The following is a 72089-nucleotide window of genomic DNA, read 5'->3' as shown; positions in this document are numbered from 1 at the left end:
TCGCATGAAGCTTTAGGGTTAAGAAATTTACAAGCACATTTAACATAAGGTCAAAAAACATTCCAGATGGATTTTGTGTAGAAATCAGGATTACTTTTAGCAAACTCCATGTTCCCTTTTGTCCGTATGTATAGATCTATATAAGAGAAGCACTTGGAGTGGTCTATCAAGTTGAGATTGAAGGGATCTTTAATGAGTTCTCCTTTGTCTAAGAACTAGCCTCCTTTCAGAATTTTGAGTCTACAATCCTCAATAGTGGTAGTTGAGAGGTTAGCCAGATATATCCAAGTTTCACTAAGAATAGGTGCCAAAAAAGCTTTGTTAGGTAGAGCCCAAAGCTGGTGGTCCACACCAAAGGATTCAATTTCAATCACTCTAAGAGGAAGGAAAGGAAAAACCTTGGATACCTTGGGTACCATCTCTAAAAGGTTAGAGTCACCTAGGGAGCAAAGATGGTTGTGGAGTTCCTTGACAACTTCAAGAGCTGCACTATCGCTGCAAAATATACCACCAATTTGAGGAATAGATAGGGCAACAGGGGCACTAATAAAAGATGGGTTGAGCCCACACAATTTTTTCAAAAAGTTAAATGATTTTGCTCCAAAAGAAGGAAATAAGGCAAGTTATTGCTAATATTGTATAGAATGTTTAGGCAATTGGGCTATGTACTGGGAAATCATATTCACTCCATCTTTGGAGCCCTTGTCCAAGGTAGCCAGAATCTTGACCCAATCATTAAAGGACAACATGTGTAAGATAGACATCCTTTTGACAAAAGATAAAACCGAGTCATATATTTATTGAGAAGCATCCAAACTGCCAATACATTTGAGGGCAAGAGAGGTAGCCACAAAGAGGGGCTCAGAAGATAGTCACAGACCTAGTGAGAGAGCAAGGTTCTGAAATAGACAAAATTAGTTATTAAGTCATGGATTATTTGTGGTAATAAGTAACACAATGTTTGGCCCGTCTAGCCAAAAAAGGTCTAGTTCTAACATCTAGGGCATTTTTTGAAGACTAGTCCTTTAAGTAAAATCTATTTTTTTCTAAAATCCTTGTATGTCTCTCTAGGTTGTGGTTTACCCTCATGCGAGATGTCAACTTAAAATTGTGATCCTGAAAGAAAGTATGTAGTTTGAGCTTGCCATCCTTAAACCGGCAAGGTCAGAGACCATGAAAGCCGTGAGCAGGAAACCAGTATTTTAGCCTATGTAGGACCACCTAACACCAGCCAACCAATCAAGGATTTAAAGGGAGTGGGTCCAAACATAAAACCAAGATTCAACATAGTTTCTAAATCCAACGTCCTAGTTTTTTCAAAAAAGTAATGAAAAAACCTTATGTATATTAACTTATTTAATAAGACATAAATAAACTTTAACATTCAAAAGACGGTTGGCTTTAACAAAAAGGTAAAAATTAGTACAAAAACAACTCAGTTTAGAATTATCTTTGTACATGGCATATGAGAATGAACCCACATTCCACTATACAATGATATTGATCCAATAAATAATTACTTCCCAAGTGGTAGGAGCAAGAGTACTATCTGACAGACAATAGCTTTAAGCCAAAAAAAATTCCAAGAAAGGATAGAGTCCTCACCTACATTCATCCAAATAAGACAATAGGTTCGTTAGCCTTGGATGTGTATTAGAGGTGTCAATGGACTATATCAGTTGTTATACATGTCCAACTTACAACTCTTTTTAACTTAAAACCACTTTTCAAAGTGTTTATGTCTTTCACTTCATTAGTTTTTAATGTGAAAAAAAAGTTTATTAACTCATTTATTGGCAGTAATTATATTTATGGTTTCTATATAGCCAAATGTTTTATAAGACCTTAAATAGATATTTAGCATATATATCATTTTGATCAAAAGGCCATTACCCCTTTTGATCCAAGTGTCCTATTTTAACCCATAGGTTAGTTTTTTAAATAGTGTTTTTCCATATTTTCAGACTCAAAATCCTAAGTACCATAAAGCATAAAGTAACCTAATTAACAACTCGAGATATGTACCAAAAAATCCCTTTTTTAAAGCATCAATTTTGGCTTAGGTAAAAACAAAACTTGCAGGCCCACATGGGCATATCTAATCCACCTTACCTCCTTCTGTATGTGTTGTGATAGAGAAAGAAATCTGCTAAATCTATCCTAGCTTAAACTAATTTTCACATTAGTAAATGATCTAAAAAGATGGAATTTTCTTAGCGGCGGTATTGCCGGATATGAACCTGGTAACAATGTTTTATCGAACCATATTCCCCATAGCTTATATCACATAATATTCATCCTTCGGGGCCAACTTTATCGTTACTAGTGTGAAAGGAGAAAACCAAAATTAAAAGCTGCATATTCTCAAGATAGACCAATCTCACGGCAGCAATATCGAGTACCAAAAGATCTCCTTTATTTTGCTGTTCAACCACAACATTACCTAGCCCCAAGATTATGATTATGCAAGGATATCAAGAAGACTCAACCATAAGGCAATACAAAAGTTTACCAATTTTTTTTGGGTCCTAACCCACATTAATGAAAAAACCAACGTCCTACCATAAAGAAGGCAAAAAAACATAAGTACTCAGTGTGATCAGTTTATGGATTACAAGGCCATTGATCCTCTCAATGAACATCACCAGTTTTATAAAAAAAATGAATATTGCAAGCCATATTTTTTAACAACCATCCTACAAACATTCAGCTCATCCACATTATGCAGTTGTGGTATAATACAAAAAAAAAACCAATTAAAGCCAGTCAATAACTATTAGAATAGAAAAAAATAACCCATCCTAGTTCATGCACAGTATGTAGTCACGACATAGTATCCAATAAAACCTTCCTACAATCAATAAGTTCATGCACAGTATGTATTACCAGCATAATATTCCCAAAAAAGACAAAGTTAAAAGCCAGTGAGTAACTGCGCAAATAGTAAAAAATCACCCAATCTAGTAGTAGGACCGAACTGAGATGGTAGTTCAACAACCTCCATAGCAACACAATATCAAAGCCCTCACACCTCACTTTGAAATACACACGTAGAGAAAGAATACCCATAGACTAAGTGAGGGGCTCAAAGAACCCTCACCTTCTATAGGCCATTTGATTTGCTCAACGTGGGAAGACACCCTACGATTTGAATCTTTAGTGGCTACATGTTCCCAAGCGCCTCATGGCATTGCCTGCTCGCATATTGGGGGTTGAGAGGGAGAGAGATTGCATGTACGTGTTTGCAGTAGCCTGCGGTGTATAGAAGTACAGTGAATCAAGATAGAGAGAGTGAGGGCGTGAAATTTTAGGGTAGTAATGAAGCCGACATTTTATGCATAATAGGAATAGGGGTGGGTACCCATGTGAGGATAGAAGGGAGAGGTATGTCCCCCCAAATGAACCATACTATAATTTTAGGAAATTACTAAGGTAAATAGTAAGCTTTGCGAGGAAGTTAAAAAAAATTATATTTTAACTGCTGTATAAGTATAAATATGTGTGTGTGTGTGTGTGTGTGTGAGAGAGAGAGAGAGAGAGAGACAGAGAGAGCTTTTCATGCGACCTTTGCAAGCTCCATACAGCCATCATGCTTTGAGTTTTGACACCAGACATAAGAGGTATGATCCTTACCTATCAAACTACACTTCTGTTGTGTGTGGTCATAGAAAAAGTCACCAAAAACCTTGTGGGGATCAAGCCCTGCAAAACACTGGCCAGTTTATAACTAGCACTTGCCCCACTCCCCCCCCCCCCCCCCCCCAATTACTACCAAAACTTGCAGGTAGGATTCCCATAGGTAGCCTAACATACCCTTAACATCAGAATCTGCAACTCATAGGAAAACCCACTATAGGAACAAAATCACGATTTTTTCTAGGGGTCGAATGGGTACCAAAACTTACTGGCAGCTTGCAAGCAACATTGCTACCAATTCTTGTGAAGGATCTTTAGTGAAAACAATTGCATGCATGACCTAATAGGAAAGAATGGCTTGCGAGTAAGAGAAAGCGTCAAAATGATCATGGGCAATGCAAATGATGTCCAAATTATTTCAAACTTTATATGGGGCTTCTACATGAGTACTCCATATAGATTTCTAAAAGGATGTACAAGTATTCTCTAAAAGCATGAGTCAGTAACCTTTGGAAAATTGCAGGTGCATGTGCAAATCAGATGACATTACACGATATGCAAAAAATTCATATTCAATAAAAAGTTATTGTATGTTGATCTTCTAGTTTAATACCCAGCTAATAATAACCAAAAAATCTATCTAAGAAGCTATTTGCTTGCTTTTTTGCTACTCGGTCCAACACACGATCTGTGATGGAGAGAGGACAATGATCACAAATAGTAGGTGAATTCACTTTATTAAGATTTACACATACTCTCAATCTACCATTCTTCTTGGGCACTAAAACAATGGGAGATATCCAATCAATGTGCTCGATCTCATAGATGAACTCAACTTGCTTAAAATTATCTATCTCTTTCTTTATATTCTTTGCAAAGGTCTTGTTATAAGTATAAGGATGTTGTTTGCATCGCTTGGCATTTGGTTTAAGAAAATTTTGTGCTAAAAAATTGAGGACCATGAACATACATCTTGGTACTCTTTAAGCATTTTACTTAACAATTCTTCTTCTTTAGGAGATAGATTTATGGCAATGTACGTTGGTTTAGGCTCTTCACATGGTTCAACTAGATCTATCTTATTTGCATCCTAAGGTCCATCATATGATTTCCCTGGCTCAACATTCTCTCTAATGGGTTTCTGAACAATGATCTTGCAATCTTGAATAGTGTACTTTTTGTAGTGGGAAGGTACACTTATTCCATCCTTCTTTGACTTGCTCTCTATCTTGCTTTCCATTTTCATCATTTATACCTCTTTCAAGGTCTATTTCAGCTCATTGTATGTATTTTTTTGCTCAACCTTCATCCATATAGGCTCTCCAAAAATATCAATTGGCTCTAACTTGTCCTTGGGTGAACTAGCGGTCTTTTGTTTTCTTTATTTCATGCTTGCCTCTAGAGGAAGTGTAGAGAATTTCCTTAACACCTTGTCCTTGTTTATATCATATGCAACATCAAATACGATGTTTTTCCTTTCCTCTAATCCCTCTTTTCTCTCATTTGTCCTTGTATCTCCTTTGTCATCGTGGCCTTTGATTAGGAAAATCCTAAGATCTCTCAAACTCATCCTTAGGCTCACTCTCTTGTCCTTCCAATCTCTTGTCATTTTCACCAAAGTCTAGATTTTCTAGAGCATCTAGTGTGTCATAAAAACACTCATCCTCTCACTCTTTACTCTTGTTTGGATTACTCTACGTGCCATTTTTTGGGGTAAGATCTCTAACAAAAATCTAATCTTGTTTGTGCAAACACTGCATACTCATCTCTAGTTCTGGTATTTTAATCAAAATCCTCAATGGACTTGTCCCCTTTACCCTCCTCTTTCACAAGACTATCACATCCATGTGTGAGCTTTAGAATTCAACCATGCAGGTATCTCAAATTTTGCAACAGTAGCCAAATCAAAATCTTCAATCGGAGTTTTGTGCACATCTTTTTAGCTATGATCTTTTGAATTGATCCTTGTAGTGGTCTCCGGGTGGTGCAAGTAGAGATAATTATAGCCCCATTCTTGAACTATCTTCAACTAATGCATGAATTGCCTTCCTAGAATAGCATCATAGTTATTCTTGGTACCAAAATCTACTATTGCAAATGTATGCTCATACTCAATTCCACATGAGGTCATCAGTACTTTCTCTGAAACTCCAATCGACTTTCAATATGATCATAAGCTAACTGCAACTTCATTTCCGTTTGTCTAAGAGATGGTTTGCCCCATTTCTCCCAAATTTCTTTTGTGGCTATGGAAACACCCGTTCCACTGTCTAGAATAGATATGGTTTTTGTTCATTGGTATTCTATAAGCAATGTGGTGTTCCCATCTTTGCCTTCTCAATAATCTCCAACTTTATAAATGGGGACTGGGTTGGCGTCCTTCTTGGGTTTCTTTCAATCCTCTAACTCTTGACTTAGCATCTAAATAGGATTTCTAATTCCAATTTTTCCAAGACATATTTTGACATCTTTCCATATATGCGGCCTGACATTTAACAACTCAGCTATCGTCAACGTACATCTCACAAGCATTGACAAAAAATTATGCACTCCCTGAGAATCTGACGGGTTTGTGGCTTTTCTCCAAGATGGTAGAACCATAACATCAAATCATTCCTCATATAACCCCAGGTACGATGGAAATTCCTCAAAGGTTTCCTCTTGAGTATCCTTTGTTCGCTCCGTTCGTTGGTCACCATACGTAGATTGTAAGTCAAAATCAACCGTGCCCTTGTCAAGGTCAACTTCTACAATGGGTGAAGATTCTCACATTCGATCTCCATCTCTAGCCTACCTAACTACATTCCATAGTTCTTCATGCCAATTACCATTAACTTTTGGCACAGTAGGAGGTACATAGGAAACAGACTCATCTGTTGTGTTTTCTACCATCCACTCACACGCTCTCCCCACATCAGTAGGCACATTCTCCGCTACATGAGGATTTTGGTTCCTTGGATTACTCTTTTCTTGACCTCTCTCGAGTAAGTTCTCTTGATGAACCCCATCATCAATCAAAATCTCAACTATCTTCAAAGGTTTTTGTTTAGTCATGTCTCTTAGGCTCACCTCCTTTTTGTTGTTTGTCTCATGAGAACCTATAGGTATGTGAGGTATTATCCTATTTTAAGATAACATAGATGGTGAAGGTTCCATAAGCACTAGATCAGTCTCAATCAACTTTTTACACATCTTCAACCTTAACTTTTCCAACTTGGCATTAGGATAAGTCATCCATCTATGCTTAACATCTGGTTGTTATCTAATCTCGCTTCATAAGCCTATAGAACTGCATCCAATGTCTTGAGCTTTTTTTTCCACTAATATTAAACCTCCTAAACTAGTGTCCTTGCTCTAATCCGCTTGACTTTTATGAAATTTTGGGTATTTTTTCTAGAGTAACCGTGGACGAGAACTTTTGTGGTTATTGTAATTTCTCTCAAGCTTGTGACAGCTCCATTGTATAGGGTATAACCTCTACAATATTCATTGTTAATTTTCCTTTCTTTTTTGGCTATGGAGGACAATCTTGTTACAAATTCTTTCATCCACAATCACTACAATATATATTTGAAGCATTGCTTTCCACTTGGCCATCATTTCCAGTCACATTTCGGGTATTGCTCATTGCATTAGCTTGATTGATTGGACAATGCCTTGCTATATGATCTCCTTGACACATATATCATGTTCCTAGGACCGACAACATCTACTCATCATAGCAGTAGGGCTCACCACAATCAATCAACATAGAATGCAACTCTACCCAGCAAATGCAAAGGTTACTATGAAATTGTGCATACTAGTTCCAACCAAAGAATCCAAGCCAAAAAGATCCAAGTCCAACCCACCGCCCAGAAGAACAACAATAATGTGTTTGAAGCCCTAGGTCAGTAACACAATGGTAGTATAAAATGGGTTCCAAAATAGTTACTTCAAGTAAAATCAAATACAACCACAATTTGGATCCCTAAACACATAACTCTCAATATTCCAAGACCCAACACTATGCCTTCCATTTATAGAGCTCCAACATATGCAACCAAAACCAATGAAATCGACCACCAAGTGGGTTCCAATAAAGACAAACCCATTTTAAAAAGCCTAGTCAAAGTAAACGTGGCCTCCTAATCCATTTATATCAACTTCAAAACACTTGTCATCCAAGTACATACGTTTGGCAACCAAAGAGCACAATAGTTTATTCAAGTCAACTTAGACTCAAACCACATAAAGAGGTTCTAACAATCAAGTAGAGAGTGTAGCAATACTTGAATGAATATAACAGGGTAATTTGTTGCTAACACAAGAACGGGTAAACCTCATTAACGAATACCATTAGGCCCATCACTCAAACCCTTTTTTGCAATACATTAACTTTTTCCATCCATGTTTTGTAATGCATGTCAAGGCCACATTACAAGGCCATACATTAGCATGATATTTAATCCCATGCACAACACAACTTGGGTGATGCACCGTCATCCAACATCACATTGACTAAGGGAGGGAAGGAATTCTGAATGCATACCGAATTCTAAATGCAAACCCATTTTATGATTTTAACATCAACAAAGATATTTATGTGGGCAATGTTCATGTTTTTCTAGAACCTTATATTTTATTGCATTAAATTTCAAATCTTTGATTTCTATGCCCCTAGGTGTGTGTAAGTATAAAGAGATGAGGTAAATTTCATAGAATGAGCCCCTAGGTGTGTGTATGTATAGATATAATAGCGCTTTTATGACTAGTTTTGCTACCAATGTAAAAACATAGAGGAAACCAACCAAAAAATGACAACAATCGTGTTTTTATTTCCTTATTGTTTCTAACATCACTTGATGTTTTTGATATGACTTTTGGAGTTATTTTGCATTGTTATTGTTTTTTTAAAACTTAAAAAAGAAATTAAAAAATAGAAAATTTATAGAAACAGGGTTACAGTTGTCCAAGGAAAGAACTATATGGTTTAGTATACGTCAGGGCAACAAGAGTCATATGTCCACCTAGGTACTTAGAAGCCTCATTCTTACTTATGAGTGTGTGAGAGAAATAGAAAGAGAGCTTTAGAGTCTAGAGCAGCATACGTCATATGATCTAGACATAGCTTGAGTCTATACCAAATTTCAGCCCGTAGCATTCAAACCACTTAGAGGGCTCCCCCATATATCCTCTATAGGTGAATAATCACAATTATTTACAGGGTGTCCAAATTGGGACCTGACCTCATAGAAGTATTCCTTACATCTCATATAACAACCCAATCGAGCTAGATCATTAATGTAGATTCTAGAGCAAGGCTAAAAGACCAGAAGAGTTAGCAGGGAATTGGGACTAAAAAGTGTCACAATGGGGTTTGGATGTTCAAATTTTGTCCAAATTGGTTCAATTTTCATCAGCAACATAGGTACACTCCTTGTAACTATAGGAATTAACCTTTGTGGAAATTGGTGACCCAACTTCATCATGCCACTAAGTAGTCCAAATAAGCACTCAAGGAGAACCTATAGCCTTACCAACTTGAAGAACAAAGTATAAGAGAGGCTACTATGCCTTGGTTAGACAAAGAACAACTCAAAGGGTCTCCCCAACTATCTTCATGGACAAGTTCAAAGATCTAAAAGGTTTTGTAGTAGAGTTCCAGATCCTACCCAAGGAGGGAACAAACATAGCACTACAGCAGATATGAAGAGAGAGCTCATGAGGATTGGTTTCCATGCATACTTTGAGATTCTCCCTTGTGGCATAGACGTCATAAGAGATCATGAATTTATATCAACTCTCTAATAATATGGTTATGCCAAGCTAGAAAACTCCTTTAAACAACAAGTGGATGTGAGAATCACTAAGAAAACCATATAGGATGCTTTGTAGGTCAAAATTGTTGGTGAACCAGTGAGAACCAAGGAGAAAGATCCGAGTAGAGTAGAAACATTCTACTGATTTAAAGAGGAAAGAGTTAGGGTGTGATGAAGGCAATTTTAGGGTTGTCAACTAGAGAGATATCCAGTTGGTTATATACACTAAATCCATCCATAAATCTATATAATATGTGACTACAACATCTTCTAGCACCTTGTCACTGAACAAAAGGAATACGGAACCCATCTTTCATGGTAGCTTTCTTAAGTGTTCCAAAATCAATACATACCTAAATCTTGTTTGTTTTCTTCATGGGAGTAATGATCATTGGAAACAACCACTCTAAGTGCTTAATATGCTCTACAATGCCAGCACTCTCCATCTTGTTGATCTCTATTTTGACTTTTGCACCATGTTTTGGGTTAAGCTTGAAAGAGAACTTTGTCTCTTTTGTTTTGGCCCCCTCAACTAGAGGAATGGTGTGGATGCCAATGTGTAGAAAATTCCCTCAAGATCCTAATTGGTCTATGCAAACACACCCTTTCGGGATTGAAAGAATGGAATGGAAACATCCGCTTTCCATTTGTTGGAGTCAAGACATCAACTTTTTCCTCTCTCTAGTCCTCTATAGCAAAGTGACATGTTTCTTGAATGATGGAGGTGGTGCTCCTCTATAGGCCTTCTTACCTTCATTGAGCCCTGTTGTCCTTGCTCTTTTCTCTTTCTTACTTCCTTGCTAATGACATTAGAGAAATTTTGAGGTCAAAAGGAGGGCCTTGTAAGGAGATGGGTATTTGCAACATTCTCTCTCTAGGAAAATCATAAATTCTCCTTTTTTTGAAAATAAGAAAATGTCTTTTGACAAGATACAAGATCTTAATAGAACATATTTTGCATTAGATAATGACATCCAAGAAATTCAAATTTTTTAATCCTCATCTAATCCACCTTGCAATCTCGCCTATGGAGCAATGGAAAACCCCTATGGAGCTTATCCTGTCTATGGACTCTTGTGGAGGAATGGTAGACTCTCATGTGCATATTGCCAAGTATCATCTTTATATTGACCTTGAAGCAGCTTATGGGTCATTGTAGAAACGACAAAGTGGGAGTTTTACACCAACAACTAAAAAGTATTCTCTAAGATCTTTTGGGTCAAAAAAGTGGACATTTGGTGTGCTTTCCATAGTGGATGCTCAAAGTACAAGTATACCGCCTTTCTCAAACCCCAATTCACTTCTATTTTTTGTTGGAGATGGCCATGACTAGGCTACTACAAATCAATATCAATAACCGAAACAATGCTAAAAAAAGTCTTGTAGAGTCAAAATATAAACCTCTATCATCTCTGACAAAGCTTTGCAAAGTGCAAGAACTCAAGATCACACAGCAACAAGATGAGATCAACAAGCTACATAAGCAAGTAGAGTAAAAAAAGAAAGAAATAGCACCTTGACCCCAACAAAGAAGACAAAAGTTCAAAAATGTGTATGGATGGGTTTCCTAACCTCACTCTTATCTTATTGCCGACATAGTGAGAACCATGAACATAATTTTTAGTCCATGGGACGAAGTTGACTCGACTAGCGCATGGAGGCTACAAGAGGGTGTCAATCTCTTGGAACAATAGACAACTCGCATCTAACTCAAGCTACACTCAAATGACCTAAGTCATCAAAAGCTAGTTGCTAATCGGTAAGCAAACCATGATTGTTACAGCATCAAACAACATCCGAATGCTATGAAACTTCTAGGACAAGTATATAAGACCTAAGCACACATGCTTATGGTCTCAAATCTCACTTTCAATGAGTGGCAAAAAATGAGGTTACTAACTGTAGTAGTGAGATTTTGACCTAGTCGTTTCTGACCTCTAATGTATCTGCTTAGAAATGATGCCCCAATACCCCACCTATACTTACTTTGTGATTTCCTAGCTTAAATTTCTACTTATGATGACATTAGGCCGGAGGTTTACGATGTCAAATGCTATGAATTATCATGATATGTTATGTCAATACATAGAGCTCTTACCTATGGTTGCAATGCAACAAACGGCACTACAATGTGATAACCGACAAAGGAGATAGAAGTAGGAGAAGGAGAGAAGAGAGTGTCATAGGCTCACGTTGTGTATTTCTTATCCAAAAAAGTTAGTAATAACTTTACAAAATTGGCTTTTATACCTTAGCCAAGGTTTCTTAGGTAAAAAACTAATCATCTGGGAGCTCTAACCAAGGATAATTGATATAATCTGGAATCTTATAGCTTTGGCTCATAGATTACAATATCCACTCGTTCAATAGGAGTTATAGTATTCCCAATTTATCAAAAGAATAAGTGTTTTTGCATTGAAACTCCCAAAAAATGTTACATGAGCTAGCTTGCTGCTAACATTCCCCCCCTCCTTGACGATGTCGTCCCTTGACACAGTTTCATGGGCTGAAGTAGTCTTTGGGTTGACGGCTAGCGAGGCGATCTTTAAGTGCTTGAAGATATTTTTGATATCAAATACGTCGTTCTTTCTCAGGGACTTGCAAAAATTGAATAGTAACTCTATTCTTTAGTTCTATGGCTGAATATCCAGTGAACCTTGCAGTTAAATTGTTGATCCCACTGATCCAAAAATCTTTGTACGCCATGTGAAAACCCGGTGTAAAAGGCTTCTTCAAATGCCAACATATTGCTCAATGGTAAGAACATGCATCTGGCATAGAATCCATAAAGAACTTCTTCTGAAGTTTTCCTACTTAAATCATAGCATAAGCCCTAGTTGCCTTCTAAAAAGGACACACATGGGGCTCCCGCTTGTTCAGGCTCATGAAAAACCCGGATACATGTGAGCATCATTTTGCAGATTTTAAAAATCATTACACACGAGAGGTAAAGGAGGCTTTTGAGGAAGTTCATGGCACCCCGTTAGGGTTTTCACCATGTATTCCTTAGTTGCCTATCCTTGCTCTAGTGCTATCAGTTTTGGGTAGTTAAACCAAGTTGGTCTTTTCTTTTTTAGTGCTTCATGTGCTTGCCATGTCCTTACCCTTGGTACAAGACAGAATGTTGAGTCCTTTTGAATGGATACCGGTGCCCTTGTAAACAATATGAGATACCTTGAGTTTTTGTTGAGCCAATTTTTCCTCCATGTGGGGTGAAGTGCATCTGACCCTTGTTCTTGCATATCCTTGTAGAGTCTTTCTTTTACTTGCAACAGCTCCACCTTTATCAAAGGATTTGGTGATGAATATTGATGCCACTGAGAATTGATTTGATTGGGAGTGAGTTGAGTTACATTGGCAAAGTGAAGGACCCTCAACTCCCAATCCATAGTTGTTTTCCATTCAGCATCCACTTCTTGAGCAATCTGCTCTTTAAGTGCATCTTCTTCAGCTTTAGAGAACTGGACCATTGCACTTGTTCCTCATCTATGATTGATACCATGAATTTAAAACTTTCCATCTTCCCTTCAATTGGTTGTGTTTCTATATCTGTAAATGATATTGATGGTATCTCTAAAGTCGATTATGCAGATGTACCTGCCTCCTCCTAAGTTTCCACATTCCCTTCTCTCAGCAACTAATTGGCTTTTTTCAATTCTTCTATCTCTTTAAGCAACTGATCTTCTTTGTGCATGCGCAATAGGGCGAGATCCCTTCTTTGTTCTTGTTCCAACTTCAACTCAAGCTCCAGTTCTTTGTTTTTTCTTTCTAAAGTTGTGTAAACTTCATCAGTCCCCTTGAGTTAAGCTACTGTTGGGTTTTCCCTTGTTTACTTTAGAAATGCCGCTTGGTCATTGATTCTCTGCTCGGAGTATTGCAAAGAAGAATTTGTTACATTCAACTGTACCTAGAGCTTTTTTATTGATTGAGTAGCGGCTCATAATTTCATTTCTCACTTCAGTCAGCTGTTGCTCCTTGCTTTTACAGGCATTCGATAACTTCATGAGGAGTTCCTCTAACTCTTCCATATCCTTTTCTTTCTTTTCTGTCACATTATTGGTGTTTTTTTGCTTCATTCTTAAGATCTTTGATTTGGCCTTGAAGATTTTCAATGTTATTCATTCTGTCTTCAAGCTCTCCTTGGAGCACATCAATGACCTATTCAAGTTCTCAAGCTTTAGCACTGCGGCTAAGAGCTGTTGTGCGCATTTTCTCAGTCACATCAGCTGCATCTGCTTTGCATATTCATTGACTTGAGTGATAACTTCATCAGTCGTTTCCCAATCTTTGGATTTTTCTTAAGGCTCTCAGTATCATCTTTGGTTGTTTCTGGTAGTTGCTCTTGATTGGCTTCATTCTCTTTCTTTAACCCATCTCCTTTTATTTCCATGATTTCATCTGATTGGTTAGTTGATGAAGAGATTGGACTAGGAAGAGTTTGATCCCCTTGTTCGGTATTGGGTGAGCATAGTCTTGGAGACATCACCTCCCTTTCATGTTGTGGTTCAATTGGTTTTTCAATTTGTGCTTGTTATGGTTGTTGAATAGTTGATTCTTCTCTGGCTTTTTGTTGAGCTTCCACCAATGCCTCTTGTATTTTCAGGGCTTCAGCTTCTACATACATCCTTTCTAGCATGTCTTTCAGATCTTCTTGGATATTCTTCTCATGGTTTTTGGTCCTACGACCCTTCCCTTGGATTCCATAGATCTGAAGTCTCTCTTGACTTCGTTCATAAGATTCTTTTTCTCTTTCGATCCTTGCCTTCTTTTGTGGAGGTTCTTCTTGATGGGAGGCCCATTAGTAGAAACTTGGACTCAGTTTTGGGCCCTGTAAGAAACGCCAACTCAGCATAGAGAGAGGTAATTATGAAAAATGCAAAAGTTTTTTTTTGGAATTCTATTTCTCATAGTACATACATAAAAGTTTGCTGTGTACACAAAATTCCATGTCTATGAATCTTAATGAGTGATGTGATGTGCGATGAGAGAAAACACATAAGAGTTGTTTTCAAAATACAAAAATAATTCCATGGAATAGAGGCACAAGTATCAATCACCTTTTTATGAAGTACTCGCAATTTAAATTCGAACAGATTGTACTTGATACTGATTGATAGGTACTATTAAGACTATGAAGGAGTCAGAACCAAGCGAATAGAGGCACTTGAGGGGTCTCTGGGACCACTATTTGCTTGATTTTGACCTTATGAGGCCCTTGGATTAAGATATAGCACTTTTTAAGCCCACAGATGCATCCGAAACATCCAAAAACCATAGGATAGCTCTTTAACACTAGGTTGGTAATGGGACACTTTTAGGTCCTGTTAAGTGACCATTTTCCTTGAATTATGTCAAGAGTTTCAAAACGGATTTTGAGGTGCTATCTGTCTAGTTGTCTCATGAGCTGAAAAAAACTCGACATTTTTTTGGAATATCAATTCCATCTTTAACCTTGTCCTTGCACAACATTTCACAACCTAAACTGTGTGAAAAAACGGGTCCTGCTTTTGGCTTTTTTCAACTTTTTGCAACTATACCACTCTAGAATTCATGTTTGTGAGGCGTATAATGCTAGAGAACTATCTTTAGTAGTCCTCAACATGTCCTGATGCTTCGAGGGAGAAATAAATGTTAAAGTTGCAAGTTATGACAAGATTACAAAAGTTGTCATGTCCTGTTTTTTAGCCAATTTTAGCTCTTCTATGATTTTTTTGGTGGCTTTCATGATATCCAAATGCACTTTTGATTTTCTATGTCGCATATTGTAACATAAAGCTAATATTCCTTGAGTTTTGGGGCACCTAATACCCTATTTTTCATAGTAGACAATGATGGTTGATTTTTTCAATTATAGAAGAAAACAAAACATTCTAGTATATCAAGTATAGCTTTTTCAATATTGTTAGTTTCTTGTGACAACTACATGCATTTTGTAGGTAGTAACCATATCTAGTCATAAGGATCAAATTTGGCTAGATATTGAATAGTTTCTATGGGATTCTACAACTCATAATGTTGAACCCAGTTTTTTCATGGTTTTGTATTTAGTGCTTCATCTTTGTCCCCAAGATTCCCCTTGGTAAGAGATGTATTATTCTTTTGACATGCTCCATGCCTCCTTATGAACCTAAAGGACAATAGGGAACTAAGAAAACATGCATATATTATTTGTATTGAGCGTGGCTATAGAAACTTTGATGATAGGTTTGCAGAATGGTAAAAAATCAACAATTTGTACCTATTTCTTTTGCAAAACAAAAAATAGTGAGTGAGAATCAATCATATGTTCTAATCACCAACCCATTGAAGTTAACTAGGGAATTTCTCTCAAGTCCTTAAAAAATCCCTAATCTTATTTTTATGCAACAAAACATAAGAAATGATTGTTTTGATGAAAATGTACCGGTCCATCAACTTTGGAGGCTTGGTGTGACCAAAAGATGAGAAATTTTACAAGTTTCTTACTTTTTCCATGTGTAGTAGGCCTTGAACTATAACCTCATCAAAGGATTTTACAAAATGAGTGGATCTACTATGGTTTTGGAGGTTTTTTTCAAAACCCTGAAAGGACACTTTTATGTCCTGTTAGGTTACCAACCTAGTGTTAAAACACTGAAATCTGACGTCTCTAGCTCAAGATATAGCATTTTTAAGCCTAGGGCCTCATGAGGTCAGTACCTCATGAGGCCCTAGGCTTAAAAATGCTATATCTTGAGCTAGAGACGTCAGATTTCAGTGTTTTAAAGATCTATCCTATGGTTTTTGGACATTCCAGATGCATCCATGGGCTTAAAAAGTGCTATATCTTAATCCTAGGGCCTCATAAGGTCAGAACCAAGCGAATAGAGATCCCAGAGATCCCTCAAGCGCCTCTATTCCCTTGGTTCTAACTCCTTCATAGTCTTAAATAGTACATATCAATCACTATCAAGTACAATGTGTTCGAATTTAAATTGCGAGTACTTCATAAAAAGGTAATTGATACTTGTGCGAGATGCACAAGTACAAGTACTTCACTTTATATGATAGCAACAACGGGTCATAAAAAGGCGTTCGGTGCTTGTGCCATATGTCATTATCAAGCGCCTTACTTTTCTGATGATAGTGACATTTTCACCAAAATGGTTTTCATGGACATTTTCAAAATGAGAAAAAATGTTTTTTCAACGTAACGTTAGCCTTCTTCCTATTGGCTAAGGAGAATTCTCTCACTAGAGTTGAAAGGCACGAAAATGAGTCCATTTCTTTCCTAATGACTACCTTTCTTTTCATTTCTTCCCTTCTTGCTCTTTTTTCTTCACTATCAGAACTTTCTTCATCGTTATGGGCTTCAGGGTGAGCTTTCAACAGTTGACCCTTCATCAGACTTATAATTCCCTTTCTTTTTTGATCTTGTGGCTTGTGGAGAGGGCTGAGCTTTTTCTATAATTATCCATGTGTTCTGATCTGGGACTGGTGGAAAATTAGCTGCCATCCCAATGGCATGGTATGCAATTCTATTTAAGACATCTAGAGCTCCTAAGTATGTGACTTTTCCTTCCTTCTTTGTGCTCTTGAGTGTTGTAAACCCATACTGAGCATGATCTATTGATTGTCTACTTGATGAATTCAATACTTTCATGAAGGTGGTTGCAAAAGCATGATTTGGTATAGTGTACCTTGGTGGTTTTTTGGCGAGGAAGTGGAAGTGCTGGTGGTATAGGCAGGTGGGATTCTCTACTTGATTTAGCATAAGATCAAAGAAGGTGGCAGCAGTTGTACTCCTTGTGAATGTTCCAGTTGTTTTCCTATCTCTAGATCTCATTGTTATACCTTTTGTTGGCAGCTTTGGTTCTTCAACGACTATATATATCTTTGCTGATGACTACCTCAACTTTTTGTCCTTGGTGATATGTGATATGGGAAGATCCATCCTCTTTAATTCGTCAACACTAGTTCATAATACCTTTCAAAATCTACTCCACATGGTTCTTGATTACAAAATGTTTGAAGTTCCAATCTCCTGTTGGCTTCGTTCGTAGCTGGCTCAGCTACTACATCATAAAATTCTTATGGTAGCATTTGCAACTCCACCTCACTTCCATCTTCACTTTTGAATTTGTCGGTGAAGACTGTGGTGTTCTGCTCCACAAGCTGTTCTTTTGACAAGTAGGTTACTTTGGCCGTTTTCACAGAACTGGGCTCCAGCTGATATGATGGAAGCTCCTGTAGATTTTCATTTTTTGTCGTTCTCCTCTTTTCTTTCTCAACATCTTGCATTGAGCTTATGAGGAAAAATATCGTTTCAAATTTAGAAAATTTCACAAATTCCGCTCTGACATGCTCTTTGTCTGAATTGCTGGAAAATGATGTCCATTCTGCTTCAAACCAATTTTGGAGCATGCATAGATGCATAAAAACATGTATAGATCAAAATAATTCACTCCAGGCAAAAAATTGCAAGCAAAGTAAATAATCGCAATTATTTACACAACAGGGGATTTTTTTCATATTTTTGCACTTTTGACTTCATAAGCTTGAAGAACATGTGATTTAGATACTCTGAGTGAAGTGTGAGCTCATTTGAGTGTACAAGGTGGAAATGGTGCCAGATTTAATCTTCAAACTGTGAAACATTAGATATAAAGGGATTGTGGATTTTTGAGATCCAAATGTGATCAAACTTAATTGGTGGACTTGTCACATCATCTACTTTCGTCCCATGAGGTCAAAGATGAGATTTGGGCTCATTTAGACAAAAATGTAAATAATCGTGATTATTTACATTTTTATTAATTTGAACATTTTTTCTTTTAAATTGATTCTAGAAATGCTATAGACCCTCTGTGTGAGATATGGGAGGTTTTGGATCAAAAAATGTGACAAAAAACTCAAAATTTGGTATGAAGAGCTTTTAGTGCCTTTTTTGACAAAATTTGAGAATTACTGAACAATTTGGGCTCATATTTGACATGTGACATGAGATAGATGTGTGAAAGTGATAGGTGAAGCATGATGATGATTTTCAAGTCAATTTTGTAAAAAAGTAGATAATTGTGATTATTTACAGTAGCTAAATTTTATGCTTGAAATGACATTTTGATGACCTACATAGATTTATTACATCTAAAACATGTCCTAACATGAGTTTGGTAAGATTCGGTCATGTCGACACCACTTTGTGCTCTTGCCGACTCTGAAATCCCCGTTCTTTGTTACCACTCGGTGTGTAGAGATGCTTGGTCACTGTTGAAGCCATGGACTTGTGCGTTACATAGTCTTGATGTTGCTCATTCAATTTGGACTCATTTGGAGTCAGTTTGACTCCATATGTCAAAATTGACGCTTTGTAGTCTGCGAGTTGTTTTGTGGTGTTGGAGGAATTTCCTTGACTATTTTCTTGAAACCATCTAGGTACATTGTTTATAGACCTTGTCTCTATGCTACCCGCGAAGTCAAAATTCAATTCTAGCATGTGATAAAAACCTTGGGGAACCCGTCGACCCCTACCAAATGGTCATCTAATGATATGGAAGTGTTCTAGTATCTAGGGGCATGCTACAAATCAAATCTTGTCCAATTCGGTTGAGTTGACAGGCTGCTCTGGTCATTTTTGTGTTCTAGGAGTCTATACACAGCTTGGATTCTATGGTTTTTTCCTAGACTTATACCTGCTACCCAACTACATAGAAATATTTTTTGATGATTTTAGAACATACCCCTTATGTTTTGTGTAAAACGGCACTGAAAATGGGTGACTGTGGACTTTGAAAATCGCACGTGAGGAAGGTCGGGAGCTCTCTTCTCTTAGGATGACTAGTAGAAAGGAGGTGATTTTGGGCTACCTAAGATATCTATACTCGGACTTCCTAAACTACTTTTCCCCAAATTCTCCTACTAGTCCTAGTAGACTGTAAAATCTACATTACACTCAAAAAATTCCTCAATCGGACTCCATTAGCTCATTCTGCAAGAATTTGCAAAAAATGGCTTTGGCGGCCTAATTTAGGCCTCTTGCTTCAATTTGTCGTTTTGATCGAAAAGTTTTGTGCCTTTTCATCTTGTCCTCCTAATCATCATTATATTTTTAGTTTCTCCATCTGAGCTTATTTGCTATTTAATATTAATTTTTGACTTGTTTATTAAAAAATCAAAGAAAATAATAAAATGCACTAAAAAAAGAAACTTGAAGTATCAACAATTAAGAAAATCCATTGAAAAACATTATTTTATTACTTTTTGTTGGATTTATCCATTTTTAAGCTCCAATATCAAGAAAAATTAATGAACTTTTTGATAGTATATACAATGTTTACACTCCTCGGGGAGATTTTATCAGTTGACATTCCCCTGTTGAGATGAATTTTAAGGGCGTTATTAGGTAATTTTGAAAAAAACATATGTTAACATCCAACTTTCTCCCTCTTCAAACATTGCCCTTAATTAATGAAGTTTCCTTCCACCTCTCCTAAATGGAGTACTCTGGGACGACTATGTGCATGGGTTGAACAATCATGTCTTGCAGAGCAGTAGTTGGCTCTTCCATGCTTTGAAGGTTAATGCAATTCAAATCAGTATGTGGTGCAAGAGATGGGTCTTGAGTAGTTAACTCAAGGGTTTTCGTGGTCGAGATATCTGGTTGATGTTTTCTAAATAACAAAATTTGTAATTTATATGCTCTTTACGTGTTTGTACCATCAGGATGCTTTGGCACATTGATTTCCTGACGGTTGTTGAGATTTAATTCTCCATTGGTATTTTGGATTTTGGTTGATGAACTGTTGTGGTGGAGTTTTTTGAGATTTAACCCTCTGATTCATCGGCTTTACAGTTTGTGGAGAAGATAAATGCTCCTTTGGTTTCCAAACCATCTAGTGCTAGTTTCTTTTCTGACAGATGTTTTTTTTTTTAATTGTTAGATGTGAAATTTCCTTTAGTATGGTAGATGAGTTTTTGGGCACCCAAATTTCCTTGAGCTGTGCTTTTGGTACCCAAATCTGTCTGACTCCTTGCATGCTTCTTGTAGCATTTGCTTGACTAGAGGCTGACGTAGATGGATTATTCTCTGGTTTCTTTTGTGGGGACCTGTTTTCCATTCCTCTTTGCTCGGTGAAATTGGAACTAAGAGTTTTCCTCCTAGCTTGATTTGATTGGTGTCCCAATCTAGTACTGCCTTGTATGTCCTCATAAGATTCCAAGAATCATCGTTTCATTCATATGTTCATCTGGTATGCATATACATTGATGAGGGCATGAAAATCCGTCTACTGTCACATTCAAGTTAACCACTCCCAATGCCGGTGTTGGGTTTTTTGTTACATCCTTTGATAACAGATATTCTCGATGCTAAAGACTGATTCATGGCTTTCTTATAAGTGGAATAACTGACTGCATTCATTCGAGCACCGATATCTACTAATGCATTCGTGCTATGATTGTTCAATTGTACTACGATGAGAAGGTCAATTCCATTTAGCCATTCATCATCCATTGGTTGATACTGCCTCATTTTGTGATTCCCATAGTCATTTATATAGCTCCACTGTGCTAATGGGATAAGGTGTTTGTTGATTTTTAAAAGCAGCTTTCCTCTTGAGTACTCAAACTTGGACTTCCTCTTGAGCTTCCTCCACAACCTATTGTCGTTTAATCTTTCTCTGCTTTGCTGCATGCAATTTTTATAGCAAATCATTGGTTAGTGGAAAATGGTACTTCTTTAAGAGGCATCCACTAATCTAGTTAGTCATTGGTTCACCATCTATAGTGGATGATTTAATTGCTCTAATTGGAGATACATATTCAATGACAAATGGTACATTTCCCTTTTTCTTGAATTTGGGAATGTGTTGCTTAAGGGAATAAACTAGGTCCCCTTTTTTGAAGATTTTTGTGACTACATGTGAATCAAAAAATTGGATTTGTTTCCGTTTTTGTGCATAGATGTGAGCACCAACTGTTAGCCTTTGTTCATCAAGATTTTCTAAATCTTCAAGCCTCTCTGACAATTCATGTCAGGTCCATTCAAGATCTTTAGCTACCGTTAGTGTTGGCAATAGAAATTCCTTCGGTAGTATGGCATCAAGACCATAAACAAGGTTAAAGGGTGTAGCATTTAAAGTTAACTTGAATGAAACTCTATAAGCCCATAGAGCAGCATGTAGATTCATTTTCCAATCAGTTCATCCTAAACTAGCCACTTTAGTCAATACCAAGCTAAGAATTTTATTCGTGTGCTTAGATTTTCCATTTGCTTGTGGATGATATGGAGGGAATTTTTTATGGATGACCATAAATTTATTCAGTAGATACTCAATTACCTCATTGAGGAAATGGGTTCCCTATCACTGACAATTTCTATTGGAAGTCCATATCTTGTGAATACATTCTCATACAAGAATGCGGTTGTGGCTGTAGCATAATTCTTCCGGTTGCCTTAGCCTCTTCCCACTTTGTCAAATAGTCCGTAGCTACAATGAAATATTGAGCTTGATCTCTATAAGCAGGTGGTTGTATTGGTTCGACAAAATCTATGTCCCATTTTGCAAAAGCTCTAGCCCCCATCATTGGTCTTAAAGGAATCTTGTCTACCCTTGTTGGCGTTTTTGCTCGTTGATATGCATCACATCTTTGAAAATATTCTTTGGCATGTACAAAAAGTTCTAGCCACCATATACCTACCATTAAAATTGCTCTATTAGTGGTTTCACTAAAAAAGTGACCTCCAGCTAATCCAGCATGTGCTTGTTCTAGAGTGGGTATATATTCATCTTCCTTTTTAGAGACGCAAATGTTGATCCTTTCCTCTCCAATATAATTGGTTTCCAATAAGAGCATAGTCTCTAGCTTCAGTTTCAATATCTCTTTGGCGGCGTTTACTCATATCTTCCGAAAATGTTCTGCTTGATAAGTAAGTAACTATATAGTTACTCCACTTAGGAACGAGTGAGATTTGAAATAATGTCACATGAGGTACGGGTATTTGTTTTTTCATTGAAGACATTCTTTCACAAATGAGTGAACATCACTGCTCATGGCTGGGCAAAATACAATAAGTCTCAGGATCCGTTGCATAGTTTGGTCTTTCGCAAAGTGAAGTCCTACTATGGTAATATGTGCTTGATTTAGGTGTTGGGTTTTCTCCTCAGGGTTAATACATAAAAGAAATATTCCATCTCAATTTCTTTTGTATAGCCTTTGAGCTAGTAATTGATACATATCCAATTGTCCAATTAATCCAGGTGTAATAGGAAGTGATATTTGAGAATCCACTTTAGCTATAGTCATCAATGAAACCATATTTTCTGACCAATGGGGTATCATTTCCAGAGAGAACAGATATGCATCTGCTAGATCATCGTCTACCCCTTTTGGTGGTTTTCTTGAAATAATCCTTGATAAATGAATTGCTCTTTGGTTTGTGGTGCACTTTTTTACAACTACACTGAAATCAAATTCCAAAAGAATGATGAACCATCTCACTATTCTTCCTATGTTGCATGGCTTGTTGACCAAATACAATAAAGCTTGGTGGTCCACAAAGAACACAAATTTATTGGCTAATAGGTAATGCTTATAAATTTTTATAGCATAGATCATCCCTTATCCTTCTCTTTTGGTGGTTGTATAGTTTTTCTTCGCCACATTTAGTTGTCTACTAGCATAAAAAATGGAAAAATTAACTTTTTTGTCTCCTGGTTGAGCAATATACACTCGATGGAAAAATTGGAAGCATCAACATGTACATGGAATATCTTATTCCAATATAATGCTTTCAATATTGGGGCTGTAGTGAGAGCTTGTTTAAGCTTCATGAAGGATTCTTCAGACTCATCAGTCCATACAAAGAGTGTAATCATGCTATACATGGGTTTTGCGATTATAGCATACATATAAATGAATCGTCTATAATATCCACAATGTCATGAGATCCTAATCCCCTTTAACTGTTGTCGATCTAGACAATTCAGCAATAGCATGAATTTTATCCATATTGGTTGCTATGCCGTTTTTAGACACTATATGTCCAAGAAAGTTTCCTTGTCTGCCCATAAATGTGCACTTTTCAAGATTTAAGCAAATCCTATAAAGTCTACATTTTTTGAAGACCTTTTTGAGATGTTCAAAATGATCAGTCTCGATCGATGAAGTACACATAAATCATCCATATATACTTCCAAGAAATTCCTAAGATATTCTTTGAAATCATGGATCTTCAATCTTTGAAAGGTGACAGGAGCATTAGTTAGACCAAAAGGCATAACCCTATAGGAAAAAATACCCCATTCAGTTGCAAAGGCAAATTTATGTTGATCTTTTGGATCAACCAAAAGTTGATTGTACCCCGCAAAGCCGTCTTAAAAGTTGTAAGCTTCTTTTTCTGCTACTTGTTCTAAAACATGCTCAGTGATTGGAAGAGGGTAGTTACCTCTAATGGTGGTTGCATTCACTTTTTTGAGATTGACACATATTTTCTTTGCATATTCAGTTCCTTGATATGACTCACCCTACTTTATTAGTTCCCTTACAGGTTGTTTCACTATGATCTTTTGGTCTTGGTGAGTATATTTCTTGTAATGGGGATGGAACACTCATTACATCTTTATTCTCTTCTTCGGTTATTTCCATTTCAGTGGTATACACCTCCTTTAGAGTTTTCTTCAACTCTTAATATTTTTTCTTTCGTTCAACCAGTGTCATGGGTGATTTGTCATCCTGATGCTTAGGTTCTAATTGAGTTTCCTTTTTTGATGTTCCTTGCTTGTTGTTTGAGGGATATATATCCATGATTTTGTCTTTGACACAATCATGTGCATCTATCTGCATCAAAAACTGTGTTCTGCTAGAAATTGATGGCATAGGTCTAGACTTCAAGTTTTTTTTTTCTCTTTTCCTTCTATACCATTTATGTCTTATGGATTTTTGGTTTGAAGAGTCAAAAAAAAATTCCTCTCCTCCTTTTAGGAGTAGTTGGGCTCTCACATGTTCTATTTTTGATCCAAAATCATTGGATGTATTTAAATGTTCTTCAAACTCATCAGTAGCATCAGAATAAAGGTCCAGAAAGACTTGTTGAGCTTTCAGTAAGTCCTTGTGTTCCTAAACTTGATCTTCAATTTGAATGGTTGAGACCATTTGTATTGGAATTATGTCATAACCATTTTCATTGCAAAATTGAGTAGGCATAGATATATTCACACACACGTCCATTGTTGCCAAAATTTGAGTCCATTCAAATGGCTCAAACAAATACTCCGGAAAGGGTTCAGGTGTATATGCTTCATTTGTGCAATCCCTTTCCAAGATACATTCTTTTTGTTTTAAACTCGCGTTTTTTGAGGCTCTACACATCCAAATAGGTGTGTCTTTGTTTGACCAAGATGGAAGCTTTGATTCAGCTAAAGATACTAAGTTAAATTCTTGGATGGGTGTTTTCATTACATCTCTATAAGTGTGATCTTTCAAATTTACCCTTGTGATTGATCCCACTTGCTTTAAGTACAAATAATTGTTGATTCCCCAATCTTGAATGAACTGTATTTGTCACATGAATGGCCTTCCCAAGATGACTTCTTAATTAAGTTTCTTTCCAAACTCCACTATCGCAAAAGTATGTTGATAATCAATTCCACAGAAACTAGCTATCACTTTTTCAAGCAGTTCTAGGGGTTTTTTTAAGTGTCCATCCATCAATTGTGATTTCATTCAAGTGTGTCTGCTGGCTGGTTTCCCCATGATTCCCAAATTGCTTTTGTGGCTATGGCTATTCCTGCCCCACTATCCAGTATTGCCATGGTTTCTACATCATTATATCTCACCGGAAGGGTTGTGGTTCCTTCTTCCTCCGTGTAGTATTCTCAAACTTTGTTCATAGGGATGGATCTAATCTCCTTGTTATCCAATTCATGTTTCAATTTACCCAATTTTTTTGCGATTAGCCCTATTATCCCCACCTTCTCTAGAATTTTGTGTAAATCATTCCATAAATATGGTCTGATTTTTAACAGTTCTCCCAAGGTAAGAGTACATTGAATGGGTGTTGATATGATTGAGTGGATGTTCTCTACCTCTAGGGTCTATTCCGCTCGCTTTACCTGAGTGGTTTTGCACACTATGGACTCATCTTCATTGTCTCCTGAGTAAGAGGTTAGTGTTTTTAGAGTGAATGACTTAGACATTCTTGATGATTCAGAGCCGCAATCCCCATACAAGGATTGTATATCTATCTCCATATCAAGAGGTAAATTGTCTAACCAAACTTCCTCTATAGAAGCTAATTTCAAAGTTATGCTCCCATCATTAATCTGTCACACTTTTTCCCATAAATTTCTTGGCCAATCTTTCTCCACAAACAGAATTTTATCTAAAGCATCTTTACTGTCAGGCACTATGAGTTTTGGCTCTTTAGTTTCAAGGTGGGGTTATACCACCACTTTGAATTTCTCTTTATTGGTTTCTACCACAAGCTCCTCAGGTTTTGTTATACTCTCAAGATTGGGTTTTTATTTTTCCAGCATTTCTTGAGTAATTCTTATCAGATTTTGATTAGCTTCAAGCTTAGCTTCTTCCATGTCTAGAGAAGGATAATTTTTTCATATGTTTTCCATATTTTGGTCTACTTTAAGTTCTGCTTGGAAAGCTTCCAAGGATGTATTGATTGGCTCAAAAAATTTATCTATCAAAATTGATCTTCTAGATTTTATTGTGGTTTCCTTGATTTCACTGTCAGTTTCTTTTACTTTTTCCTGGAATAACTTTTTGTCTTTTTTCTCAATTTCTTTCTGTTTTCTTATCTCGTATGTCTTCTTTTCTTGGTCTTTTGCGAGGAATTTTTAGTATTCTTTGATTCATCAGAGGGGTTATGTTTCTTTTCCTTAGCTTCGGCTCTAGTGATCGCCTTGATTGAAACAATAGGTTCACTTTCCGAATAGCTACTAGGTATAACTTCGACTATACTCACCACTGCTTTTCCTTTGTTTAACATATTTTTTGGACAGTCTTTAGGGAAGTGCCACTCTTCTTTCAACAGTGTGTACAAAAAGCTTCAACTGGCTTAATGTTCTTGTCAGGTTCTAGGCATTCAGTTTTCCAATGATCATCTGCACCACAATTATGGCAGTTTCTAGTCTTTGGCTTGATCATGGGTCTTACCATTGGAGGTCTAACACCTTGATTAGCTACAAAGTACATTGATGTAAGATCAGGTGGTGTAGCATAAGTCACACGCTCTTCCATTGAAGGTGGATGTGAAATATGCCACTCTCCTTCTACCATTACTATAGAAGATGGACTAGGCTCAACATAAGGTGTATCAGGAACTAGTTCTTGTTTATCTATGACTTCTTTTGGATGCATGTACTTTACAGGTAGTGTATTATGTCCAGGAAATGGAGGTTGTTGACCCAACATTGGTTGTGGTCTTTCCATACCCATCGGTGCTCTTTGTGCTGGGGTTATATTAGGATGATATACGCACATGGGTTGTCCTTGTGGTCTCATAGATACATATTGAACATTTTCATCGTACTTTTGTTGGTAATAGCACTCATTGGTCTCATGGTTTGTCCATTTATCCTCAACAGTACACCATTTTTGTGGCCTAATTGGTTGTCCCTCTTGAGGTATCCCTTGCTCAGGTCCTCTCATAGGCGCTTTCTACATATTATTCATCATTTCATTCATCCTTTTGAGCATGTCTTCTATGGCTATAAGTGGTTTTGCAACAACGGTTCCCACCTGTGTTGGTTTTATGGATGTTGTTTTCTCACTCTGAGTATCGTTAGGGAAATCTCCTTCATTGAAAATATCAAAATTGTCTCCGAAGTCAATAACATCTGATACATACTCTTCTAGGGTTGTATGCTTCTTTCTATACAGTATAGCATGAAGTTCTTTATTGAGGAATCCTTCTAGAGACAATGACATCAATCTTTCTTCTACAGGTATTTCTAATTCTGGGCATCTTACTATATATTGCATCATCCTAGTTGCACAATTTCTAACAGACTCCCCTTGTTTTTTGTTTGAAGCTATAGATTTGAGCTACATTGTTATGTTAGATCCCAATTTTGGAACATGCAGCTACAAATCCCTGAGCTAATGTATTTAAATTCATGATTGCCCTTGGTGGAATGTTTTGGAACCATGTCAAATCTTTTCCTTCTAAAGTCATTCCAAATCCCTCTAATTGAGTGTAGAAATCAAATATGTGTTTTGCTCTTAGCACTTGCTTGAAGCTAGCTAATTGGTCATATGGATCCCTAGATCCATTGTATTTTTTGGCCCATTTTTAAAAATCAGTTGGTCTGACTCATCTGTTCGGCTCAGCTCTAACTCTTCTGGCAGTTGGTCCTATCTCGAGTTCTTCAAACCAATCTGTTTTTTAACATTGCTCCCAAAATATTTTTCACGGGGCTCCTCTCTTGGAATCGGATCAAGTCATTGTCCCAATATCCAATCTCTTATAGAGTATCCTTGGTCTCTGGTATGTTCTACCTTCTCAGGACTCATCATAACAAAGTTATTGTTATAACAATCCCTAAATAGGTAAGATGGTAGATCTGCTGGACGCTTGTCCTTGATCTTGAAGATATAGATGATCTGCATGGGTGTTAACTACCTTGGTTTGGCATGAGAGGTTCATAAAAGATCTTTGAAATTCCTATCATCCCAACAATAGATTCCAATCCTAGGATTATCAGTGCTAAGTCATTTCAAAGGTTTCAGATCAACTTGATCGTATCCCTCAAAATCTAAAGTCAGTGGAACTTATTTTTCTTCCATATCCAGAATTACTGTATTAACTTCTAACCCCTATTTGTCTATCACATCAAGATTTCTAACTTTTACATATTGAGTCCCATTTTTATCCACATGTATTTTTCCTTGTTTGTTTGCCCTTATTTCCTCTTCAAACTCTATGTCATGGTCATCAATGCAAATGGCATACTCTTCATTAGGATCCAGGTAAACCTGAGCTCAATGGATGATAGTCTTATAAAAGGTGAGTGTGTGCTTATATCGCACTGTTGTTTCGGTTCCTAACTAGGTCGAATAGGAAGACATTATAAATATTGAGTCGGAATAAGTGTCTGGGACTTCTTCAGAGATAGTCCCCAATTGATCACCTTGATTCACACTCTCTTTGGTGGATACTCTACTAGCGATCTCTCCAAGTATGCCTTGAGTTGCTAGTGTGCGACCAGATCTAAGGTTCATATAGACTCGTTAAGCCCTGGATAGAGTACTTATCGATGTATTAGATTGTTATCTATTTTTTCCACTTGGCTTGAACTCAACTCCTATCAAGATCCCAATTATTTACCTGCAACCTGGTTCCTATGATGACAGTTTTAACCAACTTAGTTGTTTTCTTTCAAAGACTGTACAATTTGCTAACTATTGTGATTTGTGTGTGTATATCACATCAATATGAGCTAAGTGAGTCAACAAAGGAGATTTTGAAGTTCTACCCTTGCAAAGAGCTAAAGGGCTAATCTGCAATCTAGAAACAAATTTATCATGTACTAATTTTGATCCGATGGAACCCAAATTTGACCAGTAAACCTTGTATTATGTTACTCTAACACTGTACAAGCTCAAAAGTGCAAAATCTTGTGTGGGGCTCAAAAGTAAATAATCAAATTATTTACTTTTCTTAGTTTTCTCACTTTTTAGATTTGTTTTTCCATATAGACACCTTGTTGTAGTCTCTGGACAAGTTTCACTAAGTTTGAACAAGATTTGTCCAAGCTATCAACTGTTTAGTGTTTGCAAATTCAGTTTTCAAGAATCTGGCTTAAGTCTCACTTTTGTGATCCAAATTTTACCAAACTTGATATGAGTAGTCTACTTGATATGCTTGACCGTGTGGTATACTCAATTGTGCAAAAACTCTCAAATCTGGGGTAGATGCAAATAATCGTAATTATTTACTTCTGGGACATTTTAGCATTTTTTGGCCAAGATGATGATACAAATAGGTCAAGAAACTCAACTTAAGCTCCCTAGGAAAGTTTCACAAAGTTTGATAAACCCTGCTCAATCTGTCAATAGTTAAGTGTATGTATACTGTCTTTACAAAACTAGTCACCATTCTCACTTTAAAGATCCAAATTTTACCAAATTTGATATGAGTGTTCAATACAACATGATAAAACCTATGGTATGCTTGGTTGGCCAAAATTACTTGAAATTTTGACAAAAGTAAATAATCACGATTATTTACAATTGTCAATTTTTAGCGTATTTTTTATCATTTGTGTATACACACATGCTAAAGTCTTTAAACTAAGCCTCTGAGTCAAGTTTCACACAAATTGAAGCAAATTATCCAAGTCAGATATAATTTCTCAACAAACAGTTAGACTTCAGTATGTAATCATGCATAGAGTCTCTGGTATCAACCTTGATCAATTTGAGCCAAATGTAAATAATTGTGATTATTTACATTTGGCCTAAAATAAACAATATTTTCAGTATTAATCTTTTTGTGACATGTTTTAAGCCTTTGAGTCAAGTCAAAACTTAATTTGGCCTAATTCTCAACAAATTGTAAATAATTTGAGTTTTTGCCAACTCTTGAAAATCCTTTGAGTCAAGTCAAAACTTAATTTGGCCTAATTCTTAAGAAAATGTAAAAAATCTGATTTTTTTTCAACTCTTGAAAATTTACCTCAAATTCATCCTTATGCTTGCCCATTGGTTCCTACAACTTTTATGAGCATAATCTCTAGCTGGCTTCAGTGGTTGACAGTCTTTTGATGTTGTTTCAAGCGGTAGACCTGAAATTCTGTAACTTCACATAAACAAATCACAGATGATTCTTTTGGAGTGAGCAATGATTTGAGATTCCACCTTGGATTCTACTTACCCTACTCTTAGATTCTGCTGCAATTGGGTTGTGGAAGGTGTCCACAAACACTTGTTTTCGTGCTTTTATGGTTTCCTGAGCATTGATCTTAAGACTTGTCTTGTCCAGCAATCATTCTCAAAATCCCAACCTAATCCTACAATCCTACAAGGTACTTAGCAAGTAAAATTTACTCCCAAGCTACCTCTACACAGCAAAAGACGACACTCTTAAGCTATGCAGTTTTAAAGAGAAAGTTTAACTCTAGGTGATCCTAGAGGAAGTTAAAGGACAACTACACTAGACACTCTTGTTTTCCCTAGTTTAGGTTTATTCATCCCCGGCAATGGTGGTGCCAAATGTGGATGGTTTTTCTAACCTCACTCTTATCATCTAACTCAAGCTACACTCAAAGTCATCAAAAGCTAGTCGCTATAATCGGCAAGCAAACCATGATCATTAGAGCATCAAACGACATCCAAACACTATAAACCTTCTAGGACAAGTATATAAGACCTAAGCACACATGCTTATGGTCTCAAATATCACTTTCAATGAGTGGCAAAAAATGCGATTATTAATCGTAGTGACATTTTGACCTAGTCGTTTTGACCCCAAATGCATCTAAATGCTTAGCAATGATGCCCCAATACCTCGCCTATACTTACTTTGTGATTTACTAGCTCAAATTCCTACTTATGATGAAAATAGGCCACGGGTTGATGATGTCAAATGCTACGACTTATCATGATATGTTTACGTCAATGTGTAGAGCTCTTACGTGTGGTTGCAATGCAAGAGACAGCCCTGTAAATCTGACAACCAACAAAGGAGATAAAAGCAGGAGAAGAAGAGAAGAAAGTGATGTAAGATCACGCTATGTATTCTTATCCAAAAAAATTAGTAACAACTTTAAAAAATGGATTTTATACCTTAGCCATGGTTTCTTAGGCAAAAAAATAATCATCTGGGAGCTCTAACCAAGGATTAACTGATACAATGTGAAAGCTTATAGCTCTTGTTAATAGATTACAATATCCAAACGTTCAATAGGAGTTACAATATTCCCGATTTATCAAAAGAATAAGTGTTTTTACAATGAAGCTCCCAAAAAATGTTACATGAGGTAGCTTGCTGCTAACAATGTGGAGGATCTTAAGGTTGTTTCAAGATGCCTCAAGAAAAAGATTAAGGATATCACGTTAGCATCCAGGGTTTTGTATTTTACCTTCGTTGTTGGATTCTATCCTTTTTGTATTTTAGCATTAGGGTTGTCGTAGCGTGACAAGGAGAACATAAACCCCAATAGCAACCACCAAAGGAACTTTAAGAAATTTTACATGAGAAGAAATTTGAGTCTTGAAGAGGGTCGTGGTGGATCATTTTTTGTTCTTAAAATGGACGAGTGTGAGATTCTCAATGAGAAAAATATGGACAAGTAGCTATAAATCTCATGGTAACTATGGTTACCATGCCAAAGGATGATCCCTTGTACTTTAGTGTGCAATTAGAGATGATCTTATGGTGGCTATTTTTCTTTATTGTAAGTAAATTTTGGCCTATCTCTTGTGAGTCAGTTGTGTAATTACATTGTTATCTAAGTATCTTGTGTTGCTATCTATGCAGGTACTCACTGCAAGAAACAAGGTATTAGAATGGGCCTTTGCCCCAAACTCCCATTCTAGATGTTATTAATGGGTCGAAGACTCTATGTGTTGGAGACATAGGTGCCTTTCGGGTTGTTTGGCATTTTGTTTTTTATCTAAAGACCTTGAAATGCTTATATAATTGCAACATAGGTGTCATAGCACTATTGTGTCTATGGTGCATGGAGCCCAAAAAAAACCCTTGATCACAAGTGGGTGGACAAAGGAACCTAACCAACATGTGTCAACTAAGAATTTCCAACCAATTTTTTATATACCTCTCAAAATTTCACATATGTGTACTAACCTCTACATTAGGTTTGTATGGAAGATACAAAACCAGACTGAACACCGTGATGGACTTGCACTGGTTGAAAATGTGTTATCAAGTATGCAACTTCATGGAGGAAATTTGCATATTGATCAGGACTAGAAGCTACAACCAGTGAGAAGGACCTTCCTGGAAAGGTATCCATAGGGGGTGCAAAGGCAAGGCAAATCCTCTCAAGATTGTGCATAGCACAACAAGAAAACATGCAAGCATTCACACTAGCAAAATTGAATACGAGCAATGGAGAAAGCTCCACTATGCAATAAAGACCATGAGGCTCCATCTAGAAATGAAAAGGTAGAGGTCTGGTGTGCAGTAAATGGCATCTTGGAAATTCTCAACAAGGAGCCTTGGCCAAGTGTGGACAAGAAGACGTTTCCAACAACGGTGTAAAAAATAGTTCATAGTAGCATGGATTGAGACTAATATAACTCATTACAGGTGATAGCAAAGAAAGGTGGTGTGAATTTTCTTTATTCTATGTATGAAGGTACAAGAAAGGTCACACAGATATGGGAGGAGGCTATAAAGTGATGATTTGAAATTTAAAAGAATCTCATGCAATGAGTAAACATTGTGGGAATGTTCTTGGTACTACACTACATGCAAGCATCTCACTTGTCACAATCACTCATAGAGTCTTTTCATTTCCCTTTCTTCGTCTCTCACTCTCTCTCCCTTAATGCATCAAGCCCAACAATATAAGGCTTAGTCCTTCTCGGTCTCTCACTCTCTCTCCTTTGATGCATCAAGACCAACATTATAAGAAGAGGACTGATCAATCCAACAAGCAATGCACACAATTCTCAAGCTCTTGGGTGTGAAGACACATGTTTCTCTCTCTCTCTCTCTCTCTCTCTCTCTCTCTCTCTCTCTCTCTCTCTCTCTCTCTCTCTCTCTCTCGACTAAAGTACACAGGTGGCTCTATGTGTGTGTGTGTGTGTGTGTTTTCCAATAACAATATTACATATACACCAAAGAATCCTTTCAAATTACAAAAGACACAAGAAACCATGTCAGTGAAAAGGTGGTATAATTCCCATTCATAGTACATAACAGTCTTTATACATCAGCACTAAAATCAAGGGCCAGAAGATACAAAAGTTCGCCATCTTCAAGCCAAGTAACTTTGAAATCCATAGTTCAGAAGGTAGCCCTCACCTGCATCCATGGAGCGACACAACTTTTAGTTAGCAAATGTGTCGTATGTAGATGATGCATGGGTATCCCACATGTTATAGATGTCACCCAACTACTTTTTTACAAAAATAAAAAAAGGATAAAACCGATCAGATATTTCGAGATGGTCTCATTTAAGAAAGGAAACCATATGGAGCCCAAGATTTCATGAGATAAAGGCCATAAGAAGTAGTTAGCTATACCCATATTATTCATACATTGACTGATACAGTTAACTGGTCTTGGAATTTTAGTGCTAGGACTGATACAGGTAGTACACCTCCAAGGACTTCATATAGTTAAGAATATGCATGAGTTCTAGACTGCTATACTGCTATACTGGTATTCCTATATTGCAATGATGGCATATGTATACGGGTATATTGGTACTAGTCTTAGATTAGCACCACTAGTACTGGTACTGGTAGTACTAGTTCCATGACAGTCATACATCAACTTAGTATAGTCAAGAATATGTATGGCTTCTATACTACCATACGGCTATACTAGTACTGGTATACTAGAACCATTATAATACCAGTATATGTATACTGGTATACTATTACTTGTCTCAAATTTTTGGTGCTAGTCAAAAGAAGTTTTCATTGACTTAGTATAGTACTGATACTATTAGTACTGGTAATATTAATAGTACTGGAACTGGTAGTACTAATGTATTAAAAAGTATAAAACGTAACACACACACACACACACACACACACACACATATATATATATATATTGGTATTAGTCTTGAAGTCATAAAAAATCATAATTGGTATGAGTACTGAAGTAGTAAAAAACCATTTAACTGGTATTGGTACTGATGTAGAAAAAAAACCATAAGCAGTATATGTATACGGATATACTGGTACTGATCTCAGATCTACAGTGTTAAAAGATCAGATCTATAGTGTTAAAAGAAGTATCCAGCTATTCCCATAAGTCATACATTGACTTAGTATAGTAGTGGTCATATTGGTATCAGTGGTACTGGTACTGATGTAGTAAACAAACAAATATTCAAAGATGGTATCTCCATAACATATATTCATAGATGGTATTTCCATATATACGTATATTGGTGTAGGTCTCAGATCTTTAGTGCTAGTTAGAAGAGGTAGCCACCTATTCCTACAAGTCATACATCGAATTAGTATAGTACTGATACTAGTAGTATTGGGTAGTACTTATAGTACTGGTAGTACTGATAGAACTGGTATTGGTACTGCTCTAGAGTAAAACCCATAATCTATATTCAGAGAAGGTATTATTTACAAGGGGTTGCAAGGAAACCAATCAGCTACTGGTACTGGTTCTGATGTAATAAAAACTAGTATCAGTACTGATCCTGATGTAGTAAAAAACCTAATTATAACTAGTACTTATAAACCATAACCTATATTGGTAAACTGGTGCGGGTCTCAAATTTTTAGTGCTAGTCAGAAGAGGTAGCCAACTATTCCCACAAGTCATACATCACCTTAGTATAGTACTAGGACTAGTACTGTTACTACTGGTACTGGTAGTACTGGTATTGGTACAGATGTAGTAAAATATTATAACATATATTCAAAGATGGTTTTATTTATAAAGGGTTGCAGGGAAACCAATCAGTATACTGGTATGTTGGTACTGATACACTAGAGAATCCTTTCAATTTACAAAAGACACTAAAGTATGTTACTAAAAAGGTGGTATAATTCCCCTTCCTAATACAAAATAGTCTTTATACAGAAGTATTAAAATCAAGAATTTTGAATAAAGTCCACCTTTTTCAGGCCAAGGGACAATAAAACCATATTTGAGAAGGTAACCCTCTACTGAGGGTAAGAAGCAGTAGCCAACTATTCCCATACCAGTCATACATCGACTTAGTATATTCAGGAACATGCATGAGTTCTATACTACTCTATTGCTCTATTGGTATTGGCATATTGGTATTGCTATATTGCAATACAGGTATATGTATATTGGTACTAGTCTTCAAGTTTTTAGTTTAGTATTGGTACTAGTAGTACTGGTGCTATCACAGTCATACATCAACTTAGTATAGTCAAGACCACGCATGCATTCTATATTGCTATGCTGTTATTGGTATACTGGTACTATTATACTAGTATCGATTCACTAAAGAATTATTTTAAATTAGAAAGGACACTATATCAATGAACAGGTTGTATAATACCCATTCATAATACCGAGCAACTTTTATACACAAGCATTCAAATCAAGAGTCAAAAAAAAGTTCACCATCTTCAACACAACGAACATTGAAACCATAGTTGAGAGGGTAACCTTCACCCAATGGTCAAAAGAAGTAATCAACTATTCCCATACCAATTATACATCGACTTAGTACAGTCAAGAACAAGTATGAGTTCTACTACCATATCAAAGGTGAATCACACCACAATTAAGCAACTTGGATAATATTCCATATTAGAGACAAAGTCACCTGAGATTGATTCAGAGCAGCTAGCTCCACAATAGCTTGCTTGTCTTTGCTTTTTCCATAGAGATAACAACACACACCCTTGCAAGTTAAATCCTCACAGTCGTAAGGTAGAGACACCTTTCACAAGTACACACATACCACAGATGCACTCTTGTACTAATGTTAACTGAGCATGGAAGCCCACTTTTTATAGGCTTCAATGCCAATAGCCACATTATCTTCAAAATAGCAAGGTGGGTCCGAAGAAGGCAGGGCAGGTCTTTCTTCAAGAGGGGAAGAATCAACATCATTGCCTTGTACAGAGAGAGAGAGAGAGAGAGAGAGAGAGAGAGAGAGAGAGAGAGAGATGTCAAGGAAACATGTTCCTCTCTCTCTCACCATACCCAAAGCAAACAATAGCTATACCCGAGGCTCAAATGCTTCTGCTTCACTATGGTAGATCTGCATGAAGAGTATGTGCTTTTCTTGCAAGGCAAATTGTTCCAAAACCTTGGCCCAAAAGATGTGCCACCTTACGAGTGGCTTACAATATTCAGCTAGGAAAGGAGGAAGAATGTGTTTTTGCAACAACTACATCCTCTCTTCATTGAATCATGTACTAAATTGTACCACATAGTTTACCAAACACCCCCAATAAACAAGGAGATCACATACAAGTTTGTCATGCTATATGTATTTGAAAACTTCAAAGCTGCCACCATAAACCCAGATGCTCACAAGGTGGCACCATAAACCCAGATTCTCACAAGGTGGCATGGGCTATGTTTTCAGAGTAGGTGGTTGGGCATTCTAGGAACTCTCCTGGGGGATTACAACCCAAAATCGACAAATGGATTGCACATAATGAGGGCATTGTGAGTACAGACACTTGTAGAAATCCAACAAGCAGCATGCCTTTCAGTTGTGATGCCTTCCAGGATACTAACTTGGAATGCACATTACTTTTGCAAGAGAGAGAGTATTAGAGAACATGACAATAGTTGAAGACCGGATTTACTTGGAGCTATCCCCCCCTCCAAAATCCATTTGTATTATAGATTCTACCATCAAGAGAGACTTGATACCATACAATCTTTGTGTTCCTTGTGACCTAGGTGATGCAATGAATATGGAAAGCTACATGCATCACAAGAATAACATAAACTTTGTAAAAAGAATTAACTATCTCAAGCCTCAGTCCCAAGGCCTCAAACACCTTTGAAGGTGGAGAGAGCTAGAGAGGAATGAGGGTAGGGAAGAGGAAGAAGAATCATCCATAGGAGAGTCAAATAGTTCCTCACTTATTATAACTCTTCTTGCTTAGCATAGCATAATAGCATAGTAATGAAGATGAAGAAGATGGAAAGATTAAGCATTGAAGCATGGCTCTTGGTTGGATTTGCATTCCTTAGCCAAGAGTGTTGGTGTAGGCTCTCAGCTTCTCAACAAGCTTGGAGAAGAAGATGGAGCTCTTGCACTTTGCACTCCACACAATGAGAGTATATGTATGTGTGTGTGTGTGTGTGTGGGAGAGTATACCCCCTCTCATTCTTGGTCCACACCTCTCTCTCTCTCTCTCTCTCTCTCTCTCTCTCTCTCTCTCTCTCTCTCTCTTTCTCTCTCTCTTGTATTATTTAATAATAACGTTTGGACATGTGTCGTTTTTTTTCTCTTTGAGAGAAAGAGATTAATTATTTATTTTTATGCATCTAAATTCTCATTGGATCCCTTTAAATCCTATCTGATAGGAATCAAGCACGTCATGAGGTCCACATGGGGAGGATCTTGACATGTGTCTTTTATGCTTCCTAAGATATCATGTTTGAGTTGAGCACCTTAAGTACCTAATCTTTTAAGCATGGAAATTGTTTATGCCTGTTGAGAGCTTTTGTTTGAATTGAATACTTTAATTGCCTTAGTTATTTAAGCATAAGAAGCACCTCAAGCTTGGGAAAGGTTCCCACAAACACTATAAGCACTTTAGTTAGCATGCGTGACAAGCACCTCATGCGTGGGTAGGATTCCCACCTCAAGGTCAACCCTAGCTTGCCTAAGGTCAAAGGAATTAAACGCTAACTTTTAGAGGTCTTTAATGAAGCTAACCCTAAGGTCTTTAAGGTCCATTAGGTAGCATTTCTCTTTAACATACCATCTCTCATTTGGACCCCTTTAACCTTGGCCTCGTGTTGAGAGAGATCCGTGAGACATGTCTATATTTTAACCCTTGTTCTTGTTCATTCTCCCACATGAAATGATCAGTTTAATATGAGAAAATCATTTGGGTTGGTTAGATATTAGATTTTATGACATAACCTCTCTCTTAAAATCATAGTCGTCCTCGACTATGGGGTAGAAGAGATAAAGTCTTAGTCATTAGTCTATGTTTCTTAGCGGGTAGAGGATCCATTTTCACCCTACAACATCATTTCAGAATGGATGACTAGTCCATTTGGCGCTTGGGAGACGTAGCTGCCGCAAGCATATCTGCTCTTTAGTCCATATCATACTCCCAAAGTAGAGTAACAAATTCTATTTGGTGTTTGAGTGACGTCGTCAACACAAACATGATTCTAAGCATGCAAACTATTTAAATTTGTTCACAAAAGAGGATTAGTCTTATAAGACAAAAACATTGTTCATTTAAAAAGCATTTTTTTTTGTATTATAGCATTGTAAGCATTGAGAAACTGCATACTATCCTTAAGCTATATTCCTTGCATCCATCTAGCATCTTCAAAAGGATAATTTAGTCATCCTCGACTATGAGATAGAAGAGATAAAGTCTTAGTCATTAGTCTACGTTTCTTAGCGGGTAGAGGATCCCTTTTCACACTACGACATCATTCCAGAATGTATGACTAGTCCATTTGGTGCTTGGGAGACTAGCTGCCACAAGCATGTCTACTCTTTAGTCCATATCATATTCCCAAAGTAGAGTAAGATATTCTACTTGGAGTTTGAGTGACGTCGTCATCACAAACATGATTCTAATCATGCATAATATTTCAATTTGTGCACAAAAGAGGATTAATCTTATAAGACAAAAACATTGTTCATTTAAAAATCATATACATCTGTGTAGCATTATAAGCATTGAGAAGGTTCATACTATCCTTAAGCTGTATTTCTTGCATCCATCTAGCATCTTCAAAAGGATAATTTAGTCATTCTCCACTATGGGGTAGAAGAGATAAAGTCTTAGTCATTACTGTATGTTTATTAGCGGGTAGAGGACCCTTTTCACCCTACGACATTGATAGCCGTTTTTCGGCTTTCCATAATTGCCATAGTAAGCTACCTCACCCTTTCATCAAATCACTCAAATATTTTGGTTATCCCTATACTTTCACTGTACATAGGTGTGTGTGAGTTAGGGACTTTCTCCATATTTTCTTAAAAACCCTCAATTAGCTAGTCACTAGGCTAGTTGAGCCAAAAAAAAAAAAACTATAAGTATATTATGGCCCATTTGTGTGTAAATATTTCATTGTATATAGGGCCTAAATAAAAGGATTTTTCATAATTATTTTGGTATTTATTTAAATATTTCTACCTATGGTGTGTTATTTATGCTATGTACATTGACTCACCATTACCATATTTTTTCTTACCATTTTGCATACTCTTTATTCCATATAAAAATAATTTCATGCAAGATTATCTTATTTTTGGTGTGACTCCATCCCAACAAAAATCCAAAAAAACTAGTTCTATTTATGTGTATATTTTTTCACTATTGTGATTTTTTCCTTCCTACATCTATTCTCTATTACTCTCATAAATTAGACCACCAAAAATATTCATCTTTTTATGGTAGAATTATAATGAGAGATTTATTTTGACCCCTTTATATTTTTTCCACCTATATTATTTATATTTGACATGTACATATTTTTTTAGACCCCTCAATATTTGATTTTCTTAGTTGTACTATTCACTTATATCATGATCTCAACAATATCTTCAATTATAGACCTACCAAATAAGGTCATGGGTATGTGGCATGCATGCATGCACTATGGGGGGCTCACTCTTGGAGGGATTCAAAAGAATCATCCAAAGAAGGACCTCATAAGGACTTTGTGTAGTGGAAAAAACTAGTCGGTTATGCTAAACTTTTAAAGATCACATGCTCCCCAAATTTGAAAAGGTGATACAAACAAACGTTGTAGCTCATGGGCTGAACTTTTACCTCAAATGTTTTCATATTTTTTTGAGCTACGAGTTGTGAGCTATGATTTCATTGGTGGACCCCAGTTTGCCCATGCTATGCAGCCACACTCCCTCTTCCACTTTATCATTTTCCTCTTTCACACACACTTCTCCACTCATCATCCCCACCTCTCTGCACCCTACTCACCTTCTTCTCAACCTTGAAGAATAAGAGAAACCATGGTGAACTCATGTCTCCTACACACACTTGCATTCCAAAATTGACCACCTAGTCTCATTTTTCCTCATCCATATTACCCATATCTATCAAAAAACCACAAAATTCAACCTCTTCTCTTGAAAGACAGCATCGTGGTAATTGATTACTGAGGTCAAGAGTGGAGAAAGAACGTACCATCAAGCTAGTGGACCGTCAACAAGCGTGAAAATTGACCCTACTCAAGACACTTGGAGCATCAACATTGTAAGAAATCCATATTTTCTTACCTATTAAGAGTTTTTTCTTCCTTATTTGTATCCTACTTGGATACTCCCATTGTAAATATCCAATTCCATTTGTAAATCAATAAAAATACTAACTCTACTAATTTACTAACACTAACCTACTATGAAAAGTCCTATCACCTCCACTTCTCTCCTCTCTCTCTTCTTCATCTATCCACACCAACTTCTTGATAATTCCAAGCAAAAGAAATTACATAAGTACTGAAAATCTAACCCAACCATGGTTAGAGGAGTAACCCTAGCCCCCAAAAAAACTATAAAAGGAGGGTGTAGCTAGCACAAAAAGGGGGGAGCCATAAGCAAGAGCACTATGCTATAGCTTGAGAAGCCAAGCTCAACCTCTCTAGAAGGATCTCTTGAGTGGAAGCTCATTGTCTTATGCATATGCATGTATTGTATTAGGGGTGATTAGCAAGGGGGCTCTATGACATTGTAAGAGAGAGTGATCATTCAATTGAGAGTAGGAAATCTATCATTTCTCCTACTAGTGTAAGCCCAACATTTTCTCAATCAAGGAGGGTGGATTTGGACTAAGCTTGGATACTTTGTCTCTCTTCCAGCGTGAAGTAATGGACAAAAATGATGTGTAAGTGTCTTGGTGTTTTCTTTAAGTTCTTGATAGCTTGTCTCTGGGTGTTGTCATCAATTTAGCCATAAATCCCACATACTGTAAGAGAGCGACAGGCTGGAGAGGACTCCCTTGACCTTAAAACAGTGATTGGGGTGGCTTTTCTTGTGATGTGTTGTGGTGTAATTTACTCAAGCTATGTTGAACAAATACTAATCTCACTTTGATTGGTCATGAAAAATTTGTAAGAAGGTATTAATGCAACAAGCACCCCCTCCTCCTTCTCTCTCTTTCTTACATATATAATTGTATTTGCTTGATCATTGCCGATACATTTCAAAGTAGCCCAAGCACTCTCTCTCTCTCTCTCTCTCTCTCTCTCTCTCTCTCTCTCTCTCTCTCTCTCTCTCTCTCTCTCTACGCGTCCTAGTTCGCATCCAAAACTAGGTGGTGCCCGAAAGTTGTGTAGGGTTAGGTTGAAGGTTTGTGTGTGTGTTTGTTTTTTTTTCCAACCCCAACTCAATTGAGCAGCATGGGAGCCTAGAAGGGTGCTTAGAGGCCACTCTTCTTGTTGCCTGCCCCGGACCGCCTCAAATTGGTGCCTGCACTGAGGACGGCTTGTGTATTTTTGTGTAGAATCAACCTTTAGCATAGTCAAGTAGTTTGCATGAATCACGAGAATTTGTATGATCTCTTCATTCCCATTGCAAGGAAAAAGGTACACATAATTGTTAGTACTAAGTTGCAATTTCAACGTGTAATTCGTATAATTTTAGGTCCTCTTAGGTTGACCGAGATAAACGCTTCAATAATCCTTTTATTTTTTCTCTCATTAGGTACGACCTTAGTCTGGACGTCTATATTTTTGTTTTGTTTTAAGAATTAGGGCATGCACAGACCATGGATAATGGCCCAGGAATAGAGGTTTTCCCCTTCCATTTCACTCCACACATTAGAGTAAACATTGCAATTAGTAGAAAAATCCATTTTCAACAACGTATGGTGTTCATGTTTGGTGCCCAAAGAGTAGGAGAAATTATCGCGTCACCAAATTTCGTGTAGGAGATTATCATAGGTCATTGATGTGAATATTTTTATTTTGTTGTAGAAATAGATTGCAATTTAGAAAATATTATTGTGTAAATCTTTTAAAGAAAGAAAAAAGAAAAACGTGCGTCACTTTGAAATCAATTCAATGGAGAGCCAACGCCAAATGTCTGGATATCCTCTTTTCTTTGGAGAGCCTGGAGAGGATGCAGAATTATTTTTAGAGAATTTCCAGATGTCTTGCCATATTAAGAGGATAGTAACTGATCAAGAACATGTAGAAATGTTTGAGGTGGTCCTTAGGAAAGATGCTAGCACTTGGTTTGACTCTTTGCCTGAGGAAGTTAAGGGGAATTACACAGAAGTTTTGAATCATTTCAAGAAATACTTCTTTGATCCCCAAAACACTCAAAAACTATGGCAAGACATTGTTTCTCATGAGCAAAAAGACTTGGATGACTACTACTTGTACAAGCAAGAGTTTCTACGTCTTTGGGCTCTATGGATACGAAATGTTGCTAACCTTGGTGATGGTACAGAATTTCTAAAGAAGGAGAGGTTCATATCCGGACTCTTTCCTGACCTTAAGGTAAAAGGTGAGTCCGGTGCACCTGCTACCTTTGATGCAGCTGAAACTAGGGCTGCTGAGAAATATAGGAATCTCAAGTGCTTAAGGGGGGAGGTTCCAATAGAAGGTCTTAGACCCTAAGGTAAGTCACAAGCATCAACATTTAGGGAGCTTCCTGAGGTAACGGCGGAAGTGATTGAGAAGTTAAATGAATCTTTAAGCAGCCTGTCAATTCAGCTTGCACAAAATGTAGGTCCCAAGGGACAAGCAAAGAAGTCCGAAGAGCAAGAGCCACCACGACCTAGGGGATTCTTGTAATGTTGGAATTGCGGAGAGTCTGGACATGGGATGTATAATTGTCCTTGGCCTCATAGGGAGCCCAGGAAACCTAATTTGAATTACCCAGTGATGAATGCAGGTGAAGGAACTAGTCAGCAACCATGGTTTCTACAAAGACCAAATGGACCAAGACCACCTCCACAAGGGGTAGAAGGAGTTCCACCTTTGCCAGATCCAAATGTGCATGTGGTAGAGCTGACAAATTCAAATGAGTTTGACATGGAAGAAAATGGCATTAAGTGCGGCCGAGGAAAAGGTAAACACAAAGAAGGTGTCACATCACAGAGTGACCATGGACGAGGCAAGAAGGCAAAGGAGACAAAGGAAGCTAAGAAGACTCGACGTCGTATCAACCTCCAAGACTTCCCTCTTGGACATGGAATGGATTCTTACAACTTGTTGGAAGACATGAGAGGTAAGGGTCCTGATATCTCATGGCCTCAGTTTTTTGCATTATGTCCACAAGTTAGGAGGGATTTAACAAAGGCAGTTAGCATGAGGAGAAAGGTAAAAGAGAGTGTTCCTGTTGTAAAAATTGCACAAGAAGAAATAAATGAGGATATTACACCTGTGCTAGATTGTTACATCAAGGGAAGATTGGTTAGGAAAGGTCTAGTGGATGGGGGTGCACAAATTTGCATCATGAGAGAGGGGCTCATGCAAAGACTAGGCATGCACATCCATGAGACACCTAAAATTAAATTCAAGATGGCAAACAATAGAAAGGCTAGGTGCGTAAGCATTTGTAAAAATGTTTTTGTGGAGGCCTTTGGCATTAAGAAGGCAGTGGATTTCTATGTCATGTCTACCAAAGGAAATGGTTACCCATTTATCCTAGGAAGACCATGGCTAATGAAAATGCGAGCTTTGCAGGATTGAGAGAGTGGAAAGCTAATTTGTAGGAATGACAATCATAAGAAGGTTGTATTTGACATGAAGGAGCAACGCCAAGAGGAGCTCCATGAAGAATCATCTCAAAGTGAGACGGAGGAAGGCTGGACCGATAGCACTTCAGAAGGAGAATGTAGCGGCAACATTACTGAAGAGGAGTCTTCCATTGAAGTCATGGGGGTAAGGTTTAAGCCAAACAACCAAAAGACCTCTTGCCCAGGTTTGGAAGAGGTAGTTCCCAAGAGAACCAAAAAGTGGAAGATGAAAGAATGCTAGAAGGTATGTTATCTACAACACTTACAAAGGATGAAAGAGAGGAGTTCAAATGTGTGCTAAGGAAGTTTCCTAGGCTTTTTGCTAAAGACTACACCGACGTGCGTGGGGTAGATGTTGTTCAACACAATATTGAGTTAAAGCCTGAGGCCGCACCTAAAGCTCAAAAGCTACGAAGGCTAGGAGTTATAAAGGAGCATGCTCTACTCAAGGAGGTTAGAAAGCTTCTAGCAGCAGGTTTCATTTATCTAGTGGAGAATTCAGAGTGGGTCTCTCCCGTTGTTGTCACTCCTAAGAAAAACGGCAAGTGGAGGGTGTGTGTGGATTACCGTCCACTCAATGAGGCAACAAAAAGAGATCACTTTCCCCTCCCATTTCAGGATGAGATACTAAATGAGGTAGCTGGGCATGATAAGTACACTGTGTGTGATGTCTACTCGGGTTACTTTCAAATAGGTATCGCATTGGAAGATCAGTTGAAAACAACCTTCATCACTCCTTGGGGTTGTTATGCTTTTAGAGTCATGCCATTTGGTCTGACAAATGCTCCTGCAACTTTCCAAGGCTTCATGAACATGGTGTTTCAATAATTCTTTGGAAAGTCCATTAGGGTTTTTATTGATGATTTTTGCATTTATAGCTCAAAATCATTGCATCTACAAAGGGTAGAAGAAGGATTAAAGAAGCTCTACGACATGGGAGGTCAACTCAATCTCGACAAGTGTCACATAGGTGAGGATGAAGTGATCTTGCTTGGTCACAAGGTTTCCTATAAAGGCATTGAGGTGGATCCTTCAATGGCAAAGGATGTTATTGAGCTCCCATCACCCAAGAATCTCAAAGAGGTCATCTCATTCATTCAAAAGGTGAAGTATATGTCACGCTTTATTCACTTAGCTTCGGAGTTGCTTCATCCTTTGCAAAAGTTGACACAACAAGTAGAATTTGCATGGTCTGATGAGCTTGAAGAGTACTTTTGTAACATTAAAGTCATTTTGTGAGAGCTACCAACACTCATGCCTCCTTGTTGGTAGTACACATTCTTTGTTAGCTCTAGTGTTGGAAGGAAAACAATTGTTGTTGTGTTGCTACAACAAGATCCCCACAGTACCAGGATGCGACCCATCTACTTTGCTAGTAGGGGCATGAATGCTTTGGAGAGAGGCTACACAGAAGCAGAAATCATGATGCTTTCTCTCATGTTTGCGGTGAGAAATTTTAGATCCTACCTGCTACCCAAACCTTTTGTAATTCTCACTGCAGAAAATTGTTCCCTTGGGTGTCATCTCAAATGAATCTTAGTACTAGGATCTCAAAGTGGATTATGGAGTTACAAGAGTTCCAATACTCTTTCAAGGTGGAAGATAGTGTGCGTGCACAATTGGGAGGGATCCTTACTCATAGGGTACATGAGAAGGAGATAAAGGTTCCTGAAATAAAGACCCTACCATTGCCACCACCAAAAAATATTCTTAATGCTTTTACCTTGTTCTTTGATGGAGCTTTTCGATGAGCCACAGGAGGGAGGGCTAGTGTTGCTCAACCCAAGTAGGGAGGTGGTCATGAAAGAGAAGGTCAATCTACCAGGTTCAACTAACAACAATGAAGCAGAATATGACACACTACTTCATGGTTTAAAGATATGCATTGGCCAAGGTATACAACGTCTCATGGTAAAAGGGGATGCACTTCTCATTATGAAGCAAATTTTAGGCATTTGGGCATGCAAGAATGAAAACCTAAGGACAAAAGTTCATGCCATTCGTAGGCTGTTCAATCAGTTTGAAGAAGGACAACTATATCATGTTCCTAGGAAACAGAATGAAGATGTTGATTTACTTGCACAGCAAGTAGTTACATGTGTTGAGAAAGAAGTGCAGGTCATCATGGTGGCAGCAACTATCAAGCAACCGAGATACCAAGGATTGTAGTCATTGACTCCCATTATTAGCTACATTTTGGAGGGTGAGTTTCCACAAGACTTCACAAAGGCTCCGAACAGGAGACTCGTGAAGAAGTCAAGCGTGTATCTCTTCCTAGAAGGATCCCTCTATCAAAGAGGGAAGGATCAAGTGTGCAGAAGAGTACCAACTATCAAGGAGATTCCATCCATTCTAAAAGGTTTGCATGAAGAGGCATGTGGTGGTCATTTTGTCCAAGAGTTAACTGTGAAGAAGATTTTTCTTGCGGGGTATGTTTGGCCAAGTCTGCATGTGGATGTCCAACATTGGTGTAAAAGTTGTCACAATTGTCAGGTAGATGGGAATAGAAGATTTGTTTATGGTCCAAGGCAAATTGTGCTTTCAAATGGACCCTTTGAAAAGTGGGGCATTGATGCTATGGGTCCTCTGCCTAGGACAAAAAATGGTAAACTCTACATTCTAGTGGCTGTAGACTATATGACTAGGTGGGTGGAAGCACAAAGTGTGGCAAAGGTAAATGAGAGGACAGTGAGCAAATTTGTCTACACTCACATTTGTTGTAGGTTTGACACACCTTTGGAGATTGTTTTCTGATAATGGTCCAGGGTTTAGAAAGGGCTTGCTCACAGAAGTCTGTGAATAACTTCACATTCTACATCGTCACAGTACACCCTACTATCCCCAGTCAAATGGTCTGGTAGAAAAAGCTAATGGTGTCATTGCAAGCATCATTAGAAATATGGTGAGAAACAAGACAAAGTTGTGGGATGACTTCTTGGATGGTGCTTTGTGGGCGTATCGAACCACATATAGGGAAGCCACGGAGTTTACACCATTTCACTTGGTCTATGGTCAAGAGGGTTTACAACCAATTGAGCTCAACATTCCAACAATGCGACTTCATGGCAAAGCAGCACAAGATGATCAAGAAGCATGGATGGATCGACTTCTTACCTTAGCTGAGCTTGAGTGGAAAAGAGAAGCACCATACGAGTGCTACAAGAGGAAAGCCACACAGACAAAGGAAAATCTTGACAAGAAGCTGAAGGACAAAGGCATCAATGAAGGCGATCTTGTGCTAAGGTATGACAATCGACTCGATAATCGTTTTGATGCCAAGTTTGAAACTAGATGGTAGGGTCCATACATAGTCAAGAAGGCGTTCAATTCAAGTTACTATCAACTTATGGAATTGAATGGGAAAGAGCACTCCAGGAAGGTAAACGGGTATCGCTTGAAGCCTTATTTGAGTCGCCTTCTACCAAAGGATCTACCAAAGATCTGTCAAAGGGCAGTTGTCGCATGTAAGTATTGTTACATGAAGCATGAGTGTAACTCCAGCCAAAATTCTGAGGGGCCAAATAATGAAGATCTCGTCAAGGACTCTGAAGCACTCTCTTCGGAAAAGATGCTCTATGATGGTACATGAATATACCATCATGCTGGTGGAGGGCTAATGATAGCCATTTTTCGGCTTTCCATAATTTCCATAGTAAGCTCCCTCATCCTATCAAATCACTCAAATATTTTGGTTATCCCTACCATTTCACTGTACATAGGCATGTGTGAGTTAGGGACTTTCTCCATATTTTCTTAAAAACCCTCAATTAGCTAGTCACTAGGCTAGTTGAGCCAAAAAAATAAAAAACTATAAGTATATTATGGCCCATTTGTGTGTAAATATTTCATTGTATATAGGGCCTAAATAAAAGGATTTTTCATAATTATTTTGGTATTTATTTAAATATTTCTACCTATGGTGTGTTATTTATGCTATGTACATTGACTCACCATTACCATATTTTTTCTTACCATTTTGCATACTCTTTATTCCATATTAAAAATAATTTCATGCAAGCTTCTCTTATTTTTGGTGTAACTCCATCCCAACAAAAATCCAAAAAAACAAGTTCTATTTATGTGTATAATTTTTCACTATTGTGATTTTTCCCTTCCTACATCTATTCTCTATTACTCTCATAAATTAGACCACCAAAAATATTCATCTTTTTATGGTAGAATTATAATGAGAGAGATTTATTTTGATCCCTTTATATTTTTTCCACGTATATTATTTATATTTGAGATGTACATATTTTTTTAGACCCCTCAATATTTGATTTTCTTAGTTGTACTATTCACTTATATCATGATCTCAACAATATCTTCAATTATAGACCTACCAAATAATATCAAGGGTATGTGGCATGCATGCATGCACTATGGGGGGCTCACTCTTGGAGGGATTCAAAAGAATCATCCAAAGAAGGACCTCACAAGGACTTTGCGCAGTGGAAAAAAACAGTCGGTTTTGCTAAATTTTTAAAAATCACATGCTCCCCAAATTTGAAAAGGTGATACAAACAAACGTTGTAGCTCGTGGGCTGAACTTTTACCTCAAATGTTTTCATATTTTTTTGAGCTACGAGCTGTGAGCTATGATTTTATTGTTGGACCCCAGTTTGCCCATGCTATGCAGCCACACTCCCTCTTCCACTTTATCATTTTCCTCTTTCACACACACTTCTCCACTCATCATCCCCACCTCTCACCACTCCTCTCTGCACCCTACTCACCTTCTTGTCAACCTTGAAGAATAAGAGAAACCATGGTTAACTCATGTCTCCTACACACACTTCCATTCCAAAATTGACCACCTAGTCTCATTTTTCCTCATCCATATTACCCATATCTATCAAAAAACCACAAAATTCAGCCTCTTCTCTTGAAAGACAACATCATGGTGATTGATTACTCATGTTCACTTACCTTGGCTCCAAAGGGAGGTCAAGAGTGGAGAAAAAACGTACCATCAAAGCTAGTGGACCATCAACAAGCGCCAAAATTGACCCTACTCAAGACACTTGGATCATCAACATTGTAAGAAATCCATATTTTCTTACTTATTAAGAGTTTTTTCTTCCTTATTTGTATCCTACTTGGATACTCCCATTGTAAATATCCAATTTGATTTGTAAATCAATAAAAATACTAACTCTATTGATTTACTAACACTAACCTACTATGAAAAGTCCTATCACCTCCACTTCTATCTTCTTCGTCTATCCACACCAACTTCTTGATAATTCCAAGCAAAAGAAATTAGATAAGTGCTGAAAATCTAACCCAACCATGGTTACAAGAGTAACCCTAGACCCCAAATTTTCTATAAAAGGAGGGTGTAGCTAGCACAAAAAGGGGGGAGCCATAAGCAAGAGCACTATGCTATAGCTTGAAATGCCAAGCTCAACCTCTCTAGAAGGAGCTCTTGAGTGGAAGCTCATTGTCTTATGCATATGCATGTATTGTATTAGGGGTGATTAGCAAGGGAGCTCTATGACATTGTAAGAGAGAGTGATCATTCAATTGAGAGTAGGAAATCTATCATTTCTCCTACTAGTGTAAGCCCAACATTTGTTGAATCAAGGAGGTTGGATTTGGACTAAGCTTGGATACTTTGTCTCTCTTCCAACGTGAAGTAATGGACAACAATGATGTGTAAGTGTCTTGGTGTTTTCTTTAAGTTCTTGATAGCTTGTCTCTGGGTGTTGTCATCAATTTAGCCATAAATCCTGCATACTGTAGGAGGGCGACAGGGTGGAGCGGACTCCCCTCACCTTAAGAAAAAAATTGGGGTTGCTTTTCTTATGATTTTTTGTAGTGTAATTTACTCAAGCTATGTTGAACAAATACTAATCTCACTTTGATTGGTCATGACAGATTTGTAAGAAGGTATTAATGTAACAAGCACCCCCTCCTCCTTCTCTCTCTTTCTTACATATATAATTGTGTTTTCTTGATCATTGCCGATATATTTCAAAGCATCCCGAGCACTCTCTCTCTCTCTCTCTCTCTCTCTCTCTCTCTCTCTCTCTTTACGCGCCCTAGTTCGCATCCAAAACTAGGTGGTGCTCCAAATTTGTGTAGGGTTAGGTTGCGGGTTTGTGTGTGTGTTTTTTGTTTTTTCCAAACTCAATTGGGTAACCCAACCCAATTGAGCAGCACGGGAGCCTAGAAGGGTGCTTAGAGGCCACTCTTCTTGTTGCCCACCCCGGACCGCCTCAACATCATTCCATAATGGATGACTAGTCCATTGGTGCTTGGGAGACGTAGCTGCCACAAGCATGTATGCTCTTTAGTCCATATCATGCTCCCTCTCATAATAACTAATATCTAATTCTCCTAAATTATTTTCTTATGTTAAACTGATCATTTAGTATGGGGATGTGCCAGTGGAGAAAAAGCTAGAATATTTGTTAAGCTAGCAGACCGGCCAAAATAGGGATCCACATGTGGGAAAATAGGGATCCAAAGAGGGGGCCATCTACAAAAGACCAAGGTGCAACAATGGGCTTTAAATACCCTAAGGTTCAACCCATTAAAACTTCCAAAATGCTAAGGTTCCAAAATTCCAAGGTTGTGTCCAAAGGTCAAACATTAGGAAAATTGGATGCTTTGTGTGTGCTCAAAAAGTCTTCATGCATCCCTACATAGGAGGGAGCGAGCCCTAGAAGTAGGTGATGAGAGAGAAACTCTCTCTCTCTCTCTCTCTCTCTCTCTCACACACACACACACACACACACACACACACACACACACACACACACACACTAGCTCCCTTTACACAAAGGGAATGAGGGACACATGTCAGCTCCCTAGCCCAGATGCCCACAAGGTGTACTCAAATCCTATTGGATGGCCTTGGAGGTGGACCAATGAGAATTAGGCTAGAGTAAATCTAGTTTAATTAATTTAAAAACACTTAATAAAAGAACCAATAAGAATTAAGCTCTCTAGAAGACTATTGGACATTCTCCCAAAGGATCCAATGAGCATTCAGCAGCCCAATGGCTTGCTTGATTCCTATTGGCCAGGAGGAAAAGGGGTCAAATGAGAGTTTAGTTGCATTTATTAATTACCTAAAGCTCCCTCAAAAGGGGAAAGGGGGACACATGTCAGAACGCTATCACTTATGCTCTTGAAATTCCATTGGCTAAGTCTAGGGAGGCCCAATAGGGTTGCAGCATGAGAAAATAGCAAGAGGGGTTGACCAAGAGAGAGGGGGGGCTTATTTTTCAAAGGCATTATTTCATACGCACTCAAACTAGTCCATGTGTGGAGTAAGAAGACTCTCTCTCTCCTTCTCAAGCTTTAGTGGAAAGATTATCACCTACTCCAAGCTTGTGAGAAGGGAGGCCTACACCAACAACTCTTGGCTTTGTGATGAAAATCCAACCAAGAGCCAAGCTTCAATGCATGCTCATCTCCTCTACCATGCTAATTACTAAGCTAAGCTATGCTAATATGAGTGATTATGTGAGGAGATATACATTTTTCACGTAAGACTACTCCTTCTTCATCTCAACCTACTCTCATACCCCGCTAGCTCTCACCATCTTTGAAGGTGTGTGAGGTCTTGGGTCTGAGACTGTGAGAGAATTGATGTTGTGTTTGATAAGTGTTTTGCTTAGTTCTTGAAGTTTCCATCTTCATTGCACTAGCTAGTATTGAAGGAACACAAAGAATTGTATTGTAAAATGTCTCTCTTGATGGGAGAAACCATAATACAAAGCCGTTTGGAGGGGGGACCGGCTGCATGTAAATCCGGTCCTCAATTTTTGTCTATAGCTTAATTTCTCTCTCTTTTGAAGTATTGTTCATGCTATCTAACTAGGTGTTATGCTTTTTTTTGCTCTCTCCTCCCAAGCACTCTTGTTATTCTCATTAGGAATACATTCTAATGAAATTCTCACTATGTTCATGCTATTTTCTTGCTACACACAAGTTACTACGCCATTAAATGTTACATTGGTACCAGAGCACAAGGTTTCTCTTTTCTTGCTCAAGAAGGGAGGTCCTCAAGCTACCTATAAATGGTTGGTATTTAATGAGATTCTCACTATGTTCATGCTATTTTCCACTACACACAAGTTACTAGGCCATTAAATGTTACATTGGTATTAGAGCACAAGGTTTCTCTTTTCTTGCTCAAGAAGGGAGGTCCTCAAGCTAGCTATAAATGGTTGGTATTATTAATTGCATGTGAGTAAGTAGAATAGGGATTTTTCAATCTTGCAGTGCGCTTGCCTTGGTGCAGATAACGGGGCATCACCGTCGAGAGCTATTGTCTTAATAGTGGAGCCTACGGGGCTTGCCTACGGCTTAACCACTATTGAGCTATTAGAAGCTTGACAGGAGCCGGTACTATTTTGGTGTTGGACGACCCTCTCTTCTATTCCTTGCAATTAATGGTATTCGAGCCACAAGTACAATAGCTTGAGTGATTTTTCTAAATGGGTAAAGAGGAGTAGCAACTAGGGCTTGAAGTGCCAAAGTAGCAACTAGGACTTGATTTTGCTAATGACAAGGCTACCAATGATGCACCTATGCTTGTTATCTACCTTGTTTCTAGGCTTCAACAAGCCATGGGAAATCCATCCCTCCAAAGTGAAGTGCAACATCAGCTTCATGCTCATGGGATTCTCCAAGTTCCCCACAATGACGAGAGAGTACCTAGTAAGCCTCCTTGTGATACTCCTAAAAGAGGCATCTCTCTGATTCGGGAAGACGAAGAGGATCCATAAAAAGGGCTCAAAAATTTTCTTCTTGATGATGCATATCCTTTCCAAAGGAGAATTCAAGATCCCCCACTGAAGGAACAAGAAAGAAGTGAGTCTCCTGCCACCTCGGTGGAGATGACTCCACAAAGACGGGGGGATAAACTCTCTCCCTCACCTCCTAAGTGGAGAAGACCATCGCACACTTCTCCACACCATAATTCAAAAAGGGATGACAAAAAGCAAGAAAATAAAAAGGCAAGAAAGAGAACACCCTCTTCTCCATCTTCTTCATCCTCTTCCTCTTATGAAAGTGATGGTGCAGACAAAGAAGATCAAGGCAAGAAAAAGGCGAGAAAGAGGTCACCCTCTTCTCCATCTTCCTCAAATTCTTCATCTTCTGAAGAAAGTGATCGTGCAACCTTTGAACCATCAAAAAGGAGAGGCCATAGAAATTCCTATGCCACATGGAAGAGGTCGTACAAGCTCAAGAAGTTCAAAGAGGGAGGGAAGAGCATCTCTTTCCTTACCTATGATGGCATCTTTGGTGCTATGGACAAAGTCTTGGCCTTTATCCAACAATTTGACGCGGCGTTTGGAGATGAGGGCTTCAACGAGTCCTCTAAGCTATGCACTTTCAAAAATCCGCTAGGAAATGGTGGTCTAGCCTATGGGCCAATGGTGAAGCTCCATGAACATGGAAATCTTTAAGAGATTCCATTATGAAGAATTTTTTGGCCACTGATGCCAAAGACAAAGTACTCACCGAATGGTTAAGCTTGAAGCTCTCTCCCTACGAATCCATTCACAAATATGTAGACAAGTTTTGGGACTTACAACTCAAAGCCACTGTCTTCAAAAACTTGGGTTCTGGAGAGCAAAAGCAACAATTTTGTGCGGGCTTAGCTGAAGAAATAGGTTTCTTGTTCCACGTGTAGAAGACCTATTGATAAGCTACAAGGGTCCACCTACTTCAGTAGGATTGAGCTAAAATGTGGCTATCATCAAATAAGGATAGTTGATCAAGACATTGTAAAGATCACATTTCGCACTACGTTTAGTCTTTATGAATATATTGTCATGCCTTTTGGCTTGACCAATGCACCAGCCACATTCAACCGCTTGATGGAGAAGCTATTCAACCTTTACTAGAGCGTTCTTTGATGATTTCATCACTACAACAAAAACAGGTGTTATCGACTCATATATCGACACTGCCCGTGCTATGCACGTCGCTATGAAACCAGTCGCTATTAGCGACGCGGATAGCGACGGGCATAGTGACGACCATAGCAGAAAATGTTTTTCTTGGGCAGAGGGCAGGTAGCCTGGCGTGTGCCCAATTAAAAGATGGACACAGCAACAGCCAACTTCCTGTCCTCTGCCCAAGAAAGCGAGCAGCACCAAAATATCAACCATGCTCCCGCGCGCAGAAATTTTGGCAGAGTTCCCTTTGTTTTTACATAAACTTTTCAAAAAAAACCATATCATGTATACGCCTCCTACATGCTATCCATGTAGGATCTCACATGAGATTTAAGGCCAATGAAAGACAACCGTACCAACTGAAAAGCATAGCCATAACTTAAAAGCATAACCATAACGAACCATAACCATAACTTAAAACCATAATCGGCTATAACCACTTTGATCAAAACCATAATGCAGATAACCATAACCATAAACAAAATTAACAATAACCATAAGCATAACCAGAAAGAGAAACAATAACTATCTATACAATGACAATGGCAATAATCATAACCATAAGGGAAACAATAACTGTCTGAACACTAACTGTTTGTACAAAAAAGAGACACAGAAGCGTGTTTGTGTCTCACAAAGCATATAGATGAAATCTGGTCCACTAATGACTAGGCGTCGCAACCTGCACATAGAACAACTCACAAAACTAGTATTGATATTACTTCACATATACTGACTTAATTAAATCAACTCACACATATTAACGTCTCACCTCAAGCGATCAGCAAGACTGTAAGGCCTCCCAGTCTACAGGCTCTCCTGAAGCTTCAAGATCATTCAGTACTTCATAGATACCTCTGCGATATCCATCTGACTCCTCCTCGCGTGATGGAGCTCGATGCATTGCAAGATTCTGCGTTTATATAAAAATCAAAGTAATAAGAATACATGATTCATTGTGTTTTAAAAAATGCCATAGTTAAGATTGGATTAGAAACTCACAAACTCATAGCAAAAGGTGTCGAAGCCTCCGCTGCCAAGATGAGGTGTCCCCCTAGTCATCTGTCGTACCTGCGCGGCCTCACGCTGCTGTCTGAACCGCGTGGCCGCTGTCCGCTCATCCTCCCTGATCTGCAGCCACGTCTCGTGTGGGATGCCTGAAGGCTTCGGCGAGCCGGTCCTGAAAGCCTTTCGAGCTGCATCTCGTCGATGTTTTATGGTGTCCCATGCAACACCCTTGATCCACGATGCCGAAACAACGGAAGAACCCGGAGCAGGTCGGTACTCTCTCAGGATGGTCTCCACTATGTAAGTGACTTTTTCCTTGTCTTGTTGATCCCAAGACGTCAGAATGCTGGTCGAAAATTGCAGCTCCACGATCTGGCAAATCCGTTGTCGCATCTGAGTCCCGACTCTATCCATGTCAACAGAACCATCTCCCCGTACAGTATAGAGCTTGGAGGCACTAGGATCGTGTGCCCCCCAAGGTGTCCGAGGTGTGCCAAGAGGTGTGTCGAGAGGTGTGCATGGGTAAGACGAGGGTCGTGAGCGAGGAGGGGTCGAAGCATCTGTGGACCCTCCTCCACAGCAACCACCACCTCCACCTGACGATCGCCGAGATCGGCGAGTACGCCTGTGCTGTGGAGATGAGGACGTACCCGCCTCTGCCCCACCCCTATGTGTCAAAGAGACCGTGATGGGAGAAGAAGGCGTCGTACCCATAGGCGTCCTGAACCCCGTAGGCGTCCCCCCCCTAGGCGTTGGTCCCTCGGGTGTGAAGCCCAGAGGCGTAGTACTCGTGCGCCCGTGCCTCTGGCTACCGAGTACTGAGAAGCCTCTGCCATCTGAGCAGGTGTCATCCGTGTAACGAAGCCCATGAATGCATCTGCACTCATGGAAGCGGGATCTGGAATCTCGTCTGCCATACTAAAGTCCTGCACAAAGAAAGTAAAATAAAGCATCACAACACAGTTGTTTAAATTAACTTTAAGCTTAATTTTAAATCAAAGTCTTCACACAAACACTTACAGGCCTAGGCCTCAACGAGTGAGGCATCATCGATAAGATCTTGCACCGTATCATCGTCTATCTCTAATTGCAAACATAACTCTGCCCCAACTCGTTCTGGCATATTGTCTTCATCCATTGCATCTTCATCTACAAGTGTCAATTCTGGCTCGTCTGCGTCATCCCTCGTATATCTGTCAGCTTCCTCTGCCATACCTTTGTCCATCTCATCTAATGTCACAATAGTATGACGTCGTCTGACAGACTTTCCTCCAGGATATCTTGCCCTTCAAATACGTGTTTATTTCTTGGAGCAACGTGAACCACAAACCACCATTATCGCTCTCGAGGGTCCGGTACAAAGACCACTTGCTCGCAATGTTCGGGGAGAGAAAATGTGTCGCTCGCATCTGTCCAAGTCTTTGTAGAATCTATTTTCACAAGCTTGTTTCCATCTCTGCGTACCGTTGCATTGCGACCATAAGTAATCACCTTGAACCACTTCACATCCAACAAAAACATCTCAAACCGCCTGAAGCTTACTTTCAGGATATCTGACACCAGACCACAGTAATCCAAGTTGCTAGTGCTCTCATTCGTGTCTCTAGCACTGGCCCTGCTCTTTTGCATGAAACTAACCATTACCCCACTGTCACACGTGTTTCTTCTGCTATCAATTGTTGTGTTATGAAATGCTTTCCATGCGACCATCCAATAGCCAGCTCTTCCTCTTCTAGAGACCATCCAATAGCGACCATCCAATTGTTGTGTTATGAAATGCTTTCCATGCGACCATCCAATAGCGACCATCCAATTGTTGTATGTATGATACTTCCAGTCACATCCAATAGCCAGCTCTTCCTCTTCTAGAGATATGGGTTCTTCGATCTGTCGAGTTGCTCTCACTATCTTGTCCAACCATGTCATTGTAGGGAATTTAGGTAGAGGAGCGAGATAGTCTGGCAAGGATAAGCCTCTAGTCGTTCAACTTCGCCTGAAATCCTGTCTCTCTAGATTGCGTCTCTCTTTCTCTTCTTCGTACCTTTCAAGCCATTTTTGCATTGGCACTGAATTTAGTATACAGAACTTCATGATCTTTTCTCGCATGGCCAGGTTCATTTTCTTCGGCACCCCTTGCCCTTGCGGCTCCTCTCCCACCAGTCTTGCATCCTCCTCATCGCTCCACAGCCGAGGTATTTCTGGGTCAGAAACGGATAGAAATTCGGTCATCAACACAAGAGACTCTTGCACTAGCCATCCTTCTGTCATGCTCCCCTCTCGACGCGCTTTTTGGCGAGCCAAACCCTTAAGTGTTTTCATGAACCGCTCTAGAAAGAACATCCAACGGCTGTGGACTGTACCTGCCACTACAACCTCATCTACTACATGGACGAGAAAGTTCATTTGGATAGTTAGGCAGCTCGTGGGTAGATACTTCTCAATCATGCAAACTGCCTCAATGGAGTTAGCCCTTGCGACTGCAATAGATTCCTCCCGTATCTCCTTGGAAGAGATCCACCGCACTAGCTCTGAAATCTTGTATATGCAGGTCCGCACTTCCTCCGTTAAACACCGCTTGATCGCAATTGGAAGAATGAATTGCAAGAACTTATGCTAGTCGTGCGATTTCAAACCTGACAGTTGATCATCACGGGTGAATGCTATCTTGAGACATCGTATATATCCTGTTGGCGTCCTGAACTCTGAAATCACCCTTTTCACTTGTCACTCTTTGCTTTTTAGCAATACCCATGGAGCTCTTGGAAGTTTTGTTTGACCAGCTACATTGATGAAAAGCCATAGCTCTGGCATCTTTGCAACCGACTGCAAATCATCTCGTGAAGCTCGATTGTCTTTCATTCCCATGATTGTCTTCTAGAGGAGCTCTCCCACATTCTTGAATATATGCATTGGATCCAGTAAATGGTTAATTAGTAGATCACCCCAGTATGGCAACGTATGGAGAATGGAAAAACGTTTCATTCCTAGAACAGGTTGCCCCTCATGTTGCTCCCATCGGCGACGCCACTCTTGTACATGCATAGGATGACATTCGACGCGACCAAGCTGGCCTTCGCGCAAGTGATGGCCATCTAGAAGATAACGGTGGTGGCCTTGATAAATTGTCTTTCGAAGAGAGGTAGAATATCACACATCCAAAGATTGCCCGCAAATTGGACATGCATTGTATCCCGAAGTTGTTAGTCCTGCATATATCAAAGCCTGAATCAGGCCAAGGCAAAGGGCTTGCGAATAGCGAGAATTTTGTAAATCAATAACCATTACCAGAAGCTTCTCCGTATCCTGGCCAATCATGCATAGTCCACATAAGAAGTCCATGGATCCTTGCATGCTGTTGTCCTATTGGTTCAACCGCATCTGCTATGTCCATCCCATGCCATAACTCCTGGAGCTCGTCAACTAGTGGAGCTAGATAAACATCCATGTTTTTTGCCTTGAACTTACCAGGTACAATCAAGCTTAAAATCAAATGACCCTTCTTGATAGCAAGCCACAGCGGGAGGTTGTAATTGATAAGGCACACAGGCCAAGTGCTCCATGACGAGCTTCTCAAGCCAAATGGATTGACTCCATCCATTGCCATGCCCAAACGCAAATTGCGTGGTTCACTCTTAAAATGTGTCCAGGTATCTTCAATGTGCCTCAAAGCCTTCGAATCAACGGGCACCCTAAATGTTGCGTCAGTGGATCTATTCATAGAATGCCACCGCATCAATTTTGCAATGGAACCACAACGAAACATGCTTTTTATCCTAGGAATAATAGGGAACTGCCTCAACACTTTAGCTGGCACTGTCTCTCCAACTGCATCTTGTTTGTAGCACATTGCTCCGTACTTAGGACACGACAGACAATCTGCGAATTCATTGCGAAAAAGAATGCAATCATTTGGACATGCATGAATCTTGTTAAAGTCCAAGCCAACTGAGGTCAGAAGTTGCTTTGTGTCTAGCCTAGAGGGGGGCATTTCATTGCCAGCCGGGAGAAGTTGCTCCCGCCATAACCTGTTTAACCTACATTAAATTAAAAAGCTCTCCCAGCACATCACCGTTGCAATTGGAAAATCTCTTTTGTAAACTACGTACCTAAACAAAGTAGTGACGCTTGCATCTGACCACACCTGAAATCAAAGTGAAAATGGCAAACAATAGCAAGGCTAGGTGCGTAGGCATTTGTAAAAATGTTTTTGTGGAGGCCTTTGGCATTAAGAAGGCAGTGGATTTCTATGTCATGTCTACCAAGGGAAATGGTTACCCATTTATCCTAGGAAGACCATGGCTAATGAAAATGTGAGCTTTGCAGGATTGGGAGAGTGGAAAGATAATTTGCAGGAATGACAATCACAAGAAGGTTGTCTTTGACATGAAGGAGCAATGCCAAGAGGAGCTCCATGAAGAATCATCTCGAAGTGAGATGGAAGAAGATTGGACTGAAAACACTTCAGAAGAAGAAAGTAGCGGCAGCATTACTGAAGAGGAGTCCTCCATTAAAGTCATGGGGGTAAGGTTTAAGCCAAACAACCAGGAGACCTCTTCTCGAGGTTTGGAAGAGGTAGGTTCCCAAGAGAACCAAAAGGTGGAAGATGAAGGAATGTTAGAAGGTATGTTGCAATTGGAAAATCTCTTTTGTAAACTACGTACCTAAACAAAGTAGTGACGCTTGCATCTCTCTCTCTCTCTCTTGCTATCTCTCTTTCTCTCTCTATTTCCTTATTGTCCTATCTCTCTCTCTATCTCGCTCTTCACTTCCCTACCTCTCTCTCTCTCTCTCTCTCTCTCTATATATATATATATATATATCTATATATATATAACTCTCTTTCTCTTTTTCTCTATTTCCTCTCTCTCTTTCTCTCTCGCTCTCTCTCTCTCTCTCTCTCTCTCTCTCTCTCTCTCTCTCTACTTACCTCTCTCTCTCACTCTCTACTTCCCTATCTCTCTACTGATCGAACGAGCAACTGAGCTAGAGAGATCTAGATGTCCACGACTGCGGAGACTACACAACTTCGACAGAGGCTGCATCAGAGGATCTAGCTAGGTCACTTTGGCTCGACATGCATAATGCCCGGTCAGACTACTGACCATGGAGGAGATTGATGAGATCCGCCAGCGACAGCTACTGGATCTCCTATGATCTACCTATCCTTGCTAGCTGGTTGAACCGTTTAGTCCATACCCAGCAGTTTAGGATTCCATAATATTTTATTTTGTCATCTTCTTACTCTGACTTTGTATGAGATCCATCACATTGTAACTTTCTTGTCTCATGTCTCATAGGTCACTTTGGCCTTTCAAAGACGTTAATATAACATTTCATTTCATTTCTCTCTTTAATTATTTTTCTTTAATTTTAATTTCCTAAGCATACATTAATTCTCTATCTCTCTCTCTCTCTCTCTCTCTCTCTTACTCTCTCTCTCTCTCTCTCTCTCTCTCTCTCTCTCTCTCTCTCTCTCTCTCTCTCTCTCTCTCTCTCTCTCTCTCTCTCTCTCTCTCTCTTTCCGACACACACACACACGATGGAGAGAGAGAGAGAGAGAGAGGGGTTGGGGGGGGGCATAATACCTGCGCAGCAGGTGGAGTCCAAGATTTGAGCAGAGCGCAGGCGAAAATGGCCCCTACTGCTCGCGGGTTTCGCTTTTTTCCCCCAATTTTTTTGCTTCGCTATACGCGTCGCTATAGACATCAATATACGCGTGGGAAGTAAAGCCTTTCCACGCATATATCGACGTACATTGAAGCGCATATATCGACGCGTATAGCGACGCCCGCTAATTTCGTCGATATATGCGCGTCAATATCTCCGTGTTGTGTTGTAGTGCATCATCTACTCTAATTCATTAGACGAACACAAGAAACACCTCTAGGTAACACAAGCAACACCTCCAGGTAATATTTCAAGTCTTAAGAGAGAATAAACTTTATGTTAATCGAAAGAAAAGTGATTTTTTCTTGCAAGAGATTCAGTATTTAGGTCACATTATCTCTCCAAATGGCATCCAAATGGATCCATCAAAGTTAGAGGTAATAAAATAATGGCCTAAACCAAGGAATCTTCATGAACTAAGAAGCTTTAGAGGTATGTGTACATACTATAGACGCTTCATAGAAAAGTTCTCACACATCGTAGGACCATTACATGACCTAACAAAGAAAAATGTTAGTTATACATGGTCTGCCAAGGAGAACAATGCTTTCAAAAATCTTAAAGAAAAGCTTAACCCTCAACCTGTGCTTACACTACCAGATCTCTCAAAGCCATTTGAGGTCCAATGTGACGCTTGTGGTGATTGCCTTGGAGGTGTTTTTCTCCAAGAAGGGCATGCCATAGCCTATGAAAGAGGAAGGCTCGACCCTCTTGAGCAAGCTCTAGGCATATATGAAAAGGATCTCCTTGCAATTCTACATGCCTTAGACTCATGGAAGCACTATTTATTGGGGACTCCTTTCATTCTACGAACGGATCACCAAAGTCTTAAGTACTTCATGACGCAGACCAAGCTCTCTGACGAACAAATGAGGTGGGAATTTTTTCTTTTGTAATTTCATTTTCATATTTCTCACATTGCTGGCAAACATAATCAAGTAGCCAATGCACTCTCAAGACGGCCGAGAGTGAATGCGGTTTCCATAGCAACTCACAATGATCTATCTTCTATGATAGATGAGTATGCTATTGATCCCGATTTTAGAGATGTGATTTCAGCCCTTGCATTAGGGAAGAAAGAGGAACCATTTACTTTAGAACATGGTTATCTTCTCTATGGCAATAGACTATGTGTTACTAACTCACTACGTGAGAAATTAATGCATGAATCTCATCCTCCTCCTTATGCAGGGCATACAGGAATTCAATCTACCCTCAAAGGGATTGAAACATATTTCTATTGGCCTACCATGAAATCAAACATACAAGAGTATGTTTCTAAATGTGTGGTATGCCAAAAGACGAAGTTTGATAGAGGGAAGCAATCTGTATTGCTTCAACCATTGCCAATCCCTAATTTACCATGGGAGAGCATATCCATGGATTTTATCTTTGGATTGCCTAAGTCTATCCCCATGGGAATACGGGAATATGGATGATGGTAGAGAGGTTCAGTAAACAAGCTCATTTTATACCTGTCAGAAAGACTATCAAAGCCCATCCAATGGCAACCCTCTTCATTTCACAAATCTTCAAGTACCATGGCTTGACAATGTCCATAGTTTCGGATAGAGATCCTAGAATGACCAGTAATTTCTAGAAGGGTCTCTTTGAGAATTTAGGGACAAGACTAAATTTCTCTTCGGCCTATCACCCGTAAACGTATGGCCAAAGTGAAATAGCTAACCTAAAAATTATTGATCTAGTAAAAGCCTATGTAACGGAAGTAGATCAAAGGTCCCAATGGGAGAAGTACTTACCCTTAGTGGAGTATTCCTACAATAACACTGTACATACTTCCACAGGAAAAGCACCTTTTGACGTAATTGAGGGAAGATAAAAAATTTCCGTTGTACTTAAGGTACATGGTAAGATCTTTTCTACAGATGAGTATAGCCAAGACCGACAAGAATCTTTCCAAAAGATTAAGGATGCTATCTCTATCTCATGGCAAAGGTAAAAGGCTGTTGCTGATAAGCACAAAAGGGCCCAAGCATTTAAAGAAAATGATTGGGTCTTACTCAAATTTCCCAAGGCTCAACTGAGGCACACGACGGGCAAGAATCCTATATGACACCAAAAGTGTTATGCTAAGTTAGCAAAAAGGTGCTATGGTCCCTACCAAATTCTTACATCAATCAATGAGATGGCCTATCAACTCAAGTTGCCCAGCCATTGGCTCATACACAATGCTTTTCATGTGAGCCTACTAAAGCCTTACAAAAGAGAGCCACCTTAAGAACCAACTACTGAAGACCCACCGGAGATCGAGGACCAAGAAGAGGTGTTACAGCCCGAGTCTATTCTCCGACATGAAGACAAGGTACTAAGAGGCGGTAAGACTATCTGATGATATCTTATTAAGTTTAAGAATTATCCTTTTGAAGATGCTAGATGAATGCAAGGCATAAAATTAAAGGATAACCTAAACCTTGTCAATGCTTACAATGCTTCCCTAGAGTAAGCAAATGTACAAATGTTTAACAATGAACAAAGTTTTTGTCTTATAAGACTCTCTTTTTCTTTATTGTGCACAAAAATGAAGTTGTATGCATGCTTAGATCAAGTTTGCGGAGACGACGTCTCCCAAACACCAAGTAAATCTTATCACTCTACTATGGAATATTGATAGGACTAATGTGCAGACATGCTTGCAGCAGCTTAGGCTCTGAAGCACCAAATGGACTAGTCATCCATTCTAGAACGACGTCGTAGGGTAACATAGGGATCCTCTACCCACTAGAAAAAGGACTAATGACTATGCTTTATCTTCTCTACCCCATATTTGAGGGCTATGATTTCAAGAGAGAGGTAATGTCATAATGACTAATATCTAATTCTCCGAAATGATTTTCTCATTTTAAATTGATCATTTAATATGGGGAAGTGCTAGGGGAGAAAATGCTAGAATATTGGTTCAGCTAGCAAATCGGCCACAATAGGGATCCACATGAGGGAAAATAGGGATCAAAAGGGGGGGCCATTTGCAAAAGACCAAGGTGCAACAGTGGGCTTTAAAGACCCTAAGGTTCATCCTATTAAAACTTCCAAAATGCTAAGGTTCCAAAACTCAAAGGCTGTGTCCAAAGGTCAAACTCTAGGAAAATTGGATGCTTTGTGTGTGCTCAAAAAGTTTGCATGCATCCCTAGATAGGAGGGGGAGATCCCTAGAAGTAGGAGATGAGAGATAAACTCACACACACACACACACAAGCTCCCTTTACACAAAGGGAAGGAGGGACACATGTCAGCTCCCTAGCCCAGATGTCCACAAGGTGTACTCAAATCCTATTGGATGGCCTTGAAGGTGGACCAATGAGAATTAGGCTAGAGTAAATCTAGTTCAATTAGTTTAAAAACACTTAATAAAAGAATCAATAAGAGTTAAGCTCTCTAGAAGACTATTGGAAAGTCTCCCAAGGGGTCCAATGAGCATTCAATAGCCCAATGGCTTGCCTTATTCCTACTGGCTAGGAGGCAAAGGGCAAATGAGAGTTTAGTTGCATTTATTAATTACCTAAAGCTCTCACAAAAGGGGAAATGGGGACGCATGTTAGAAGGGTATCACTTATGCTCTTGAAATTCCATTAGCTAAGCCTGGGGAGGTCGAATAGGGTTGCACCATGAGAAAATAGCAAGAGGGGTCCACCAAGAGAGAGAAAGGGGGGGCTGATTTTTCGAAGGCATTATTGCATACACACTCACACTAGTCCATGTGTGGAGTAGGAAGACTCTCTCTCTCCTTCTCAAGCTTTAATGGAAATCTTATCACAACCTAATCCAAGCTTGGGAGAAGGGAGGCCTACACCAACAACTCTTGGCTTTGTGATGCAAATCAAACCAAGAGCCAAGCTTCAATGCATGCTCATCTCCTCTACCATTCTAAATACTAAACTGAGCTATGCTAATGGAGATGTATATATTTCTTGTAAGAATACTCCTTCTTCCTCTCAATCTACTCTCATACCACGCTATCTCGCACAATCTTTGAAGGTGTGTGAGGTCTTGGTTCTGAGACCGTGAGGGAATTGATGTTGTGTTTAATAAGTATTTTTCTTAGTGCTTGAAGTTTCCATCTTCAGTGCACTAGCTAGTATTGAAGGAGCACAAAGAATTGTATTGTAAAATGTCTCTCTTGATGGGAGAAACCATAATACAAAGCCTTTTTGAGGGGGGACTTGCTCCATGTAAGTTCGTTCCTTAATTGTTTTCAATAGCTTGATTTCTCTCTTTTGAAGTATTGTTCATGCTATCTAACTAGGTGTTATGATTTTTGTTGCTCTCTCCACCCAAGCACTCTTGTTATTCTCATTAGGAATCTATTCTAATGAAATGCTCAATTTGTCATGCCCATTCTTACGATCAACTCATCCTCATTATCAGTTGTAATGTAGTGCAGCCCCGATGGCCTAAGTTTTGTGAGTTTCGACAAGTTGCCAGCTAAATAATTTTGCTAGAAAAATACAATCAAGGCCAGTGCAAATATCCTATCTAGGGGATGAGTTTCAAGTATCTCGTGCCCTTTGAGGGTGTCCTTTGTTTTCTCTGTGCATTTAGGGTTTCTCAATGAATTTTACCTATCTAATTTATGCGGCTTTTCCTTAATGGAATGTTGAGAATATGCAGCATACACATTTTAGTGACAATTCTGAAAATTATCTTTAGCTTTTCAAAGAGCTAAAAGAGAGATGAATGGATAGACTCAAATTTGTAGTAGATTCTTAAGGTTAGAAAACAATACATCTGACTTCCCATTACATTTTTTTTTAGCAAGTTTTTCTTTTGTATTGAACACATTTTGGGCGAGTGGAACACTGCATCATGATGCGTCTCTAATCCATGACAAACTAAGGCTTTAAGAGCCAATAGCCTGCCTTGTAACTTGGTTTTTCTTTTCCTGCATCTTTGTGGAGGAACCCTAAAAAAATGCAGAGAACGATGGTGAGAGTCTTTGTGTTCTTTATGGTAATAAGTTTTCGATGAATAATGGTAAGAGATAGAATTAAGAAGATAGAGGCATGTTCCTTGCTACTATGCACAAGTACTTGGAAGATGCTTTTTTTTCATAGCCATCGAAGCCATCTGAGTGATTATTCAGTGCTCTGCTTCCAATATTTGACACAAGTTTTTTTTTTGCTTTGGTGATTTGACTGGGTTTGTGTACACACTCTTGAGGTATTTCACCAACTAAATCAAGTGAATGGGCTATGTGTGCCTCCTGCAAACATAGAACTTGAGGTATTTTGCCACTGAAATTGACTGACTAAGTTGTGCATCCCCAGAGATGACTGACGGCTCTCAACAAATTCGTGTGCCGATAAGTGGAGAGAAGACTAGCCTACAACTAGTATATACAAGAAGTGAGAGAGGATGGCTCTCAACCTATGCCCACTGGCTCACTCCAAACACGTGAGTGCATCTGTAACTACTCTAGTGTAGATGCAACATGCATACCACTAGGGCTAGAGCCACGATGACACTCCTCATGTAGGTATCGAGTGACGACTTGTATGGCTCCACTATGCACAATGCCAGTGTTACTCATCGCACAAACCGCATAAGCAACTGACAACTCCCACTGCAAATGCACCAATCGCATAAGCAAGATTAGGTCTCGAGACCAAAAGGTCAGACATGAGAGACCCGAAAGCCGACAAAACATGCACTAACTGTGCCAACCTATCCCTATCAGCAACCTCAGTGCCATATGCATCCTCATCTGGAACCACCTAACTATGCATCATGTAACATTTAATGGCCTATTAGCTTGTGTGTAACGGAAATTAACATAGACATAGTGAGCATTTCATTAGAATAGCTTCATAATGAGCATAGAAACAGTGCGGAGAGAGCAACAAAAAGCAAAACACCTAGCTAGATAGGCATGAACAATACTTCAAAAGAGAGAGAAATTAAGCTATTGACAACAGTTGAAGACCGGATTTACATGGAGCTGGACCACCCTCCAAAAGGCTTTGTATTATATGTTTCCCCCATCAAGGGAGTCATTTTACAATACAATTCTTTGTGTTCCTTCAATAACTAGGTAATGCAATGAAGATGGAAGCTTTCAAGCACTAAGCAAACACTTATAAAACACAACATCAATTCCCTCATGGTCTCAAACTCGAGACCTCACACACCTTCGAAGATGGTGAGAGCTAGTAGGGTAGGAGAGTAGATTGAGAGGAAGAAGGAGTAGTCTTACGAGAAAGAATTATATCTCCTCACATAATCACTCATAAAAGCTTACAATAGCTTAGTAATTAGCATGGTAGAGGAGATGAACATGCATTGAAGCTTGTCTCTTGGTTGGATTTGCATCACAAAGCCAAGAGTTGTTGGTGTAGGCCTCCCTTGTCACAAGCTTGGAGTAGATGATGAGCTTTCCATTAAAGCTTGAGAAGGAGAGAGATAGTCTTCTTGCTCCACACATGAGATTATATGAGTGTGTGTGTGATAATGCCTTGCCAAAATCAGCCCCTCTCTTTCTTGGTCGACCCCTCTTGCAAATTACTCATGCTGGCACCCCATTGGACCCTGCAAAGCTTAGCTAATTAAAATTGAGAATCATAAGTGATAGCCTTGTGACATGTGCCCCCCCTTCCAATTTTGTGAGAACTCTAGGTAGTTAAATAAATCAATTAATCTCTCATTGGACCCCTTTGTCTTCTGGCCAATAGGAATCAGGCAAGCCATTGGGTTGTTGAATGCTCATTGGACCCTGGGAGACTGGCCAATAGTCTTCTAGAGAGCTTAGTTCTTATTGGTTCTTTTATCAAGTGTTTTAAATTACTTAAACTAGATTTACTCTAGCCTACATCTCATTGTTCTGTTGAGATGCTGAGCTCTACACCTTGAGCTGGCATCCACTACGGGTCTTGGCCGCTTACAGCATTTACTCACTGGCGCGTTAGGTGACCGACACGGAGGATCTCTGCCAGTGATTCTAAGCTGGACTACACATAAAGTGCCAGCCTAGTACACTTCTAGCGAGTTCACACTTAGTGACCGCATGTACATATGTGCTACTTTTCAGCTTTAGCACTTAGTCATTTTGTACTCTCTTTTCTGAGAAGAAGAAGAAGAAGCTTTCCATCTCTGTGTGCTTTGTGCTTGTCTTGTGTAGCTCTCTTGCATCCTCATTCTTTACATGGTATCAAAGCCTGGTGCAGGCAAGAGAGGCTAAGAGAGCAAGAGCATCACAATCCCTTTGTTCGCAATCCACGACCAGATGCAAAAGTTTTTGAACAGATCTCCAAGGTGCAATATACAGAGATTTACTATACAAGTACAGTGGTTGTATGTACGCTTGATTGTGGACACTCGTTGAGTGTAGAAAGCGTTGCAGGTACCACGATAGCAGGTTCAGCAGATTTACAGGTTTTTGCAGATTGCAGCTATTTTGTCTTAGTGCTTCAAGATGTCTGACGTTCAGTCAGATTGTCACTGAGAAGCTTGAGAAAAATAACTACCCTGCATGGAAGTTCAGAATAACAAATTTCCTAAAAGGAAAATTTTATTGGGACTATGTAGAAGGAGACAATGAAAAGGAACCAGAGATTCCCAAGGAAAATGCTACAGCAGAACAAAGGAAAGCTTTGAGGGACTGGCAACAAGGCTAGAGCAAAGTGATGTATTGGCTTTCTATGAGCATCACAGATGGCATGATGGGCTATCTACAGGATGTTGAAACCCCCGCCATTGCATGGAGAAACTTAGGCAGAGTATTCGAGGTGAACACCAAGGCCAAGAAGCTTCAACTAAAGTCGGAGTTAAATCAGGTTAAGAGGAACAACCTCTCAATCAATGATTATGCCTTGAAGATCAAGAGTATCATTGAGGCTCTTGGATCTATTAAAGTCTCATAGCAAGACGATGACATTGTCCGTGCATGTTTGGATGGTCTAGGAGATGAGTATGTACATTTTAGGTCTTCCATGAATACAAGAGATGACATCCCCGTGTTCCAAGATTTGATTTCTATGCTTATTCTTGAGGAGAAGAACCTTGACACATCTTCTTCTCATGGCAGAAATAATTCTGAACAGGACTTCTATTCTAACTCCAACATAGGTAGAGGTAGAGGTCGTAGTCGAGGCCCAAGGGGTTGCAGGGGCCAATTTTTGGAAGGCCAATCAAATCAAAACAATACAGGTGGCAGGGGAAACCAGTCTCAAGGCAGGGGGAGTCAAAGAGGTCGTGGTGCAGGATCAAGCAGGCAGCAACATACTCCAGATAGCAGAGAATGTTGGACTTGTGGTGAAAGAGGTCACATGTCACGTGCATGTCCAAATGGAAAAGCAAATGGAAAGAGAGAACAAGGCAACTATGCATCTACTAGAAGAGATGCAGATGACAGCAAAAACAAGCGCATGTTTGTTATGCAGCATGTAATGAATACAATGACTGCAAAGAATTCCACCCAAGATGATGTTTGGTATGTGGATTTAGGTGCCTCTAATCACATGACATCTCATGGAGAGTGGTTTAGAGATATGCACAAACCAGATGTGTTAGGCTATGTGTAGACAGGAGATGACACAGCTCACCCCATTGCTCATGTAGGGGACATACCTCTAAATACGAAGAGTGGGAAATCAAAGTACTTAGCAGATGTACTTCATGTCCCAAACATTACAAAGAATCTTGTTTCTGTTGGAAAAATGGTTGAGCAGGGTTTGCAGGTTAGCTTCAATCCAAATGGCTTTTATGTAGAAGATTTCCAGAATGGTTGTAAGCTGATCACAGAGGGAAAATGTGTGGGCAGAATGTTTACGCTGAATGTAGACATGCCTGAGGTAAAAGCTGCATTATTTGCACAGGGCACAGGTGTTGTGGCTGATGTTGACATTTGGCACAAACGCATTGGCCATGTCAATGAGCAGAGATTGCGCAGCATGCAATCAAAACAAATTGTAAAAGGTTTGCCCAAATTCAAGGTGGATGGTATGCATAAAGTGTGTGCAGCATGCCAGTTTGGAAAACAGTCAAAGGGCTCATTTCCACATGAGCGCAATGTATGTAAAAATCCACTTGAGGTGGTGCACACAGATGTTTGGGGTCCAACCGATACTGCAAGTATACATGGTTGCAGGTATTATGTCTCTTTCATTGATGACCATACAAGGAAAGTATGGGTCTACTTCATGCGTAACAAAAGTGAAGTGTTTGGTCACTTTCAAGACTTCAAAGTCATAATTGAGAAGGAGACAAATATGCAAATCAAGACATTGAGGTCAGATGGAGAGGGAGAGTACTTCTCCAATGATTTTTCAGATTTTCTGCAAATACATGGTATACGCAGGCAGTTTACATGCAGATATACTCCACAACAGAATGGGGTCGTAGAAAGGAAAAACATGCACATTGCAGAGGTTGCACGTGCATTGATGAATGAGAAGAACATGCCTCATCATTTCTGGGCTGAAGCCGTAAATATAGCTGTGTACATTATGAACAGGACACCTACAGCTGCGGTGCATGATGTAACACCTGAGGAAAAGTTTACAGGTACAAAGCCTGATTTGGCACACTTGAAAGCATTTGGCTGCATAGCTTATGTGCATGTATCAGATGAGTTGCGTACGAAATTGGATCCTAAAGCATAGAAATGTATTCTTGTGGGATATTCCCTTGAACAAAAGGGGTACAGGTGCTACAATCCTACTACACGAGAATTACGAGTGAGGAGAGATGTAGTCTTTGATGAGATGAGCAGCTGGTACAGTAATGCACATAGCACTATTGGGGCTGATGTAAAAGATGATGTGGTTGTACAAAATGTGAGGCCATAGTCACAGGTTTTGAGTGGACCACAAGAGTCCTCTTCTCATGGCTCTGTTGAGAAACCATGGAATGGTAGACTACGTACGCAGGTTACTCCACCAACAAGTACAGGGAATGTATCACGAAAAGGAAAGGAAAAGGTTGATGAACCTCCCTTTATGGCTTATGCATCATCAAGTTTTTCACATGTAGACATGGATTCAGATGGTTCTGAACAAAGTCTTTATGAGGAATTTGGAATTCCGGCTGTCAGGACACCTGGTGTAAGGAAAGTACAAGAAGATGCTAGAGTGCAAAGCAGTGACCCAGGACCGCGCAGATCTAATAGAGTCAGAAATCCAGTTCAGAAATTGACTTATGATGGGTATCTAGCGCATCACCAATCCTACATGGCTAAGGTGATACAGGATGTGGAGCCCACATGTTTTGAGGATGCAATTGGAAATGTGCATTGGGATGATGCAATGAATGAAGAGATGGCTGCATTGGAAGCAAATGACACATGGGAGTTGGTGCCATTGCCAAGTGGCAAGAAAGATATTGGCTGTAAATGGGTGTATAAAACCAAGCATAAGGCTGATGGTAACATCGAGCGTCATAAGGCAAGGCCGGTCGCAAAGGGTTATGCATAGACGTATGGCATAGACTATGAGGAGACCTTTGCTCCAGTGGAAAAGATGACGACTGTGAGAGCTGTCATAGCAGTGGCTACATCTAGAGGATGGATTATGCATCAAATGGATGTAAAGAATGCCTTCTTGAATGGTGAGTTGCAAGAGGAAGTGTATATGGATCAGCCACCTGGTTATGTCGATCCAGGTTACCCAGATTATGTATGCAGACTTCTCAAAGCTTTGTATGGTTTGAAGCAGGGCTCTAGAGCATGGTATGACAGGATTGCCAAGTATCTTGTCAGTATTGGTTTTAGGAGAGCTCATGCTGATCATTCACTCTATGTACGTGAGAGTGATGTGGGGATTGTGGTCATTACCATATATGTAGATGAGCTTATTATTGTTGGTGACAATGCTATGGAGATTGACCATGTGAAGGGTCTTCTCAAACAGGAGTTTGAAATGAAAGATTTAGGCGAGTTGCGCTACTTTCTTGGCATTGAGGTGATCGAAACTCCATAGGGTGTGTGGCTATCACAGAGACAGTATGCTTTGGACATGTTGTCAAAGTATGGTATGGCTGATTGTAAGCCAATTTCTATTCCCTTGGATGTGAATGAAAAGCTGAGTGCAGAGAAGGGTGATGTTGTTGAGGATGTCAATATGTACAAGAAGATTGTGGGTAGTCTAATCTACTTGAATATCACGAGGCCAGACTTGAGCTACACAGTAGGCTTGGAGAGTCAGTTCATGCAGCTTCCGAGGAAGCCACATTTGGATGGAGTACGACGCACACTTAGGTATATGCAAGGGACTCTTGACTACGCATTGTTCTATGCAGCAGATGCACCATTAGCATTGTATGGGTATACAAATGCAGATTGGGCAGGTAGCATTGTTGATAGGAGATCTACGAGTGGCTTCATGTTCTCTTTTGGGAGTGCTGCTTTTACTTGGAGCAGCAAAAAGCAGCCTACGGTTGCTTTATCGAGCACAGAGGCCGAGTACAAAGGTAGCTTGGCTACGCACATTACTTGAGGACTTGGGAGTGCAGGTGGACCAGCAGATTGTCATCCATTGTGACAACCTCACCAGCATGCAGTTGG

This window comes from Adiantum capillus-veneris, chromosome 19 (assembly GCF_014529385.1).
Source record: "Adiantum capillus-veneris isolate H3 chromosome 19, ASM1452938v2, whole genome shotgun sequence".
Classification (NCBI taxonomy): domain Eukaryota; kingdom Viridiplantae; phylum Streptophyta; class Polypodiopsida; order Polypodiales; family Pteridaceae; genus Adiantum; species Adiantum capillus-veneris.
This window is presented reverse-complemented; position numbering follows the sequence as displayed.